Raw genomic sequence first — 72,089 nt, 5'->3', positions numbered from 1 at the left:
CGAACTATATGCGAGTTCAACCTGCCCCCTATACTACATCATTAGGGTCAACTTTGACCCTCTACATCACAGTCAGCAGACACAGGGTAGCCAATCAGGCTACACTCCCTCCTGGAGCCCCCCCCCCCCCCCCCCTATAAAACACAGTCAGCGTCAGCCTTTTCACTCACTCATGTGGCTGCAGTAATTAGAGAAGGGAGAGAACCTGCTGACATAGGAAAAGCTTAGTTAGGTTCTTGTGTTAGGCTTGTTAGGTTGCTCCTTCTTGCTGATACTTATTGCTAAAACGCACTCCTCATCCTCAACAGCTCTTTTGAGAGCTAATGTTGTTCTTGTGATCTATTTTTTTGTGTGTGTGTGTCCCATAGACACTTGTGTTGCATATACAGCCCTGTCAGTCGCAGCTGCTGCACCTTGGCCCCTTGGTAATTCCTACTGTGCCACTGCCAGGCCCAGCACATTCAGTGACTATCTGTGTGTGACAGATACACATTTGTAATACCAATCACTGCATACCCACCTGTTCAGTGCACCTACCTACCTACGTGACCGCACGCAGTGTTATATACCACCAGTCGCTGCACCTGTTCATGGTACCTGTGTGTGTGAGAGCTGAAAATTTGTAATACTAGTCATTGCATAATTGTTCACAGTACCTGTGTGACTGCATGCTGTGTAATATACCAGTTCGTACATGCCTGCTAACTGCACCTGTGTGACAGCTGCACATTGCATTGTAATACCAGTCACTGCATATCTTTCACTACACCTGTGTGACTGCACATTGTATTAGTCAAGTCAGCGCATACCTTTCACTTTACCCCCCCCCCCCCCCCCCCCCCCCCCCGATATGGACAAAACAGGCAGAGCCAGAGGCAGACCCAGAGGCAGACCACCCTGCAGGTCTGTTCGAGGTCGTGCTGACGTGATTTCGTGCGGCCCTGGCCCAAAGTATAGTGCTCTGAAGAAGGCACGTCCCATCAACCCCCAAGATTGTCAGGACGTGGTTGACTATTTAACACAGAACACCTCATCTTCCGCAGCCACCAGCGCTACTACAAGAACCACATCCGCTGCATTTGACACTTCGCAGGAGTTATTTGGTGGGGAATTCACTGATTCACAGCCATTATTGTTACAACATGATGAAGGTGCAAAGCAAATTACACCACCTTATATGTCTGAGTTAGGTGACACTATGGATGTAAGGTGTGAGGAGGAGGATGATGAAGTACCTGCTATTGGTTCAGTTTATGAGGTGTCTGAGGCAAGCAAAGCTGGGGAAGATGATTATGATGATACCGATGCAATGTGGGATCCTAATAGACAAGATGACCAAGGGGACAGTTCAGAGGGGGAGTCAGAGAGGAGTAGGAGGAGACGAGTTCCTGAAAGAAGCAGGGGGAGCTTGTTGTCAGCTGGTGGCAGTGTCCGGCGCCCTGTATCGCCACCTACGGACAGCCAGCCAACATGCCCTTCAACGTCAGCTGCTGAATTTGATGCCACCATAGTGCCCACACCCCTGGGCTCAGCGGTGTGGCAATTTTTTGTGTGTCTGCCTCAGATTAGAGCAATGCCATCTGTTCTTTCTGCTGCCAAAAATTGAGCCGTGGAAAGGCCAACAGCCGCGTAGGGACAACTGCCTTACGAAGGCACATGGGGAAAAGGCAAAGACTGCACTGGGAAGACCACCTGAGGAAAGGCAGCACACAAAAGCAAAGCCACCCTCCTTCTCCTCTTACTCCTTCAGGTGCATCATCTTCAGCCGCTTTCTCTCTTGCACCTTCACAATCAAAGCCACCCTCCTCCACTCCACCTCTCACCTTAAGTGGTTCCTGCACCTCTGCACACAGCAGCAGCCAGGTGTCCGTGAGGGAAATCTTTGAGTGGAAGAAGCCAATGTCTGCCAGTCACCCCCTTGCCAGGCGTCTGACAGCTGGCTTGGCGGAACTGTTAGCTCGCCAGCTGTTACCATACCAGCTGGTGGACTCTGAGGCCTTCCGAAAATTTGTGGCCATTGGTACACCGCAGTGGAAGATACCGGGCCGCAATTATTTCTCAAAAAGACGATACCCAAATTGTACCGTGAAGTTATAAGGCAAGTGGTGTCATCTCTGGCACACAGCGTTGGGTCAAGGGTCCATCTGACCAAGGATGCCTGGTCTGCCAAGCACGGTCAGGGCAGGTACATTACTTACACAGCCCATTGGGTCAAACTGGTGACCGCTGGCAAGCAGGGAGTACATGGCTGTGCAGCGGACCTAGTTGTGACACCTCCACGGCTTGCAGGCAGGCCTGCTGCCACCTCCTCTCCTCCTGCTACATCCCCTTGCTGTCGTCATCCTCCTCCTCCTAGGCTGAGTGGCAGTTCAACTCTACTGGTGCTGTGATCTCCTCTCCAGCTACACAGACCCAGCTCCCCACGTCCTATGCTGCATGCCAGGTACGACGGTGTCACGCCATCAGAGTCACACTTGTGCAGCTCTCCTGGCTGCTCTTAACAAACAGGTGGATCAGTGGCTGACCCCGCACCAACAGCAGATCAGCAACGTGGTGTGTGACAACAGCAGCAATCTCATTTCGTCTTTGAATTTGGAATGTTGACACATGTACCCTGCATGGCACATGTGCTGAATGTAATAATTCAGAGATTTGTGTCTAAGTACCCAGGCTTACAGGACGTCCTGAAGCAGTCCAGGAAGGTGTGTGGGCATTTTAGACGGTCTTACACGGCCATGGCACGCTTTGCCGATATTCAGTGGAGAAACAAATTGCTGGTGAGGTGCTTGATTTGTGATAGCCCAACTCACTGGAATTCAACGCTCATGATGTTCAACCGCCTGCTACAACAGGAGAAAGCCGTCAAACAGTATCTCTACAGCTACAGTCAAAGGACATGCTCTGGGGAGATGGGGATGTTCTGGCCGAAGTACTGGACACTCATGTGAAATGCTGCAGGCTCATGCAGCCGCTTGAGGAGGTGAAAAACCTGGTGAGTCACAGTGAAGGCGCCATCAGCGACTTGATCCATATGCTTTCTTCCTGGAGCATGCTGTGCGTAGAGTGGTGGATCAGGCTGTGGAGGAGCGTGAACAGGAACAGGAGGAAGAGTTGTGGGATCAATTCTCAGCAGAAGTAGATGATTCCTCAACACCTGCGGCAGCACAGAGAGGGGAGGAGGAAGAGTCATGTGGGGAAGAGGAGTCAGATGATGAGGAAGGTGTTTTTTTTGGAGGAGAAGGCGGAGGCGGAAGAACAACCACAGCAGGTGTCGTAGGGGGCTTGTGCTGCTCAACTTTCCCGTGGTATTGTTCGTGGCTGGGGGGAGGAGGAGAACTTAGCTGACATCACTGGGGAAGAGCAAGAGGAGATGGATAGTACGTCTGCATCCAAATTTGTGCAGATGGCATCTTTCATGCTGTCCAGTCTGCTGAGGGACCCCCGTATAAAAAAACTCAAGGGGAATGAGCTGTACTGGGTGGCCACTCTACTAGACCCTCGGTATAGGCACAAAGTGGCGGAGATGTTTCCAAATCACCAGAAGGCAGAAAGGATGCAGCACTTGCAGAACAAGCTCGCAACTTTGCTTTACAGTGTGTTTAAGGATGATGTCACAGCACAACGGAATAAAGGTGCCACTGCCAGTAATCCTCCTCCTCCATGTCCACGCAGGCAAGGACAGGACGCTCTAGCGATCTCATGGTGATGTCGGACATTCGGACATTCTTTAGTCCAACGTCTCGCCTTAGCCCTTCTGGATCCACCCTCCACCAATGCCTCGACCGGCAGGTAGCCGACTACCTTGCCTTAAGTGTGGATGTACACACTGTGAGCAGCGATGAACTGCTGGACTACTGGGTGCGCAGGCTTGACCTGTCGCCAGAGCTGTCCCAATTCGCCATCCAACTTCTGTCTTGCCCTGCCTCAAGCGTCCTGTCAGAAAGGACCTTCAGCGCAGCTGGAGGCATTGTCACTGAGAAGAGAAGTCGCCTAAGTCACAAAAGTGTTCAGTACCTCACCTTTATCAAAATGAATGAGGCATGGCAGTGGTGCTCAAATACCCCTTTTTAAAATTCGAGTTTGGTCGAATTCGAATAGTAAATTATTCGAGGTCAGTCGAATATTCGAGTGGAATAATTTTTACTATTCGATTCGACCTCGGACTTCGAGCTCACTATTCGAGTCGGTATTCGAGCTCATTATTCGAGCTGACTATTCGAATTGGCCTTAAATTGCTACCAACACTTGTTTTAAGGGTGAATGATGCAAGAAACATCTTTTTTTCCAAGTAACAACAGCAAGTGATTATGTGGGGATGTTCCTTTAAAAAAAAAAGGTGAAAAGAGAAGTTGTGTCCAGAATTTTATTCAGTACTGTATATACTTCTTCTTCTTCTTCTTCTTTATCTTCTATCTTCTTCTTCTTCTATATCTTCTACTTCTATATCTTCTTCTTCTATATCTTCTTCTATATCTTCTTATTCTTCTATATTGTCTTCTTCTTCTTCTTCTTCTTCTTCTTCTTCTTCTTCTTCTTCTTCATCTTCTTCATCTTCTTCATCTTCTTCATCATCATCTTCTTCATCTTCTTCATCTTCTCCTTCTTCTTCTTCATCTTCTTCTTCTTCATCTTCTTCATCTTCTTCATCTTCTTCTTCTTCTTCTTCTTCATCTTCATCTTCTTCATCTTCTTCTTCATCTTCTTCATCTTCTTCTTCTTCATCTTCTTCATCTTCTTCTTCATCTTCTTCTTCATCTTCTTCATCTTCTTCTTCTTCTCCTCCATCTTCTTCTTCTTCTTCTTCATCTTCTTCATCTTCTTCATCTTCTTCTTCTTCTTCATCTTCTTCTTCTTCTTCTTCTTCTTCTTCTTCTTCTTCTTCTTCTTCTTCTTCTTCTTCTTCTTCTTCTTCTTCTTCTTCTTCTTCTTCTTCTTCTTCTTCTTCTTCTTCTTCTTCTTCTTCTTCTTCTTCTTCTTCATCTTCTTCTATATCGTCTTCTTCTTCACTTATTTCTCTTTTCAATTTTTTTTTAAGAAATGCAGCTATTTTTGAGCGTAACAAATAGCTGGTGGCGCACGCATGTTTGAAGCACTCATTGTATGTGCTCCCTGGCAGTGGAAACACACAGACAGCAGGAGGTAAATTCAGCAGCAGGAGGAGGAGGATGAGTGTGTGCAGCAGGCAGTCAATGAGGCAGGCAGCGTGACATAATAGCCCTGGTACCTAGCGGTGATAACAGGGCTGTAAATAAACACAGCAGGCAGGAGGGTCCCAGACAGCGGTCGTGCAGCCCACATCGTGTCCAATACACAACTGGGACAACACAGTTTTCAACCCCGGCCCCCTCAGAAAAATTAAACCTTTTTTTTTTTTTTAATGGTTTTTTGGTTTTGTTTGTACAACCAATTACACAGATATATAGCTATTGTTTGACGTAATAGCTGGTGCCAGAGTGGCAGCAGAATATAATTCTGTGTACCCTGGCAGTGGGAAACACAGACCGACAGCAGCAGCAGCAGGAGGAATGGAGGAGTAAGTGAGCAGCTATTGTTTGACGTAATAGCTGGTGGCAGTGTGGCAGCAGAAGGTAATTCTGTGTACCCTGGCAGTGGAAACACAGACAGACAGCAGCAGCAGGAGGAATGGAGGAGTAGTGTGAGTGTAGCAGCAGGCAGGCAGCGTGACATAATAGCCCTGGTACCTAGCGGTGATAACAGGGCTGTAAATAAACACAGCAGGGCAGGAGGTCCCAGACAGCGGTCGTGCAGCCCACATCGTGTCCAATACACAACTGGGACAACACAGTTTTCAACCCCGGGCACCTCAGAAAAATTAACCTTTTTTTTTTTTTTAATGGTTTTTTGGTTTTGTTTGTACAACCAATTACACAGATATATAGCTATTGTTTGACGTAATAGCTGGTGGCAGAGTGGCAGCAGAATGTAATTCTGTGTACCCTGGCAGTGGGGAAACACAGACCGACAGCAGAAGGGCAGTACACAGCAGCCCACTGTAGGTGTAAAATGTGTGGCTGCAGGCGACGTAATAGTCAAACTGAACCAGGCTGGCTTAGTGAGCAGGAGACAGGAGGTGGTAAAGGGTGGTAAGGCACATTAACGATGGTTCTTAACCAGTTCATGTCCCCCTCTCGCCGACAACAGGGGCCAGGAACTCGCCTTCCACCCACGCCTGGTTCATCTTGAGAAACGTCAGTCTGTCCACAGACTTGTGAGACAGACGTGAGCGTTTCTCGGTGACCACGCCACCAGCTGCACTGAAGCAGCGCTCGGACAGCACGCTGGAAGGGGGGCAGGACAGCACTTCCAGGGCGTACTGCGCCAGCTCGCTCCAGATCTCCAGGTGCTTGACCCAATACTCCATGGGATCAACAGGGGCATCGCTGTCAAGCCCGCTGTAGGACCCCATGTAGTCAGCCACCATTCGGGTCAGGCGCTGGCTGTGACCGGAGGAGGATGCTGCTGCATGCACCTCCTCTCTAGTCACTGCTGCCGGAGCCTCTACAGTCCTGTAGAGCTCGTTGCTGAGAGACAGCAGGTCTGTGGGGCGCTTGCTGCTGGATGCAGGCACCTGCTGCTGCCTCTGTGCTGGCTGGACAGTGGGGGTGGAAGGCTGGGGGAAGGCTTCCTCCAAGCGCTCAACAAGGGCCTGCTGCAAGCTCCTTATTTGTTGCGCTGGGTCTCCTCCTGCAGGCGGCAGGAACTGGCTCAACTTCCCCTTGAGGCGTGGGTCCAACATCATGCTGATCCAGATGTCCTCCCTCTGCTTCATCTGGATCACTCTGGGGTCCTTGCGCAGGCACGCCAGCATGTGCGCTGCCATTGGGAAGAGGCGGGCCACGTCTGCTGGCACATCGACGGCAGTGCTGTCCTCCTCATCCTCCTCCTCTGCCGCCTCATCCTCTCTCCACCCCCGCACCAACTCAGCTGCGCTGTGCTGATCCCCCTCATCAGCAGCAAGGTCAGGGACCTCCACCAAGTCCTCCTCCTCCTCCCCCTCAGAGGTGGACTGTGCAGCTGCTTGCCGCTCCTGCTGGTCCAAGGCTGCCGCTCCCTGTTCCAGCAAAGCATCAAGGGCCCTGTTCAGCAGACAAACCAGGGGCACCCACTCGCAGACCATAGCTTGGTCCCTGCTCACCATGTTAGTGGCCTGCAGAAAGGGAGCCAGCACTAAGCACACCTGCTGCATGTGCCTCCAGTCATCATCGGGGACGATGGACGGGATGTTGCTGGTCTTGTCCCTTCTCCGAGCGGCGGAAACAGTGGCCAGGGCAAGGTACTGGTTGACAGCGTGCTTCTGTTCAACCAGACGCTCCAACATCGCCAGGGTGGAGTTCCAGCGAGTCGGAACGTCAAGGATCAGCCGATGGCGTGGCAGCTCCAGCTCCTTTTGCACGTCTTCCAGGCTCGCACAGGCTGCAGCCGAGCGCCGGAAGTGACGCACAACGTTCCTTGCCGTTTCCAGCAGTTCGCCCATCCCCTGGTAGGTGCGCAAGAACTTTTGCACCACCAGGTTCAGCACGTGGGCAAGACAGGGGATGTGGGTCAGGTTTCCCCTGTCTATTGCGGCAACCAGATTGGCCCCATTGTCGGCCACCACCTCTCCGACTCTGAGGCTTCTGGGGGTCAGCCAAATCCTCTCCTGCTCCTGGAGTTTGGCCAACACATGGGTTGCCGTCAGCTTGGTCTTCCCAAGGCTGACCAAGTGCAGCAGCGCTTGGCAGTGGCGGGCCTTCACGCTGCTGCTAAGGCGGGGGGTTTGGCCAGGTGTGCCGGAGGATGGCAGAGGATCGGAGGAACCTGCTGCAGTTCCCCTGACCCTGCGGGGGGGCACCACCCACTGTGTTGCTGCTGCTGTGCCCGCTGCTGCTCTCCCATCCTCACCCCCTTCCACCAAGCTGACCCAGTGGACAGTGAAAGACAGGTAGCGGCCTGTCCCGAAGCGGCTGCTCCAGGAGTCCATGGTGACGTGGACCCTTTCACCAACCGCGTGCTCCAGCCCTCGCTCCACATTGCCCATCACAAAGCGGTGCAGTGCAGGAATGGCCTTGCGGGCGAAGAAGTGTCTGCTGGGGAGCTGCCAGTCTGGGGCTGCACAAGCAAGCAGCGCCCGCATGTCGCTCCCCTCCTGCACGAGCGTGTACGGCAGGAGTTGGGAGCACATGGCCCGTGCCAGCAAGCCGTTCAGCTGCCGCACGCGACGGCTGCTGGGAGGCAGAGCCCTAACCACCCCCTGGAAGGACTCGCTCAAAAGGCTCTGGCGTGGCCTTTTGCTGGCACGGGAATCAGCAGACACAGCAGAGGAGGCCACTGAGGACTGGCTGTCAGAACAGGCCTCAGTGTCGGCGGCAGGAGTTGCAGAGGGGGGAGGAGCAGTGCGTTTCCGCACTCCTACTGGTGCTGCTGGAGGAGCAGGAGGGCGGGTGGCTGCTGTTGCTGCTGCTGCTGCTGCTGAAGGCTGTGCAGTGATGGGTGTGGTGCCACTGCCAGCACCAGATGCCTTCAGCCTCTGGAACTCCTCATGCTGGTGGAAATGTTTCGCAGCAAGGTGGTTGATGAGCGAGCTGATGCTGAACTTTAAGGGGTCTGCACCTCTGCTCAACTTCCGCTGACAGTGGTTGCAAGTGGCGTACTTGCTGTACACTGTGGGCATGGTGAAAAAACGCCAGATTGGTGACAAAAACAACCCCCTACGGCATGGAACCGCTGCTGCCTGTCTCCCTGTGGTGGTTGGGGGGGGGGGCTTGGGTGCGGCTGGTGGTGGTACTGGCAGATGCTGCTGCTGCTGCTGCTGCTGAGCCTGAGACACCAGCAGGCTGTGGGACCTGCCTACTGCTGCCAATGCTTGCAATGATGCGCCTCCTTGCAAGGCCCACAAGCGCATCCTCCTCCTCCTCCTCCTCAGAGCTGCTGAGGACGACATCCCCTGGAGGTGGTGGCACCCAGTCTCTGTCTGTCGCCGTGTCATCATCATCCTCCCCCTCCTGAAACATGTCCTGCTGGGATGATGACCCCCCAAACTCCTCTCCTGATGCATGGATGGGCTGCTTGACTGTCGCCACAGTCTTGCTGTCCAATCCCTCATCCCCCAAAGTGCCCATCAGCATCTCCTCCTCCAAATCGCCAACAACAGCAGACAATACCCTGATGGTGCCTGGGGTAAAAATACTGCTGAGTGACAGGTCGCCAACTTGTGACGGTGAACTGGCCTCCTCCCCAGGCCCTGCTGGGCGGCTGCTGCGAACAGGGGTGGTGGTGAGGGTGGAGGCCTCGGATGCAGAGCTGATGGCGGGCTGCTCATCCTCCGTCATCAGTTGCACCACAGTGTCTGCATCCTTTTCCTCAATGGGACGTTTCCGACCCGGCTGGAGGAAAATCGGAGCAGGTGCTACACGCTGCTGCTGCTGTGTCTCTGCAGCGTGAGTTGCAGATGCTCCTGCTGGGCGGCGCCCAAGGCGTCCACGGCCAGTGGCTATGGGAGGAATGTTAGCCACTGACGCTGCTGCTGCGGAACTGTGCATGGTGGCGCGGCCGCGGCCGCGGCTTGCCACAATGCTGCTCCCTCTCCTCCTGATTCCCTTGCTGCCCTTCCCCTTGCCCAAACCGCGCTGGCTGCCACTTCCAGACATCTTCGAAAAGTTTTTGAAAAGGGCGGGAGAAAAGTGGGGTACTTTAATGGAGTGGGTTGGTGGGTGAGGTGACTGAGTGAGTGTCCCGACTCCCTAGTACAGTAAGTAAGTAGTAACAGTCAGGAAGTACAACTAGCAGTTACAATAATCAGTAGTAATCACAAGGAAATAGAGTGTGTGTACACTACAGACAGTGAGTGCACGCACGCGCAAACACGCGCAGGAGCTGGCCTATGAACAGAGAGTGAGTGAGTGTCCCTAGTACCGTAAGTAAGTAGTAACAGTCAGGAAGTACAACTAGCAGCAGTTACAATAATCAGTAGTAATCACAAGGAAATAGAGTGTGTGTACACTACAGACAGTGAGTGCATGCACGCGCAAACACGCGCAGGAGCTGGCCTATGAACAGAGAGTGAGTGAGTGTCCCTAGTACAGTAAGTAAGTAGTAACAGTCAGGAAGTACAACTAGCAGCAGTTACAATAATCAGTAGTAATCACAAGGAAATAGAGTGTGTGTACACTACAGACAGTGAGTGCACGCACGCGCAAACACGCGCAGGAGCTGGCCTATGAACAGAGAGTGAGTGAGTGTCCCTAGTACAGTAAGTAAGTAGTAACAGTCAGGAAGTACAACTAGCAGCAGTTACAATAATCAGTAGTAATCACAAGGAAATAGAGTGTGTGTACACTACAGACAGTGAGTGCACGCACGCGCAAACACGCGCAGGAGCTGGCCTATGAACAGAGAGTGAGTGAGTGTCCCTAGTACAGTAAGTAAGTAGTAACAGTCAGGAAGTACAACTAGCAGCAGTTACAATAATCAGTAGTAATCACAAGGAAATAGAGTGTGTGTACACTACAGACAGTGAGTGCACGCACGCGCAAACACGCGCAGGAGCTGGCCTATGAACAGAGAGTGAGTGAGTGTCCCTAGTACAGTAAGTAAGTAGTAACAGTCAGGAAGTACAACTAGCAGCAGTTACAATAATCAGTAGTAATCACAAGGAAATAGAGTGTGTGTACACTACAGACAGTGAGTGCACGCACGCGCAAACACGCGCAGGAGCTGGCCTATGAACAGAGAGTGAGTGAGTGTCCCTAGTACAGTAAGTAAGTAGTAACAGTCAGGAAGTACAACTAGCAGCAGTTACAATAATCAGTAGTAATCACAAGGAAATAGAGTGTGTGTACACTACAGACAGTGAGTGCACGCACGCGCAAACACGCGCAGGAGCTGGCCTATGAACAGAGAGTGAGTGAGTGTCCCTAGTACAGTAAGTAAGTAGTAACAGTCAGAAAGTACAACTAGCAGCAGTTACAATAATCAGTAGTAATCACAAGGAAATAGAGTGTGTGTACACTACAGACAGTGAGTGCACGCACGCGCAAACACGCGCAGGAGCTGGCCTATGAACAGAGAGTGAGTGAGTGTCCCTAGTACAGTAAGTAAGTAGTAACAGTCAGGAAGTACAACTAGCAGCAGTTACAATAATCAGTAGTAATCACAAGGAAATAGAGTGTGTGTACACTACAGACAGTGAGTGCACGCACGCGCAACTACAATACAAAATACAATCACTAAGTAGTAAAGGGACAGCAGAAATACTGTCTAATACTATCTAATACTGTCTAATACTGTCTAATACTAATGAGAAATAAACTAACAGAGGACAGGAGGACAGCTGCCCACACAGGCAGGCCCTGAGGCCTAAAGCTGTAAGCCTGCAGCAGCTGGCCTGGCTGTCTCTATGTAACACAAAAGCTACTAACTAAAATACAATGTCTATCTAACTAACAACAATATAGGTGTGTATAGGAGGTGTATGTGAGCAAAAACGCTAGGTAAATGACCACAATAAAGCTCTTGCTAAGCCAAAGCACAAAGGAGCAACTCTCTCTCTATGCAAGTCTCAGGCAAGGACGGAGAAACGGAACATGGCGGCCGCTATTTATAGGGTAGGGGCTGGCCAGGGTCCCCCTCTGTGATTGGCTGCCGTCAGAGGGCCTGGGAGCCCTCTGATTGGCTCTAAGGACATCAATCTGGGCTATGACGCTATTCGAGCTCGGTATTCGAGCTCGAATAGCGCCGTTTGCTCGAATAGCTCGAATAGTGAATGGGCTATTCGCGTTTACTCGAATAGCCCATTCGAATAGCTGCAGCTATTCGGAGCTCGAATACTGAGCTCGAATAGCCGAAAAAGAGCTCGAATATTCGAGCTACTCGAATATTCGAGCTCTGCTGAGCACCACTAAGGCATGGATCCCAGAGGGCTACTGCCTGCCCGAAGACTAATGGCCCATACTCACGGGCAACTTTTTGTGCCTGTCGCCAGCACACATGAGCGTGTGGGCGACAGGCCGGCGACAGCTCCTCGCCAGGTCCCTCCGCGTACACACGCGGAAGAGGGACCAGCGGCGCGACGGAAGCTGACGCCGACGTTCCTCCTCCCCCCGCCGGAAGCTCCGTATACCTCGATGGAGGTTGCTGTCGCTAGTCCGTGTACTCACGCGGACTAGCAACAGTTGCGGTGGAGTTGCGGCGGCGACTGTCGCCAGGCGATTTACCGCGCCAATCGCCTGGCGACATCAGCGACGGGCGACAGTTCAGGGTGCGCGCCCGTGCGACGGCGCATACTCACGGGCGACCTGTCGCCGCAACACGCGCGCGCCGCGTGTTGCGGCGACAATTGTAGCCCGTGAGTATGGGCCATTAGTCAGTCCCCACACACAGCATCTCTGCCTGCACACCGTGTGGCTGCCTGCCCCATGACTAAGTCGCTCCCCACACAGCATCTCTGCCCGCAGGCCGCTTGACTGCCTTCTCCACCACTACCAACAGGGTCCAGGACTCCTGGCGGATTCCTGAATTTTTAAGGCCGCTGCTAGCAGCGGCCGCTATAATACTTTTTCTGGTTCATGTACATGCCTGCCTAATTTTTCTGGCTGCACTGCAGCTGCAACAACAAAACAAAAGGCATGTACATGTGTCAATTCCCCTTCGTGATCGTTACCTTGCCGCGGTGAGGGGGCTTGCGTATCGAAATGAAGCAATGACCGCCGGCTATATGAGTGTCTCAGGGGGTGGCACACCAAAGATAATAAGGTCGTTGCTTCATTGTGGACAGACCAATTTCGATCAGCTGGACAGTCACTGTTATTCTGTCATTGAGCTACCACAGCCCGGCGACCATATGGGCTTGAAAACCGCCACGGCCTGCACTCTCGCCATGGTGCGCACTAGTCTAGCACGGCCGTCACTACACAAACAGCTGTTTGCGGTGCATTACACAGTGAGTTTGGTCTGTCAGTGTGAAGCAGTACACTAATTACACTACCTGACTGATGTATACACATGCAAGATGTTTTAACCACTTGCCGACCGCACGCTTATACCGTGCGTCGGCAAAGTGGCAGCTGCAGGACCAGCGACGCAGTACTGCGTCGCCAGCTGCAGGCTAATTAATCAGGAAGCAGCCGCTCGCGCGAGCGGCTGCTTCCTGTCAATTCACGGCGGGGGGCTCCGTGAATAGCCTGCGGGCCGCCGATGGCGGCTCGCAGGCTAAATGTAAACACAAGCGGAAATAATCCGCTTTGTTTACATTTGTACGGCGCTGCTGCGCAGCAGCGCCGTAAGGCAGATCGGCGATCCCCGGCCAATCAGCGGCCGGGGATCGCCTCCATGTGACAGGGGACGTCCTGTCACTGGCTGCACAGGACGGATAGCGTCCTGTGCAGCCTCGATCGCCGGGGGGGGGCAGCAGGTAGGAGAGGGAGGGGGGAATTTCGCCGCGGAGGGGGGCTTTGAGGTGCCCCCCCCGCAACACCCAGCAGGCAGAAGAGATCAGACCCCCCCAGCACATCATCCCCATAGGGGGGAAAAAAGGGGGGCAATCTGATCTCTCTGCCTGCTACCTGATCTGTGCTGGGGGCTGCAGAGCCCACCCAGCACAGATCAGTAAAAACAGCGCTGGTCCTTAAGGGGGGGTAAAGGGTGGGTCATCAAGTGGTTAAAGCACTTTAGGCCTGCAATTTAGCATTCAATGTGATTTCTGACCTTAAAACGCCGCTTTGCGTCAAATCCAGATTTTTCCCCGGGACTTTTGGCGTCTATCCCACTCATCCATGCAAAAACTCAGATGTTAGACCCCTTGAAACCATCACTTTTGTGGCCAGCATAAATGTTTCTAGTTTTCAAAGTTCGCCTCCCCATTGAAGTCTATTGCGGTTTGAAAAGTTTGCGCGAACCGAACGTTTTGCAGAGGTTCACGTTCGAGGTTCGCGAACTGAAAATCGGAAGTTCGAAACATCTCTAGTGTTAGGTAGCCACAGGTGCCCAAGTCGCTTCAGGGTTGCATTAAGGGCTGTGTTGGTTGAGTGTGTGCACCGGGCTTAATACAGAAAGCACACACCTTTAGCCTGGACACATAACTAGCGGTCTCTTTATCTACAGATTAGTAGCTAGTGTCTTGGTGCAGAGGTATATATAAATAGAATGCTGTGATTACGGAGATAGATCAATGGCATTAGGTAAGTACCAGGCTCCTGCGGTGTGACAAATATGCCCAATGGCTATGATGATAAACAGTATAGCGATTTGCGCCAGTCACAGACTTCAGAAATCAATGAACAAACGTGCAAGTGATCGGCAGGCTGCTTATCAGTGGCAGAGAACGGAGCCTAATGCAGATGATGTATGAATGTGCATCAGCCCCACAGGCTTGACTCTACACTGAATGAGCCCCATCATTAAATACAAATATCCACAAATTTCCACATATGCTCCATACACATGCGGCAGAGTTCTTGGCAGAGGGGGCTGGTTGGGACCATCTGTGCAGAGAGTTTAGTGTGTGCACAGCCTCCCTGATGTGTTGCCAATAGATCTGGAACACCACATCGTCTCACTAAGTGCATTGTTCTTAAAGCGGTATCGTCACCATAAAAATCAAATTTTAACAGCAACTGATCTGAGTGTATTAAGTGATAAAGGTGCTAAGCCTGCATTCAAAACTTTCAAACCTTTTTCTGCTGTTATGATTTGGAGTTATCACATACTTAAAGAGAACCCGAGGTGGGATTTTATTATGCTAGTGGGGCACAGAGGCTGGTTGTGCACAGTAACACCAGCCTCTGTTGCCCCATGGTGTGTCTCAAAGACCCCCCTGCGCGCCGCTATACCCCCGCAGTGCTGGCGACACGCAGCGTGTCGCCAGCACAATGTTTATCTAAGCGATGTCTGTCAGCGCCGCTCCCCCGCCTCCTCCGTATCGGCGCTACCCGCCGCGTCACTTCCCTCCAATCAGCGGGAGGGAAGGGACACAGGCGGGTAGCGCCGATAAGGAGGAGGCGGGGGAGCGGCGCTGACAGACAGCGCTTAGGTAAACATTGTCGCCAGCACTGCGGGGGTATAGCTGCGCGCAGGGGGGATCTTTAAGGCACACCATGGGGCAACAGAGGCTGGTGATAGTGTGCACAACCAGCCTCTGTGCCCCACTAGCATAATTAAATCCCACCTCGGGTTCTCTTTAACCTCCCCAGCGGTATGGACAGAAATGTCCATCCATAAAAACATGCTGTGAACAGTATAAACATGCATACACATCAATACTCTGCTGCACTGTATACTAGACCCTTGCTTGACACATTTTGGCAAGTTACAGGAAAAAAAAAGTTTTAATAATACATTTTAACACTTCATGCAAAGAAATTCTGGGGAAATTGAACGCCGGGAGGTTAAGGAACACTGGCCCTTTAGTAGTCGGTGCCAAAGAATTGCATGCTGGGGGTTCTTTTTATCTATAATCTATTCCTCCTCTTCCCTTTATTTCCCTGCCAGCTGCTTATCTGAAACCTAATCCCCTACTTAGTTTTGTTTACAAGCAAGGTTGAGGTGACTCAGCGATTGGAGGAGACAAGAAAAAAAGTAAAGGGCAGAAATGACATCACGAGTTAGCCTTAACTGTGGGCAAAAGACATGGCCCCCACCAGGAACAAAATTCTCTTCATTTACTATATAACATTCACTGAAATCAAAACGTGGACAGTATAATACATGTGTTATGTAAGTAGATCAAGTGTTTATCTACTTATATATGTGTTTTTTTTCCTACATAGTATGGCTGATCCTACTGCTTTAAAGGGACTCCGAGGAGTGCATGCGCAGACCTGTCATGCCGGCCGCCGTGATGACGCGAAGCGGCCGGCGCGATGACGCATTGCGTCATTAACCAGGACACCAGGCCCGGGTGTCGCCGGGTGACGCTGATAACGGGGGTCGGCGGAGGCTGAAGGAGACGAGCCAGGAGGACGCTGTGGGACCTACCGCCTACGGTGAGCTGGAAGAAGCCCCAGGTAAGTGTGTTCTTTTAAATTCGGGCACTCCTCGGAGTCCCTTTAAAGTGTACCTGAGATGAGTAGAAGAAAATAATGCATACATACCTGGGGCTTCCTCCAGCCCCCTCCAGGCTGAATGCTCCCTAAAGGCGTCTTCCCAGGCCACCTGTATCCTCCACTAGGCGGGCCGGTAATTCCGCCATTCGGTGCAGACGCAGTCCAGGCGAGCGTGCTTTCCCCATGGCAAGGAGCGTTCTGCATTAGGCCAGGAACCCACTAGGAGCGATTTCTAAGCGCTAGTGATTTGAAATAACTCTTGCTAATGCAATGCTATGGGAGATTTTTATAAAATTACATCACTCAAGTGGGATCACAACCATTACATCACATTAGCAAGAGCTTTCAAAACGCAAAACACTCAGAAATGCGCTCCTAGCGGGTTTCTGGCCTGACTGTGGAGAGTAGTAACTCTTACAGGCTACACATTCGCAGTACACCCTGACTGCAGTGGCGTACCTAGGGCACTTGACACCCGGTGCTGGGTATTAAAAGACCCCCCCCCCCCAAAAAAAGAGGAAAGGAGCTAGTGTGGCATACTAAGCACGCCACGGCGGGTAATGCCAGGTATAAATTGTTAAGTGGCAAGTGCGCTCCCCCCTCTTGTCAATTACACACAGTATACAGTATAATTCTAGAGCGCTATGCACTAGACAGGATAATCTTTCAATAATATTAAATCAAACCCCATAAGCGCTCTACAGCATATAAATGACCTGAATATAATCCACAGATCAGTCCATCCAAGTATAGTCAGTCACTGTTCTTTGATATAACCCTCACTTCTTCTTCCAAGAACCACAGATCCTCACAAATAAGGGGGAAAAAAGTCCTGTTATATCTTGCTATTTATATTCATCCACCACACTTTACTCCAGTGCTGTGCCACTCAAACGTGTTTACACTCCTCCGTCATCATAAGGTTATTTTATACGCTCAAATTCATCAACTCATCAGCCCCTGATGAGTCATTGTGCCGAAACCGGTAGGGCGGAGCTACAGGCAGAGCAGGAAGAGACTCCACACAACACATGTGAACCGATTTCTGATATGCGCATTGTATTTGGAAAACTTTGCAAGTGCACTACTTTTTATACCTTCATTTATTAGAAGAAGTGAGGGTTATATCAAAGAACAGTGACTGTACTTGGATGGACTGATCTGTGGATTATATTCAGGTCATTTATATGCTGTAGAGCGCTTACGCGGTTTGATTTAATGCCAGGTATAGGTGCCCACTGTATAGGTAATATATTTGCCCCAGTATATGTAATGTAATAAAGTTGCCCCCAGTATAGGAAGCTAGCATAGTTGACCCCAGTATAGGTAGCTAGTTGCCCCCAGTGTAAGTAGTATAGTTGCCAACAGTGAAGGTAATATAGTTGCCTTTAGTATAACTAGTATAGTTACCCCAGTGTAGGTAGTAAAGGTGCCTCCAGTGTAGCTGCTCCCAGTATAGCTAGAATAGTTGCCCCCAGTGTAGGTAGCATAGTTGCCCCCAGTGTAGCTGCTTCCAGTATAGCTAGAATAGTTGCCCCCAGTGTATGTAGTATAGTTGTCCCCAGTGTAGCTGCTCCCAGTATAGCTAGAATAGTTGCCCCCAGTGTAGGTAGTATAGTTGCCCCCAGTGTAGCTGCTCCCAGTATAGCTAGTATAGTTGCCCCCAGTGTAGGTAGTATAGTTGCCCCCAGTGTAGCTGCTCCATAATCTCTAGATACGCCACTGCTACATAGCTTTCTAATTGTCTATTGGAGGGACAGTCCCTCTTTGGGAACCCAGTCCCTCTTTCTTCCCCATTAGTCCCTCTTTCAGGACTGATGTGCAGATCAGTGTAATATGTGTATAAATAGCTCCCTCTGTCCCTCTTTATGTGTCCCTGTATCAGGACTGATGTACAGATCTATGTGAATATATGTCATTGTTTGGTTCCCGCCCTCCTCCATATGGCTTCCCTGGCGACCTATTGCGTTACATCCAATATAGCTTCTGGGAAAACCACTTGCGGGCCAAATCTGATGGCTCTGTGGGCCAGAGACTCCCACGTACTGTATGTCCTAAGCCACAGGTGTGACGTTTCAGTCCTGGAGGACCATATCCATGCTGGTGTTTAGGATGGACTGATAAATGGAGAAATGTGTTCTACTTGATGAGCCACATCTTTCCTGATTCAGTCCCATTAATCATGTGAGCTGTGCCACAAATGTGTGAGGACCTCGGCCCTTGTTTACTGGAGTTCCACATCCTTGCCCTATGGGATCCAGAGCCTCCACTCTTCTTAGGTGAGTATCTTTTTTTTAGGCGGTGAAAGTTGTCCTTTAAAAGGGAATAAATATAGCAGCCTCCATATCCCTCTCACTTCAGGTGTCCTTTAACAACATTATATAGTGCAGTACCAATGTACAGTATGTGTGTATAGTGAATGTGTAACATTCCCTGTATATTGCAGTAACTTGTGGTGTCATTGTGCTTTATTTCCTCACAGGAAGAGCCACTTGCACCACACGCCCCTGCCAGTCACTTCTACGTGACAAACTGTTGCTTTGGGCTGCAGGATACGTGGTATATCCAATCCCAGGCCCACCTCATATCAGCTAACACAGTAGCTACTCAACAACTAAGCATCCTGTTATAGACATTGGTCATGTGAGCTGAAGCAGTTAAACTGACAGAATTAACAGCAAGTTATGTAGGCGGGGCTGCTATTCTGGCATCATCATGCTGTTCAGACTGCAAAGGGGGCGGGGCATAGACAAAGCTGTTACATATCTCAAATGCCATAAGGCTCCAGGCCCCCAAGTGTGGTTTGGGATCACTGACGATCGGTCGCTACGCTGATGAAATTAATTAAAGAGGACCTAGAGGAGTCATTGCGATTTTTGGCAATTTTTGGAGTGATTGTGCTTCAATGCAAAAGATAGGAATGCTGCAAAATCATTTTTGTATTGCTTTTCGAGAGCGACTTTGCAGCAACTTTGTGGGCTGTCGAAATAAAATTTAAGCTATTCGCTGGGCCTCCCGAAGTCCATTTCTGACGGCTTCCGGGGTATAGCCTCACCTTCTAGCAAAATGATTGATTATTTGGACGTAGAGAAGTGCCAATGACCCCGTGTGCTACAGGGCGGGGCTATGCACGAAGGAAATAGGCCTCGGGAGACCCAGCAAGTAATTTAAACTTTATTCACACAAGATAGAGAAAAAAAAACGCAAATTGGAAGTGCTGTAAAATTGCCGGCAGTAGAATGCACAGAGATTCCAATTGCTGCAAATTGCGCCAGAAATTGTTGTTGCAAACAGTGTCAAAAACACTATTTGCTACAGCGATTAGCGATCTGTAGTGTGGGCCATAGGCCTAACAGAGATAGACAGATATTACCTGGGCAGCCCTCCTACCCTGTTTCAGCACGTAGTACCAACCGCAGTACTATGGGTGGGGACAGGTACATGGCATGTGCCTAGTTTTCCTATGTTGTAGGTATGGAGGTGCATGTACCAGCGCTAGGTGCAGCAGGACGTCAGGAACAAGCTGATGGGGCTGAAGGTGGCGCCCTCTCATACAGGGAGTGCAGAATTATTAGGCAAATGAGTATTTTGACCACATCATCCTATACTGGGGCAACTAAACTACCTACCTACCTATACTGGGGCAACTATACAACCTATTCTGGGGCAACTATACTGGTTGCCTACCTATAATGGGGCATCTATACTACCTATACTGGGGAAACTATACTACCTATACTGGGGCAACTATACTAGCTACCTACCTATACTGGGGAAACTATACTACCTATACTGTGTGCACCTATACTAGCTACCTACCTATACTGGGGCAACTATACTACTACTGTATAGACCTTAATAGTAAAAAGTGAAGAAGAGTAGATGTAGTTTTACTATTTGGCCACAAGATGGCCTCAGTCATTTTTTTTCATCCTGTAAGCAAGCGCTCTCGCTTACAGGAAATTTAGGGATGACGTGATTTTTTTTTTTCAGAAAGATCGCTGCTTCTCATGGAAGCCGTCAGTCTTTCTAATGGAGACTTAGATCAATGAATGGGAACGCAGTTCCCATTAATTGATCTCCGGGCTAACGGACGGTGGCACGCCAGCACGCGATCAACCACGGGAGCGCGCAGCAGCAGCCTTTTGGACGTAGCAGCTAAGTCCAAAAGGCGGAAATGGTTAATCAGCTATATACATATATTAATACCTTGATTAATCAGCTATTCTAATGGAGGCTGGTAGTAATCGGTCAAGTCTAGTAGCAAGCAATGATCTGTAAATTCTAATGACAGGCCCCCATGTATTAGGGAGCTAGTGGTGCCCCTCCCCCCTTGTAAAGTGTCCCTCAGTATAGGTAGCCAGAGAGCCCTCCCCCTGTGTAGGTAGCCCCCCCCCCCCATATAGGTAACCAGATGTATCCCATTATTAGGCAGCGACCACCATATAGGCATAGCCCCAACTGTCCTACTTTTGGAGGGACAGTCCCTCTTTGGGAGCCCTGTCCCTCTGTCCCTCCTCATCTGTCCCAAGCCTGTATAAATAAATGGAGGGAGATCACTTTAGGCGGCCAGTGGGCTGCCCTCCTCTAGCACATAGGCCGCCTGTAGGCACGAGCCTACAGTGCCTCTGGTAAATCCAGCCCTGCTCAAGCCTAAAACCTTGGAAACTGTCTGTACAGTTTAATGCCATTAGAGGACACTCTTCGCTACACTGTACCACAACCATTTTAGCTTATTCTCACCCTTTCATACCTGGCTATATACAACTTCGGTGGAGCATAGAACAGGCATTAGAAGTTTATTTGGCAGCTATGAAAGATCATAGAAGCTGAACATTGACATGAAAGAGATAAAATAGTAAAAACAATTAAGAAAAGAAAACAGGCAGTGATGCACGTTATACAACAAAGCTGAGAACAAGTCTTCTATCTAAGAATACTGACTGCGTTGTGAAATGAGGAAGCGAAGTATCTCGCATCTGCTGCTCGGGGCGGCTCGATACAGAACAGAAGCTCATTTCTGCCAGGTTACTCCACCATAAACCTTCCATTCAGGCTCTCAGGTGAAAATAAAGATGGAGTCTCTCGTGAACTGTGGAGGGCACATAATGGAGATGGGAGGCCCAGTATGGGTATATAATAGCAGGTCACATGACCTGTCCATTCTCATAATACTCAGTAGTAATAAGTCTGTGTGCAGCATCAGGTGGTATGCTGAGCGATGTCATACTTCATCCTGTACAGCGATGGGGTTCACATGTCCCTCGTCAACCTGCTTCCTACGGACTTCTGGAGGGGGGCGGGGAGGGGGGTTCTCCGGAGGCCGCTTGATGGTCTCAGCAACCCTCAGCTTCGGTGGTGCTTGTGGCTCGATAGGGCGCCACTCTTCTCCACGAATGGCCGCCTGAGCGAGATAAGCAAAAACACGCACTGAAAGAAGAAATCTATGACTATACTGATAGTAAACTCTCTGCAGTGTGTGCTGATCTCTGCAAGATCCAGAATGTATGTATAAACTGGTAATCTCCTTCTTCAATTCATAATAAACTAGCCATAGTGTGTGCTGATCTCCCTCTAATGTTTACAGTACAGACATTCACCGTGTTTATACTGATAGTTAGCTAGTATGTGCTAATCTCAGTTACCTCCAGTATGTACAGTATAAACTGTTACTCTGGGCCTGTACTGATAGTAATCTAGCTGCGGTGTGTGCTGATCTATGCTAATTCCAGTATGTACAGAATAAACGTGCGTACACACGCACTACATCCGGCAACGATGGGTCCGTCAGGCCCTCCCAATGGGCAGACGTTGAGCCGACAGTAGTGCGTGTGTACGCGCTGTCGACGGACTAATAAGGCTGTTCCTGAACGATACGCTCAGCGGATCGTTCAGAAACAGCCTTATCAGCCTGCCTGACAGACTGTACACGCGCACTAATGTCGCTGGAACGCCCGCCCAGCGGGATGCTCCGGCGGACCCGTGTTTGCCGGCGGTAGTGCGTGTGTACGCACTTTCAGCAGTTACGCTGTGTCTGTACTGATAGTAAACTAGATTCAGTGTGAGCGAATCTCTGCTCGCTCCAGTATGTACAGAATAAGCTGTTAGGACTGGTGCACACCGGAGCGATTCTGGAGCGTTTTTTTAAACGCGTGCAGGGGGAAAACCGCTTGGCTAATGAAAGTGAATGGGATGGTGCACACCAGAGCGGTTCGTTTTTTCCACAAACAGAAACTCGGGGGCTGCAGCATTTTTTTAGATTTCTGAGGCATTTCTGCCTCAATGTATAGGAAAGTGGAAAACCGCTCTGAAAAATGCTAGATCAGAGCGGTTTTCCAGGCGTTTCAGTTACAGTCATAGCTCTACTGTAACAATATATGAAATCTGCTTCACAAAAACGCTCCAAAAAACGCTAGGCATGTTTAGAAAACTTCTCTAAACATGCCTAGAATCGCTCTGAAATCTGCTTAAAAAAACCTCTAGCGTTTTGCAGATCTGCTAGAGGTTTTTGGTGTGCACTGGGCCTCTCTCTGTGCCTATACTGATAGTAAACTAAATGCACAGTGTGCTGATCTTTGTTACCCCCAGTATGTACACTATAAGCTGTTACTCTATACCTATGCTGATAGTAAACTAGCTGCACTGTGGACTGATTTCTGCTACCCTCAGTAAGTACACTATAAGCTGTTACTCTGTACCTGTCTGTGCTGATAGTAAACTAGTTGCAGTGTGTGCTGACCTCTGCTACCACCAGTATGTACACCAGTGGTCCTCAAACTAAGGCCCGCAGGCCGAATGTGGCCCCCTGAGACTTTTTTACTGGCTCCCCACACACAAAATGTATTACTTATAGATGCGGTCAGCTGCATATTTAAATATTGGTGGTCCGCATATAGAATGGCAGTGCTGGCACAACCCATCCACATGGAAGCCAGAAAGCAGTAATTTGCTGGTTTCCACTCAAATTCCACATCAGGTGACACTGCTGTCCAATTGGACTGCAGGTTGACATCTGGGTATGCTTCACTGTCTGGCCCGCAAAGACTTCTACATCATCTTATGTATACTCTGGCCCCCCAGCAGTCTGAAGTATGTTGACCCGGCCCTCGACCCAAAAGGTTTGGGGACCCCTGATGTACACTATAAGCTGTTAATCTGTATGTGTACTGATAGCAAATTAGCTGCAGTGTGTGCTGATCTTTGCTAACTCCTGTATGTACAGTATAAATTGTTAATCTGGGCCTGTACTGATAGTAAACGAGCTGGAGGTTGAATACGTCTTCAGCCCTCCTCAGGCAAGCTCATGTCCCAGAGTACTTCCGAAGATGAGCGAATCTATACTGCACATGAGCGAGTCCAGTTTTGCACATGCGCAGTGCAGATGCGCCCATCTTCAGAAGCACTGAAGGCCGCAAATGCTTACGAAGGCTCCTAAGGGGCCCGAAGGCGTGACATTTGAACATGGAACAGTGGGGGAACGAGGGGATGGAGAGAGGACCAGGAAGGCTCTATGGGGTCCAGAGCTTTCTCTCTACATAGGTGAGTGTTTAACTCTTTTTTTTTTTTTTTCACTGGCCTCGGGGTTGCTTTAAAGTGTAGCTGAGGTGATTTATAAACTGTTACATGAAACAAGCTGGGAGCTGACTGACAGTTCCTCTGACCCCCGCAATCACAGGGAGACTCACCAAGAGGTAAATGATGGCTGCGAGTCCGAGACAGACGGTGCCTAGGATGGTGGCCAGAATAAATCCCCCGGGTACAGCCAGCCTACAGAAGACAGAAAACAAATCATGTACACCTGTGTCTCATACTGTAACTCAGCATGCCAAGTCCAGCTACACCACACCGGAATGTCACTACATGAGGAGGACACCGCAGATCATGTGATATTCGTGCAGCGATTCACTTTGCCAGCAGTAAAGATGCTGCCATCACTAATACATTTCAGAATGTAAATCAGAGTGAGGTAAGATTTAAAATGAGCAAATGTTGACTACATCATTTATAATGTAATATTGTAATACAAATAACCCATTTTATTAATTAACCACTTGAGGACCACAGTGGTAAACCCCCCTAAAGACCAGGCACATTTTTACTAAAATGGCCACTGCAGCTTTAAGGCCAAGCTGCAGGGCCGCACAACACAGCACACGAGCGATTTCCCCCCCCCCCCCTTTTCCCCCCACCAACAGACCTCTCTGTTGGTGGGGTCTGATCGCCCCCAAGTTGTTTATTTTTTTTAATAAATATTTATATCTTTATTTTATTTTTATTTTTTTCCTATTTATTTATTATTATTTTTTTTTCAAACCCCTTCTCCCCCGAGACGGCCAATCACGGTGATCGGCTGTCATAGGCTTCTGCCTATGAGAGCTGATTGCTCTCTTGCCCCCAGGGGGACAGCCATGTCACACGGCTGTCCCCAGTACAGCGCTGCTGCTGATCGCAGCACTGTACATGTAAATAGACGGCAGCAATCGCCGCTCGGAGACTGAAGGCGGGGTGGAGCTCCGCCCCTCGAGCAGGAGATGCGCGCGCAGCCTGTGCGCAATCTCCTGCAAAACAGAGCCCCAGGACTTGACGCCAATCGACGTTAGACGGTCCTGGGGCTGCCGCGGCGGCCACGCCCATCGGCGTTAGGCAGTCAGCAAGAAGTTAAAGTGTACCTGAGATGATGGAATCCAAAAGTTTTATACATACCTGGGGCTTCCATCAGCCCCCCCTCGGCCTGATCACTCCCTTGCCGCTATCCTCCGCCTCCGGGATCCTCTGCTGCAGTTCTGGTAACCTTGGTCAGTCAGTGCAGGCGCAGTGTGGCCGCACACGTTCCAAAATGATCCTCCGGTCTCCCGCCGCAGCTCACTTCCGGTATTTGACACTTTAGTGTTGCAAGCCACTGTTCCTGCGCGGCCCTCGCCATGTGCATCCTCGCGCCCGCTAACGTCACCTGGAGCTCCCTGCGCAGGCACGCTGGCTTGCGACATTAAGTCGCAAATATCAGAAGTGAGCCATGGCGGTAGACCGGAGGATCGTTTTGTAGCGGCGTGGGCACAGGATGTCTGCCCAATAATCCTGATAGTAGATTATCAATATTTTACTATTAAAGTGTAAAATGATAGTAAAATAACGGTATTAAATACCATTATTTTACTACAGTGGTTTGCAAAAGTATTCGGCCCCCTTGAAGTTTTCCACATTTTGTCATATCACTGCCACAAACATGAATCAATTGTATTGGAATTCCAAGTGAAAGATCAATACAAAATGTTGTACACATGAGAAGTGGAACGAAAATCATACATGATTCCAAACATTTTTTTTACAAATAAATAACTGCAAAGTGGGGTGTGCGTAATTATTCAGCACCCTTTGGTCTGAGTGCAGTCAGTTGCCCATAAACATTGCCTGATAAGTGCTAATGACTAAATAGAGTGCACCTGTGTGTAATCTAATGTCAGTACAAATACAGCTGCTCTGGGACGGCCTCAGAGGTTGTCTAAGAGAATATTGGGAGCAACAACACCATGAAGTCCAAAGAACACACCAGACAGGTCAGGGATAAAGTTATTGAGAAATTTAAAACAGGCTTAGGCTGCAAAAAGATTTCCAAAGCCTTGAACATCCCACGGAGCACTGTTTAAGCGATCATTCAGAAATGGAAGGAGTATGGCACAACTGTAAACCTACCAAGACAAGGCCATCCACCTAAACTCACAGGCCAAACAAGGAGACGCTGATCACAAATGCAGTCAAGAGGCCCATGGTGACTCTAGACGAGCTGCAGAGATCTACAGCTCAGGTGGGGGAATCTGTCCATAGGACAACTATTAGTCGTGCACTGCACAAAGTTGACCTTTATGGAAGAGTGGCAAGAAGAGTGGCATTGTTAACAGAAAAGCAAAAGAAGTCTCGTTTGAAGTTTGCCACAAGCCATGTGGGGTACACAGCAAACATGTGGAAGAAGGTGCTCTGGTCAGATGAGACCAAAATGGAACTTTTTGGCCAAGATAAAAAATGCTATGTGTGGCGGAAAACTAACACTGCACATCACTCTGAACACACCATCCCCACTGTCAAATATGGTGGTGGCAGTATCATGCTCGGGGGTGCATCTCTTCAGCAGGGACAGGGAAGCTGGTCAGAGTTGATGGGAAGATGGATGGAGCCAAATACAGGGCAATCTTGGAAGAAAACCTCTTGGAGTCTGCAAAAGATTTGAGGTAAAGGTTCACCTTCCAGCAGAACAACGACCCTAAACATAAAGCCAGGGCAACAATGGAATGGTTTAAAACAAAACATATCCATGTGTTAGAATGGCCCAGTCAAAGTCCAGATCTAAATCCAATCGAGAATCTGTGGCAAGATCTGAAAACTGCTGTTCACAAACGCTGTCCATCTAATCTGTCTGAGGTGGAGCTGTTTTGCAAAGAAGAATGGGCAAGGATTTCAGTCTCTAGATGTGCAAAGCTGGTAGAGACATACCCTAAAAGACTGGCAGCTGTAATTGCAGCAAAAGGTGGTTCTACAAAGTATTGACTCAGGGGGCTGAATAATTACGCACACCCCACTTTGCAGTTATTTTTTTTTATTAAATGTTTGGAATCATGTATGATTTTTGTTCCACTTCTTAACGTGTACACCACTTTGTATTGGTCTTTCACGTGAAATTCCAATAAGATTGATTCATGTTTGTGGCAGTAATATGACAAAATGTGGAAAACTTTAAGGGGGCCGAATACTTTTGCAAACCACTGTATAGCTAAGCCTATTCTCACACTGAACCCTCGCACTACCGATGCGTAACCTTAACCAACCCCCCCTCCCCCCCCCTTACATTAACCATCCCTACTGCTGCAAACCATCTCACACCTAACCATAAGCTTTCCTACCACATGCCTAAACCTTACAGTCCACGCCGCCGCAAACCCCCATCCCATGGCTAACCTTAACTCTTCCTCCCTTACACCTAACCTTAACCATTCCCGCTTCCGATAAAAAAAATGGGTCCCTATGGCGCCGCCCAAACTTCTGCCTCTGGCAGGTGCCCAAATTTCCTGCTTCCGCAAAAAAGGGTAAGGAAAGGCATACTTACCTAAGGAGAGGGAAGCCTCTGGATCCTCCAGAAGCTGTCCTCTGGTCCACTGCCTGCAACCCTCCTTAACATTGGGGGCCACACTTCACTTCTGGCACAAGGGCGGCCGTGCCTGCTCAGTAGCTGCTCATACGTGAGAGGCTCCGGCTTACTGTGCAGGCAGGACTGTACTCAGGCAGGCACAGTACAGCCGCGCTTGTGCTGGAAGAGCAGTGCAGCCCTGAGGTTCCTACAACCAGCCCTCATGGGTAATCTTCGGGTAGTCTGCGCTCACCAATGGGCGACCAGAGAATGGCGTGGGAAACCTCTATAGGATCCAGAGGCTTCCCTCTTCATAGGGAAGTATTTCTTTTTGTACCTGAGTTATGTCTCGGTTACACTTTAAGACATGCTTGTGCAAAAAAGAAGTGATGACATTGGAGGCAGTGTGTGCAGGTATGAGACGTATTCACCAGCCAATAGATCATCCTCATGTCTTGTAAACATGCGTCTTCGTCAACCTCCCGCTGTTCCAACTTCTGCAGTTCCCGCTTCAGACAATAGCTGTGTCTACATAAATCCCATGGACATGACTGATATCCTGCAGAGGAAGTGCAGTGACCAGAAAAGTGAAGCAGAGCCACGTAGATGTGGTGATGGGTGGAGTTAAGCCTGGTACACACCTTCAATTATGATTGGCCAATCGCTGACCAATTTTACCACCTCCATGTAGTATGAGGGTTTACCTACACAATCTGCTCATAATATTCAGTATTTGTTGTTGGCCCTCTTACTGCATGGAAGTGGTAACATTGGCCAGTGATTGACCAATTAAAATTGGATGTGTGTACCAGGATTAAGGTGGCCACATTCTATACAATTTTTTAAATGTCAATAATTACAATACATTTTTCTGATTGATTGTAACATTTAAAAATCTGACCAATGTAACACACACAAACACACGCTATAGAAGGAGGGCGGGCAGAGGAAAGAGGGATCTGAACTCACCCTGCATGGAGAATGGCTCGAACATAATAATTCCTTGTCAGGGGACCAAACACTTTCACCACCGCTGTCATGTACTTCTGTCCACTGCAAAGACAACCAACAATACAATGTCAGTTTATTCTGCCCATACACATGGCATGCCACCTCTGCACTCCCAACTTACACCTGCCATGCCCCCACCCCCTTTATCTGCCCATCCCACATCCACCCACTCTCAATTTACACGTGCCATGCCCCGCCCCTTACCTGCCCATCCCATACCTGTGCACTCCCAACTTACACCTGCCATGCCCCGCCCCCTTTACCTGCCCATCTCACATCCACCCACTTCCAATCTATACCTGCCATGCCCCGCCCCTTACCTGCCCATCCCATACCTGGGCACTCCCAACTTACACCTGCCATGCCCCCACCCCCTTTATCTGCCCATCCCACATCCACCCACTCTCAATTTACACGTGCCATGCCCCGCCCCTTACCTGCCCATCCCATACCTGTGCACTCCCAACTTACACCTGCCATGCCCCGCCCCCTTTACCTGCCCATCTCACATCCACCCACTTCCAATCTATACCTGCCATGCCCCGCCCCTTACCTGCCCATCCCATACCTGGGCACTCCCAACTTACACCTGCCATACCCTGCCCCCTTTACCTGCCCATCCCACATCCACAAACTCTCAATTTATACGTGCCATGCCCCGCCCCTTACCTGCCCATACCTGTGCACTCCCAATTTACTAGGTAATTTATAGTAAAGGACTTTAGGAAAAACAAAGAGGTACAGTGCAGTTTGGCAAAAACTTTGTAGAAAAAACTTTATTAGTACAAAATATCAAAAAATCAGCAAATGTTTAAAAGCTTTTTCAATTCCACACATATCATAGGTCTTCATATGGTTAAATCACTGGTTTCCAGCCTAGCAGCGTCTCCTCTTTAACGCCTTGGAACATTCCCTGTGTGCATCTGCTTGGTTTGGATGCCTGCGTCTACTGTTTACAATTTTCTGGCCCTGTGCTGATTTTCTTTGCTATACAGAAACTTGTATTTCGGCCTGATGAAGGGCAAAATTATGATATAAGGAGCCCGAAACGAACATGTGTCGTTGCCTATAAGATACAAAAACCTCCTTCAAAATTAAACCAAGCCAGAACACAATACTCACTTATTGGCTTCAATCACCTATGCCTTATGGCAGTGATTTAACCATATGAAGACCTATGATATGTGTGGAATTGAAAAAGCTTTTAAACATTTGCTGATTTTTTGATATTTTGTACTAATAAAGTTTTTTCTACAAAGTTTTTGCCAAACTGCACTGTACCTCTTTGTTTTTCCTAAAGTCCTTTACTATAAATTACCTAGGTTACTGTGGGCAAGGTGGATTGCCCTTAAAAGGACTTGTGTTTTGATCCTTCACTTTTAATAAAAAGGACATTACCCAATTATATATATCTAGTTGCCTACACTCCCAATTTACACCTGCCATGCCCCGCCCCCTTTACCTGCCCATCCCACATCCACCCACTTCCAATTTATACCTGCCATGCCCCACCCCTTACCTGCTCATCCCACACCTGGGCACTCCCAATTTACACCTGCCATGCCCCGCCCCCTTTACCTGCCCATCCCATATTCACCAACTCCCAATTTATATCTGCCATGTCCCTGTCCCCTTTAGCTGCCCATCCCATACCTTCCCACTCCCAATTTATACCTGCCCCCACCCCTTAACTGCCCATCCCACACCTGTGCACTCCCAATTGATACCTGCAATGCTCCCACCCACTTACCCGCCCATCCCACACCTGTGTGCTCCCAAGTTATACCTGCTATGCCCCCTGCCCCCCCCCCCTTTCCTACGCATCCCAAACATGTGCAGTCCCAATTCATACCTGCCATGCCCCCACCTCCTTACCTACCCATCCCACACCCTATGTGCTCCCAATGTATACCTACCATGACCCTCCCCTGCCCATCCCACACCTGTGCCCTCCTAATTTACACTTGTCCTGCCCCCTCTCCCTATGCCCGCCCATCAGTTTATAATGCCCGTACACTGGCCATGCCCTGCCCCCTCCCCACCCCTGTGCGCTTTCAATTTACACCTGCTATGCCTCCCCTTCCCCACCCATCCCACATCTGTGCAAAGTGAGAAGTATATGGAGGCTGCCATATTTATTTCCTTTTAAACAATACCAGTGTCCTAGCAGTCCTGCTGGTCTATTTAGCTGTAAAAGTGTCTAAATAATACCAGAAACAAGCATGCAGCTAATCCTGTCAGATCTGACAATAATGTCAGAAACACCTGATCTGCTGCATGCTTGTTCAGGGTCTATGGCTAAAAATATTAGAGGCAACAGATCAGCAGGATAGCCAAGTAACTGGTATTGCTTAGAAGGAAATAAATATGACAGCCTCCACATACCTCTTGCTACAGTTGTCCTTTAACCACTTCCCTACGGAGGGGTTTTTCCCCTTGTGGACCAGAACAATTTTCAGCTTTCAGCGCTCCTTCCTTTCATTCGCCTATAACTTTATCCCTACTTATTACAACAAAACGATCTGTATCTTGTTTTTTTCACCACCATTAGGCTTTCTTTGGGTGGTTCATTTTGCTAAGAATTATTTTATCCTAAATGCAATTTAATGGGAAAAATAAGAAAAAAAAATTGACAAAATTAATTATTTCTTAGTTTTTGGCCATTATAGTTTTAAAATAATACATGCTACCATAATTAAAACCCACACATTTTATTTGCCCATTCGTACCGGTTATTGCAACATTTAAACTATTTCTCTAGTACAATATATGGCGCCAATATTTTATTTGGAAGTAAATGTGCATTTTTTCAGTTTTTTTTTTATAATGCAAAAGTTTTATTTGGGTATCATTGGATAGTGTGAGAGTTAAGGTGTTACTGTACTATAAGTACGCGAACAGGAAGTAATGCATGGACGTGTTAATTTGTTAGTTACAATGACCGCAGGCATCTCATTGATGCTGGCGATCATTGACACGGAGACTTAGATCAATGAATAACAACGCAGTTCCCATTCATTGATCTAAGTCTCTGTGTCAATGATCGGAGACTTAGATCTGCGATTCCATTCATTGATCTGCGACTCCATGCATTGATCTCCCCTCTAACGTGTGGCAGAGAGAATGCGTGTGGGAGTGAGCTCGGGAGCGTGCGGTGGCCAGACGAATCAATAGACAATTATCTACATCCCTGGGCAGGAGCTGAAGTCCTGCAGGATGCAGATAATCCGGCTCTAATTACACTAGTGGCTAAAAATACAACATTCTTCTTTTATTACTTTTGTAGAATAGCATGTGTTTCACTGTAACTGACAGTGGGCAAAACCAACAGTGCGTAAAAATGCACACACAATGGGCTTGATTCACTAAACCGTAATAACTCAAATATCACACCTTATCAAAGTTAACACACCTTATCAGAGTAGCATAGCGAGCGCTACGAACCTATGCCTGCTAATTGGCAATGGCACTCATCCTGCCCTGGGCCCCTGCGGATTCGTCATGCTTGCTATGCTACTCTGATAAGGCACGTTAACTTTGATAAGGTGTGATACCTTTGATAAGGTGTGATATTTGAGTTATCACGCTTTATCAATCAAGTCCTATGTGTGCAAAACTATGCACCCATACACAGCTACACAAATGCATAGTAATAGCTGGAAAGAACCTGCTGGTCACAAGTGACGTACATCAATAATACTAGTGGTAAACAGGTCGGTAAAGGCCGACCCAGCAAATCACCAATCAGTCCTCAATCAGTAATTGACGGGGGAAGTAATAATTGATTTAGTACATGATGCTGCATACACACTTGAGATAAAAGTCTTTGGAAAAGTCAAGATCACACACCAATTTTACCCCATTCCATGTAGTAGGAGAGCCATACTCTACACAGTCTATTCTATTGAGCTGAACTCCCCATCAGATAAAACTCTTTGCAAGATGCTGCACACAAAGATGCTGTACACATTCAACAGATCAGTATCTGCAAAAGATCAATTCCTGCAAAAGATCCGTTCTTGCAAAATGCATTCAAAGTCTATGATATCTGCAGATCTCATACACACCTTGTTTAACCCTGGCGTTCTATTAAAATCGCCAGGGTGGCTGCGCAGCACCAATTTTTTTTTCTTTAAATCATGTAGCTAGCCTAGCGCTAGCTACATGATAGCCGCTGTGCAGCGGCATCCCCCCAACCCTTCCGATCGCCACCAACGATCAGAGCAAACAGGAAATCCCGTTCAGAACGGGTTTTCCTGTTTGGCTTCCCCCGTCGCCATGGCGACGATCGGGATGACGTCATCAATGTCATGGCGTCTGGGGGAGTCCCGATCCACCCCATAGCGCAGCCTGGCGGTGATTGGCCAAGCTGCGCAAGGGGTCTGCGAGGGGGACCCTCTTTCGTGACGGGTAGCGGCGGATCGGCAGCGATCGGGTAAGACAAGCAGCTGGCAAAGTGCTAGCTACGTGTTTAATAAAAAAAAATTATGCAAATCGGCCCACCAGGGCCTGAGCAATCCACCGCGGCGGTCATGGACGAGCTGAGCTTGTCCATACCGCTAAGGTGGTTAACAGACATTCATCTGCAGATCTGACAATCATCTGCAGATTTGAAGATCTATCCTGGTGGATCTGATCTGCAGATGATTGTCCATTAAACAAGGTGTGTATGAGGATCTGCAGATATCATAGAATATAAATGCATTTTGCAGGAACGGATCTTTTGCAGGAACGGATCTTTTGCAGGAATGGATCTTTTGCAGATAATGATCTTTGGAGTGTGTACGGGCATCTTTGTGTGCAGCATCTTGCAAAGATTTCTGTCTGATGGGGAGTGCAGCTCAATAGAATAGACTGTGTAGAGTATGGCTCTCATACTACATGGAAGGGGGTAAAATTGGTCTGTGAACTTGCCTTTTCCAAAGACTTTTATCTCAAGTGTGTAACACTACTCAGTCTTGATCAGATTTCAGCAGAGCTCTGACTGAGAATCAATTGAAGACAGTGATTCATGCAGTACAAAGCTATGAGACTATCATTTCTGCTCCCTCACCCGCTCAGCAGAATTCAGTAGAGGCCCTGTAGTGACATATAGCAGAATGCAGTAAATAGGCCCTGTAGTGACATATAGCAGAATGCAGTAAAGAGGCCCAGTAGTGACATATAGCAGAATGCAGTAAAGAGGCCCTGTAGTGACATATAGCAGAATGCAGTAAAGAGGCCCTGTAGTGACATATAGCAGAATGCAGTAAAGAGGCCCAGTAGTGACATATAGTAGAATGCAGTAAAGAGGCCCTGTAGTGACATATAGCAGAATGCAGTAAAGAGGCCCTGTAGTGACATATAGCAGAATGTAGTAAAGAGGCCCTGTAGTGACATATATCAATATCACCTCTATGCTGATGACACCCAAATTTATTGTTCTGCCCCAGACCTCTCCACACTACTATCAAAAGTTCCCGAATGTCTATCCGCTGTATCTACATTTATGTCATTCCGCTTCCTTAAACTCAATATGAGCAAAACGGAGATTGTGATATTTCCACCTTCGCTCTCTGTTCCACCTCCCATTGTCACAATCAATGTAGATAACACCCCAATAGCATCAACCCCCAAAGCTCGTTGCCTAGGGGTAACTCTGGACTCTGAGCTCTCCTTTAAACCACATATTAACACTTTAACTACCTCCTGCTACTTCCATCTCAAAAACATTTCCAGAATCCGTCCCTTCCTTTCACAAGAAGCAACTAAAATGCTTGTACATGCCCTAATCATCTCCCGCCTTGACTACTGCAACACCCTACTCTGTGGTCTACCAAAAAGCAGACTGGCACCTCTCCAATCCCTACTAAACTCTGCGGCCCGTCTCATCCACCTCTCTTCTAGATCCTCTGAGGCAGCCCCTCTCTGCCAATCCCTCCATTGGCTACCAGTTGCCCAAAGGATCCAGTTTAAACTTCTCACACTTGCATACAAAGCTCTATACAAGCTATCGCCTCCATACATTTCCTCTTTAACCTCCAGATACCTCCCCGCCCGGACCCTCCGTTCCTCACAGGAGACCCTTTTGTCCTCCAGCCTAGTCACCTCGTCTCACTCTCGCATCCAAGACTTCTCACGGGCTGTCCCTCTCCTTTGGAACGCTCTCCCTCAGCCGGTTCGTCATGCCTCAAGTCTGGAAACTTTCAAACGTACTCTGAAAACACACCTGTTCAGACAAGCCTATAATTTGCTATAGGCAGCACTGAAGGCACACTGGCTCACCCACTAATCCTTGTGTTTCCTTCCCTTTTGTTTCCTCCCCACTACCCTCTAGATTGTAAGCCCGCAAGGGCAGGGACCTCCTCCTAGTGTTTCTCATACTGCTGTTATTTTAACATCTGCACATGTACCAACCACATATCAACTATGTATGTATCTGTATTTACTCTATTCAATGTCATGACGGTACAGTGTCTTGTATTTCTTATGTATATTTGTTCCCCATTATTTGTTTGTACTATGTACAGCGCTACGGAAGATGTTGGCGCTATATAAATAAAAAATAATAATAATAATAGCAGAATGCAGTAAAGAGGCCCAGTAGTGACATATAGCAGAATGCAGTAAAGAGGCCCTGTAGTGACATATAGCAGAATGCAGGGCCTGTTCTCTCATGAAGCAAGGTGAAACAATTGTATCAGGCGCAGAGATTACAGGGGCGACCTGTTTGTACTGTCTTTACACTAACAGCACGCAGTCAGAATAGAAGTAAAAGTGAGAGGAGAGCGAGGTGAAGAGGTCATCATTGGGGAAAAGCAGATTGTTGTGCTGTGTGAAGAGTCTGACAGTGAGTGAGGTGGGGGGGAGGTCAGGAAAGCAGAAGTGTTTCATTTGACTTGCACCACAGAAGGAGAAGGTGGCACTGCTCTCCTGACTGAGGAGGAATGGAGTGGCTGGGTGTGAGCAGTGTGTTTTTCACAGACTCACAGCCATTCTTTTATAAAGATTTGTTGGGGGCTAGCATCCTCCAGGCCCCTAGACTCTCTCTAGGCCCTAGGCATCTGCCTAGGTTTGCTTTGTGGATGATCATTCTCTGGGTTTCAGTATCAGTAACACTTCCTATATCTATGTATAGCTGTATATTAGTATGTAGACCCACCCTTCCACTTTTGCTTAGCCTAGGCTGTTTATCTACTGTATGTGGGATTCCCCTCCCAGAGCATTCTGGGAGACCTGACATTATTTTCACTGGCTTCGGAATTCTCAGAAACATTCCACAGAGCTGCACCTGCCAGGACTAAAGATGTCACCACATGTGATTGCACATATATGGATTGGACTGACTGTGGGATGATTGGCAAGGCTAGGTCCTCTAATCAGCCACTTACCATCTCTCCATGGTGGATCCCTTCTTCCTCTTACTTCTGGGATATTCCAGCAGAGTGACGAACACACCGGCCGCTCTGTATGTAACTGTAAAGGAATCCTTATGCACAATACTGATGACTCATTTACGGTACTGAATGCCAACTAAACGCCGACAAAGATGGTTATATGAGTATAAATTGTTAATAACTGACATTATTAAAAGGTTTACAATTGAATCTTCAGCTGTAAAAAAAAAAAATCCCATGGCTGAGCTCGCATGTAGCTGTGCTCCTATACATACACTGAATGGCTTAAAAAACAAACAAATGAACAGATGTTTGGGAGTGGCCACGTCAAAGTCCAGACCTGAAGCCAATTGAGATGCTGTAGCACAACCTTAAAAAGGGCATTCCATGCTGGGAAACGCTCCAATATGGCTGAATGAAAACAATTCTGCCAAAAAGAATGAGCCAAAATTCCTCACAGCAATGAGAAAGACTCATTGCCCAATTACAGGAAATGCTTGATTGCAGTTTCTGCTGAGGGTGGCACAACCAGTTACTAAACTAGGTATAGGGGGCAGTTACTTTTTCACATAGGGCTGTGTAGCTTTGGATACTTTTTTCCTTAATAAATACAATTTTAAACAAAGCTTAATAAATCAATCTTTAAAAACTGGATTTTGTCTTTACTTGCGTTAGCGCTCATTAATATTTCCAATCTCTTATTTTGGTCACCCGCGCCCCCTCCAAGACTTACTCTTCCTTCCGCCATGAAGGGGGAGGGGCAGGGGAGGGATACGTGGGTGATCTCTGAAGGCTGTCCCAGCCAGAGGGGGCAGGCCGAGGGGAAGTCACCACTAGTGTGAAGAGGCTCGCCTCAGCTACTATTTAGCTTGGAGAACATTGAAGCTCTTGCGTGACCCAGCAAACCCGGATTAGAGTCTTTTATAAGCTGCTGATTAGGTATCAAAAGTCTGCGTCACGCTGGCGCCTCCTCTGCTGTGATTTTGAATTGCCACTGCAAATGAATCTATTGAAAATCGATTTAACCACTATGTTGCAATGTTCGATGCAGTGCGACGGCTATGGGCTGGCTGATCTATCATCGCCCTGCCCCCGAACCACCCAGATTTTCTTTCCTGTCTGATGATCAATATTTATCACATGTGTAGGGCATCAAATGGGAAAATCGATGTGTGTATGGGCACAGGGTGGCAGAGCTCACAGCAGGCAGAGGAAGGAATCAGGCCCCCGATGTGAGCAGGTAAGCCCGCCCACTGACATCTCTAACACTTTCATCATGTGGGGCCTCATTATCTGCTGGAGCGTCACTGATCACAGGAGGCAGTAATGACAGCGGCTTTATATAATGACAGGGCACACACATCCACTCAGCAGAAATTATAACATTCCACAGGAGAAGTGAGACTGCTCTGTCCCATTACATATGTGTGCTGTTGTAGGAGTCTGCTTCTTCCTCTATCTAACCCTCCTCTCCTGATATACTCTGTGCTACTGGAGGACTCTGAGCCTACCTCTAACCCTCCTCTCCAGATATACTCTGTGCTGCTGGATGGCTGCTCCTTCCTCTATCTAACCCTCCTCTCCTGGTATACTCTGTGCTGCTGGAGGACTCTACTCCTTCCTCTATCTAACCCTCCTCTCCTGATATTCTCTGTGCTGCTGGAGTACTCTGCTCCTTCCTCTATCTAACCCTAATCTCCTGATATACTCTGTGCTGCTGGAGGACTCTGCTCCTTTCTCTATCTAACCCTCCTCTCCTGATATACTCTGTGCTGCTGGAGGACTCTACTCCTTCCTCTATCTAACCCTCCTCTCCTGGTATACTCTGTGCTGCTGGAGGACTTTACTCCTTCCTCTATCTAACCCTCCTCTCCTGGTATACTCTGTGCTGCTTGAGGACTCTGCTCCTTCCTCTATCTAACCTCCCTTTCCTGATATACTTTGTGATGCTGGAGGACTCTGCTCCTCCCTCTATCTAACCTCCCTCTCCTGATATACTCTGTGCTGTTTGAGGACTCTGCTCCTTCCTCTATCTAACCTCCCTCTCCTGATATACTCTGTGCTGCTGGAGGACTCTGCTCCTTCCTCTATCTAACCTCCCTCTCCTGATATACTCTGTGCTGTTTGAGGACTCTGCTCCTTCCTCTAACTCTCCTCTCCTGATATACTCTGTGCTGCTGGAGGACTCTGCTCCTTCCACTATCTAACTCTCCTCTCCTGGTACACTCTGTGCTGCTGGAGGACTCTGCGACTTCCTCTATCTAACCCTCCTCTCCTGATCCACTCTGTGCTGCTGGAGGGCTCTGCTCCTTTCTCTATCTAACCCTCCTCTCCTGATATACGTTGTGCTGCTGGAGGACTCTGCTCCTTCCTCTATCTAATGCTCCTCTCCTGATATACTCTGTGCTGCTGGAGAACTCTGCTCCTTCCTCTATCTAACCCTCCTCTCCTGATATACTCTGTGCTGCTGGAGAACTCTGCTCCTTCCTCTATCTAACCCTCCTCTCCTGATATACTCTGTGCTGCTGGATGACTGCTCCTTCCACAATCTAACCCTCCTCTCCTGATATACTCTGTGCTACCGGAGGACTCTGCGCCTTCCTCTATCTAACTCTCCTATCCTGGTATACTTTGTGCTGCTGGAGGACTCTGAGCCTACCTCTATCTAACCCTCCTCTCCTGATATACTCTGTGCTACTGGAGGACGCTGCACCTTCCTCTGTCTAACTCTCCTATCCTGGTATCAGGGGCGTAACTAGGCCCCACCGGGCCCCCCTGCAGAATTTCTGAGCGGGCCCCCCCCCCCCCGGGCCGTTTTGTGGGGGTTGGAGGGGACGCAGCATGAGGGGAAAGCCGTGCAGCAATTCGGCGGGGAGGGGGGAAGGTCCCCCCCCTCCCTCGGGGCTCTCCCCTCTGCGCTCCCCTCCGCCTTAAATCTAAGTCCGGGCAGTGTCTGGGCAGCGGCGGGCAATCTTCGGGTGATCCGGATAGTAGTTATCCGGATGACACCCAGTACTGCTGTGCTGTGCGGGCTGGGCGGAGGATCAAGCTTACCCTTCTGACGTCTTCTCCGGCCGTCCCTCGGCGCCTCCCACGATGCGTTCCACTCGGCGCTCACGTGACTTCAAACACTTCCTCCTTCAACCCGGAAGGAGGAAGTGTTTGAAGTCACGTGAGCGCCGAGTCCAACCCCCACAAGACGGCCCTGAGCGGGCCCCAGGGGGGGCGCCCCCCCCGCGGGTGCAGGGGCTGCAGGCCCTATTGTTACGCCAGTGCCTGGTATACTCTGTGCTGCTGGAGGACTCTGCTCCTTCTTCTATCTAACCCTCCTCTCCTGATATACTTTGTGCTGCTGGAGGACTCTGCTCCTTCCTCTATCTAACCCTCCTCTCTTGATATACTCTGTGCTACTGGAGGACTCTGCGCCTTCCTCTAACTCTCCTATCCTGGTATACTCTGTGCTGCTGGAGGACTCTGCTCCTTCCTCTATATAACCCTCCTCTCCTGATATACTCTGTGCTGCTGGAGGATTCTGCTCCTTCCTCATTCTAACTCTTCTCTCCTGATATACTATGTGCTGCTGGAGGGCTCTGCTCCTTCCTCTATCTAACCCTGCTCTCCTGATATACTCTGTGCTGCTGGAGGGCTCTGCTCCTTCCTCTATCTAACCCTCCTCTCCTGGTATACTCTGTGCTGCTGGATGACTCTGCTTCTTCTTCTATCTAACTCTCCTCTCCTGATATACTCTGTGCTACTGGAGGACTCTGAGCCTTCCTCTAACCCTCCTCTCCAGATATACTCTGTGCTGCTGGAGGACTCTGCTTCTTCCTCTATCTTACCCTCCACTCCACGCCCTGTGTGCGCAGTTAGTCCTTCCCTCTTCACTTCTGGCCGGCGCATAGTGCGAGGCTCAGAAGCACTCTGACCCCTTCGTGCTGCTTGTGCGCTCCACTAAACCAAGCGTCACATGCTAATCATGTGACGCTTGGTTTGCACCATACAGTGCAGCAATCATTTTTACCAGAACCGTTTGGTTCTGGCATTCTTTAAGGACATTGCAGGGGTACTCTGGCATTACTCCCTCTAGTGTAACTGGCCTCAATTAGGATGAAAAAGTGCCTCCTTGCCTCCTCTATTCAAATAAGGGCTAAATTGGGGGTCTGTATAATAAGTTTACTAAAAAAAACAAACAAACAATGATAGTGAGGCAGTATAATAAAGAATCCTATTATAGGGGTGCACTATATTTGTGGGAACTACAATAAGAAACACTACCACAGGCTTCTGTAATAGGGAGCACTACAGAGGAGGAACGTGGAATAGAAGCTACAGTGGGTTGCAAAAGTATTCGGCCCCCTTGAAGTTTTCCACATTTTGTCACATTACTGCCACAAACATGCATCAATTTTATTGGAATTCCACATGAAAGACCAACACAAAGTGGTGTATATGTGAGAAGTGGATCGAAAATCATACATTATTATTATTATTTAGTATTTATATAGCGCCAACATATTACGCAGCGCTGTACACTGTATATATAGTCTTGTCACTAACTGTCCCTCAAAGGAGCTCACAATCTAATCCCTACCATAGTCATATGTCTACATTGTGTAGTATATATACTGTAGTCTAGGGCCAATTTTTAGGGGGAGCCAATTAACGTATCCGTATGTTTTTGGAATGTAGGAGGAAACCGGAGTGCCCGGAGGAAACCCATGCAGACACGGAGAGAACATACAAACTCTTTGCAGATAGTGCCCTGGCTGGGATTCGAACCAGGGACCCAGCGCTGTAAGGCGAGAGAGCTAACCACTACGCCACCGTGCTGCCCCATACATCATTCCAAACATTTTTTACAAATAAATAACTGCAAAGTGGGGTGTGCGTAATTATTCGGCCCCCTGAGTCAATACTTTGTAGAACCACCTTTTGCTGCAATTACAGTCTTTTAGGGTATGTCTCTATCAGCTTTGCACATCTAGAGACTGAAATCCTTGCCTATTCTTCTTTGCAAAACAGCTCCAGCTCAGTCAGATTAGATGGACAGCGTTTGTGAACAGCAGTTTTCAGATCTTGCCACAGATTCTCAATTAGATTTAGATCTGGACTTTGACTGGGCCATTCTAACACATAGATATGTTTTGTTTTAAACCATTCCATTGTTGCCCTGGCTTTATGTTTAGGGTCATTGTCCTGCTGGAAGGTGAACCTCCGCCCCAGTCTCAAGTCTTTTGCAGACTCCAAGAGGGTTTCTTCCAAGTTTGCCCTGTAATTGGCTCCATCCATCTTCCCATCAACTCTGACCAGCTTCCCTGTCCCTGCTGAAGAGATGCCCCCCCCCGAGCATGATGCTGCCACCACCATATTTGACAGTGGGGATGGTGTGTTCAGAGTGATGTGCAGTGTTAGTTTTCTGCCACACACAGCGTTTTGCATTTTGGCCAAAAATTTCCATTTTGGTCTCATCTGACCAGAGCACCTTCTTCCACATGGTTGCTGTGTCCCCCACATGGCTTGTGGCAAACTGCAAACGGGACTTCTTATGCTTTCTGTTAACAATGCCTTTCTTCTTGCCACTCTTCCATAAAGGCCAACTTTGTACAGTGCACAACTAATAGTTGTCCTATGAACAGAGTCTCCCACCTGAGCTGTAGATCTCTGCAGCTCGTCCAGAGTCACCATGGGCCTCTTGACTGCATTTCTGATCAGCGCTCTCCTTGTTCGACCTGTGAGTTTAGGTGGATGGCCTTGTCTTGGTAGGTTTACAGTTGTGCCATACTCCTTCCATTTCTGAATGATCGCTTGAACAGTGCTCTGTGGGATGTTCAAGGCTTTGGAAATCTTTTTGTAGCCTAAGCCTGCTTTAAATTTCTCAATAACTTTATCCCTGACTTGTCTGGTGTGTTCTTGGACTTCATGGTGTTGTTGCTCCCAATATTCTCTTAGACAACCTCTGAGGCCATCACAGAGCAGCTGTATTTGTACTGACATTAGATTACACACAAGTGCACTCTATTTAGTCATTAGCACTCATCAGGCAATGTCTATAGGCAACTGACTGCACTCAGATCAAAGGGGGACGAATAATTATGCACACACCACTTTGCAGTTATCTATTTGTAAAAAATGTTTGGAATCATGTATGATTTTCGTTCCACTTCTCATGTGTACACCACTTTGTGTTGGTCTTTCATGTGGAATTCCAATCAAATTGATTCATGTTTGTGGCAGTAATGTGACAAAATGTGGAAAACTTCAAGGGGGCCGAATACTTTTGCAACCCACTGTAAATCAGGAGGCTGTTACAGGTATAAAGATTTTAGCCACACCTTCTATTAAAGACCGCGCCACCTGCAAAATAAATCCCCACCCCCTCCCCTTATACAGGGGTTCCAATATCAGAAAATGATTTGAGGGGTTCCTTTAGGGTGAAAAGGTGACGAAAGACAGCTAGACTAGCTTTTAACAGCTAGTGGTCATTACTCAACAGACTGTCATTAATAACAGGAAGGAAGTTAGCAACATGGTATTGGGTAAACAAGAATGAGAATTCAGGTTACGTGACCCATGCATGACTAATGAGGGGGAAGTGATTAGAGAGCGCACAAGGAGCTTGTCATTGAGCACAGGGAAATCCCGGCAGCCAGCGTAGGGTGGAGAAGCTGCAATTAGACATGTAACTGATAAACTGTAATAACATGAGTGTTTATACCTGGTATTCTCTTAGGGCATACATGCTCTTGTAGCATTGTCTATGTCCAGTGTGAAATGCTAACATACCATAAGCATCCTCTATAACAGGAGTGTCAAACGCAATCACAAAAGGGGCCAAAATGTAAAACATAGTCAAAGTCACGGGTCAAATGGCGTATTAAGATTTAACATTTGAATCCCAGGAGGAGTCCCTATAATAATTTTGTTGGGGGGCGGGGGGATATGGTCCTGTGCTTTATTGCTGCACCTTGGTGTCACCAGTGCAGAGCCAGGACAAGGTCCTCCAGCACCCAAGGCTGAGACACCAAAGTGCGCCCCTGCATCCTTCTCACCCCAGTTGTCATACACTGATTGCTATTAGACTAAGAGGCTCCCCAGGGCCCCCAACACCTTAACCTCTATTGATCTGGCTTGCAGGCACTGCCATGTATCCCATTTTCTTATTTCTCTTTGCTTCAAAAACAATAGGGGAATGAAAGCTGAGTGAGTTGTGCAGCCCCTCCTACACTGCGCCCTAAGGCTGGAGCCTCTCTCGCCTTTGCCTCGGCCCGGCCTTGCACCAGTGTGCTCCTCTGGACAGGAAGGCAGTATGCTGTCACTTTGTTACTGCTTACAATGATGCACATTTTCGGCTCTTGAGGGCCATGTAAAAATGGTAAGGACGGCCGCACTCCGCTTACGGGCTTTGAGTTTGACACCTGTGCTCTATAATTTCCAAATCCCATCTAACCACCTGTTGTTTGCATCCTCATCCTTCATGCCTGTACTAATATCGCCATTTAACCTGTCCCTCTCCACTGGCATCTTTTAGTCCCCACTCAAAAAAGGCTGTTGTGACACCACTATTTAAAAAATCATCTCTAGATTCCACAGCACTCGCCAACTACCGCCTGGTGTTACTTCTTCCATTCACATCCAAGTTATTGAACAACACTTAGGCCCGGTTCACATTAGCGGTCGCCGTCCGGAATCGCCGTGCCGGAGCCGGACCGCATGCAGAATGGACGGAACGGACACACGGCATAGCAATGAAAGCCTATGCGTCCGTTCACATGCGTCCGTTTCGTCCGGACCGGATCCGGACCGGATCCGGACCGGATCCGGACTCCGGCATAAGACCCAACATGCGCTATTTTTTGGTCCGGCTCCTCCGGCAGCCGTATCCGGAGCGGAGCCGGACTGCACCATCCGGCCAATACAAACCAATGAGAACCGGAGAGCGCACAACACACTGGCTAAAAATCCGGATGTTCTACCCCACTTCCTATGCGTATTGTAGCGGCGATTTTGGATGCGGACACATGGGCAAGCATTTTGGAGTGGAGCAGCAGTGATTTTAAACGTGCTGGAGATGTTGGCAGTATGTCGGAGGTGGAGGTGAGTGCTAAACAGCGGAGGGCCTGATTCCACAGGTCCACCTTCTGCTGACCTCCCAGACCCCAACATTTTTATTCGGTTTCTACTATCTTTTGCCAAGCGGATCCGGATCGCATCCTGATGAACACCTGATGCAACCTGACCGGATCCGGATCGGATCCGGATCAGAACCGTACGGTTCCGATCCGGATCCGGTCCGGATCCGGTCAGGTCATCCGGTCTGTTTGGCAGGGAACCGCAAGTGTGAACCGGCCCTTACATGCTGAACTAAGTCATCATTTATCTGCTAACTCCCTGCTTGATCAGTTCTTGTCTGGCTTTCACTCCAACCACTCCATAGAAACAGCTCTTATGCCTAATGCTAGGTACACACCATACAATTTTCTGTTAGATTTTCTCTTAAGCTACATCTACACGTGCAGATGACGTGCCGATGTCACTTATCAATTGAGCCGCTGATGCGGCTCGATTGATAAGATCCGACAGGTCGGATCTTGCCACTGCCGATTCCCTGCTCGTTCCCTGCGAGGGGACAATGGCAGGGAATTGAGCGGAAGATAAGCGGCGCCGGCGGGGAATCGAATCCGACGCACGCGCGGGCGAGCGAGGACGCGGCGGGTACGCGCGGGGATGCGGAAGAGACGATCCGTCGGCTAATCGAGCCGCCGGATCGCTTTGTGTAGATGAGGCTTTAGATTTACCTGCCAGATAGCTTTTTTCCATGTTGTAGGTAAATCTAACAGAAGAATCTAACAGAAAATTGTATGGCGTGTACCTATAATACACACAATGAGATTTTCTGGCAGATTTACTGTCAGATCGACTGTTTGCTGCATGTCCGATCTGATTTCCGACTGACCTTCTGATCGATTTTCCATTCACTGCTATGGAAAATCGATCGTAAATCAGATCAGACATGCTGAAAATTGTCGATCTGGCATTAAATCTGCCAGAAAATCTCATTGTGTGTATTAGGCATTACTGAAGTGGCCAATGATCTTCTAACAGCTAAATTCAAACATCATCATTCCATACTCCTCCTTCTTGATCTGTCATCAGCGTTTGATACTGCTGACTATACTTTACTCCTACAGATCCTTTCATCTACAGGCATAAAGGGCCTCACTCTCCTCTGGATATCTTCATATTTCTCTCAAAGGTCTTTCACAGTCTCTAACTCAGATCAGATCTCTTCTCCACATTCTTTGTCTGTGGGGGTACCTCAAGACTCTGTCCTTGGCCCCCTCCTCTTTTCCATCTATATGCACGGCCTTGGCAACTTAATCAACTCATTTGGGTTTCAATACCACTAATATGCAGACGATACACAACTGTACCTCTCGGGCCCCAGACCTTAACGCCCTCCTCACACGTGTTCCTAACTGATTGTCTGCTATATCCTCTGTCATGATCTCTGGCTTCTTAAAACTTAATATGAGTAAAACAGAACTAATCATTTTCTACCGTCTCTGTCCACCTCTCTGCCTGATATAACAATAAATGTTAATAACAGTAACTTTAGTTCCCAAAGCACTGTGCTTAGGGGTAATATTTGACCCCTCTCTCTCTTTTATTCCTCACATTCACTCCCTAACCAGCTCCTGTCATCTCCAACTCAAAAACATATCTCACATCCGACCTTTTCTCACCCAGGACACAACTAAAATGTTAATACATGCTCTTATTATATCTCCCTGGCCCTGGCACTATTGTAATATATTGCTTTGTGGACTACCAACTGACAGACTGGCACCACTCCAATCTGTACTGAACACGGCTGCTCATTTCATTCACCTTTCTTATCGCTCTTCCTCTTGCTGCTCCTCTCTGTCAAGCTCCTTAAGGCTCATACACACATCGGATTTTCGCAAACGACCCGTCGTTTGGACGTAATATATTGTAATATTGTAATATATTGCTTTGTGGACTACCAACTGACAGACTGGCACCACTCCAATCTGTACTGAACACGGCTGCTCATTTAATTCATCTTTCTTATTGCTCTTCCTCTTGCTGCTCCTCTCTGTCAAGCTCCTTAAGGCTCATACACACGTCGGATTTTCGCAAACGACCCATCGTTTTGACGTCCAAACGTAATTCCCTTTCAGAGTTTTCACATCTGAGCAGTTCGATTCCGATCCGCTCACCAAAGCGCTGCCTGTACCATTTTTGGGGTGATATGCTTCAATGGAAAGTATAGGGAAATCATAAAGCACTTGAAAAAGCACTTTGTATAGCGATTTCAAGAGCGCTTTTATAAATAAATACAATGTATTTATTCTTTTCTGGGTCAAAGAGTTCACTTCCTGACTGACAACACTTGGGCGCGTGTATGTGTGGCAAACGACTAGACAAGTGACTAATAACAGGCGGTTTGCCCGATACAATCTGTTGGACTGATATCGTGCAGTTAGCCACGTATGTACCAAGTGATGAACGACTTGTATTTGTTTTGAATGCCACCATATCGTGCAGTCCGCTGTTCCGCCTGTGTGTGCAGTATGTAAATGTGTCAGTCGTGTAGTTGTTTGGCCGTGTGGAAATACAGGTCGTGTCAACGGGGTGTTGTCGGGTTGGTCATGTGCTTTGTTGGCCTTAAGAGATGTATGGAGGCTCACATATGTTTTTCCTTTTAAACAATACCAGTTGCCTGGCTGTTCTGCTGATCCTCTGCCTCTAATAATACTTTTAGCTATAGCCAGTGAACAAGCATGCAGATCAGGTGCTGTGACTGAAGTTTAGCTTGAATGCTTGTTTCAGGTGTATGATTCAGACGCTCCTGCAGCCAAAGAGATCAGCAGGGCTGCCATGCAACTGGTATTGTTTATAAGGAAATACATATGGCAGCCACCATATCCTTCTCACTTTAGGTGTACCATAAGAACCAGGAAACAGTTCCAAACTGGAGAAAGTCAATAAACACCAATCATTTATTGCAAACCATATTAGGCCAGACAATTGTACTTCCTGCTTGGTTACAACTAGCCTATCTCCAAACCACATACAATTTGCATTAGATTTGCATGCAAGCCAGAATGGAAAGCATAACAATGCCCATCTCTATCCAGAACTGGTCTATAACACATATCGCCATGAAGGATACATTGCGTAAGCGCCGAACTCCCATCCTTTGAATTGCCCAGCGACTGCCACGATGCCACCAGCGAGGAGAACTGTGGGAAAAAACAGACAGACGGTCAGCAGAGGACAGTTTCCAAACGTATGTGTTCTCCTTGTAATAGCACACAGGAGGACACTGATGTTTGTGTTAATCTACTTTTTTAGGTATTCTATGTCAGGTCAGGTGATCTGAAAGCAAAGTAACCACTCTACTCTTCTTAAACTTAAAAAGATACACATTTTTCCTTTTAAAATAATACCAGTTGCCTGACTCTCCTGCTGATCCTGTGTCTCTAATACTTTCAGCCACAGCCCCTCAATAAGCATGCAAATCAGGTGCAGTCAGACTGGATTAGCTGCATGCTTGTTTCAGGTGTGTGATTCAGCCACTACTGCAGCCAAAGAGATCAGCAGGACTGTCAGGCAACTGGTATTGTTTAAAAGGAAACATCCATATTCCTCTCAGTTAAGCAATTTTGGCGGTTGATCAAGGTATTTAAAGGAGTCATCAGGGCAAATCTAGTAAAATGAGTGGTACTTACTGGGGGCTTCGTTCTGCGCCTGCGGCTGCGCAGTCCGCTCCGGCCCACGGGGCGGTGATTGACAGCGCCGATCACGCAGGTGCAGTACAGAGCGACCTCCAGGTCGCTCTGACGTCATCACCGGGGAGCGGGTTGGAGCTCCGGCGAACGGCTGCTGGCAGAGCTGCGGCGAGGGAGGTCCTGGGAGCTTGGGGCTGGAGGAAGCCCCCGGTAAGTACCACTCATTTTACTAGATTTGCCCTGATGACTCCATTAAGTCAGTCATTTCAGTTTTCCAAGCTTTAACAACCTAAAGCCTGGTACACACTTTCAACTATAATTGGCCGATCACTGATCAATTTTACCACCTCCATGTAGTATGAGGGTTTACCTACACAACTTGCTCATAGTATTCAATAACTGATGACCCTAATACTACATGGAGGTGATAGAATTGGTAACAACAGCTGATTTTACCAACATTTTTGTGAAATGACACTTCACTTTCAATTATGATTGGCCAATGCCAATCATAATTGAAAGTGAACTGTCATTTCACAAAAATGTTGGTAAAATCAGCTGTTGTTTGCTTTATGGAATGCGGTAATGGTTTGGGAATTGAGGCCATAGTGTGTAGCGGCCCTCAGGCCAGCTATGGCGGCTTCATCTCTGCGCTCTCCACAGGCCTCTCATCACAATGGCTGAAACAGCCAGCAAGCCAAGCAGTTTCCCAATTCACTTGAATGGCAGCTTCCATTTACAGAAGCCTTCTAAACTCTTACCAAATCCTCTCAGGCTGTGTGGAGCAATATGTGGTCAGGATATTGCTTTGTGAAAGACACAGTGCAGCAATCTTCTGCCTCCCCACTTCCCCCTGCAAACAGGAAATAGCTCTCCTCTTGCAAATGTGCCTTGCCCAATATGAGAGACATAATACATGAAAGAGATACTTATTAGGGTGCAGTGGGTGGCCGATACGGTGGTTGTTAATCCATGCTTAACCTTCCTGGCGCGCAGGAGGTTTTCTCAGGCCCTGCTGGGCCGATTTGCGTAATTTTTTTTTGCTGAACGCAGCTAGCACTTTGCTAGCTGCGTCAGCACACCGATCGCCGCCGCCCCGCGCCGATTCGCCGCTATCCGCGCCGCCGCAGAACCCCCCCCCCCTAGCCCCTGCGCTGCCTGGCCTACCAGCGCCAGGCAGCGCTGAGGGCTGGAACGGGACTCCCGATGACGTCACAACGACGATGGCGTTGATGATGACCGTCGCCATGGCGACAGGGGAAGCCCTCCAGGAAATCCCGTTCTTTGAACAGGATTTCCTGATCGCCTATCACCGGAGGCGATCGGAAGGGCTGGGGGGATGCCGCTGAGCGGCTATCATGTAGCGAGCCCTAGGCTCGCTACATGATTTAAAAAAAAAATAAAAATAAAAAAAACGGCAGCGCTGCCTCTGGCGGTTTTCAATAGACTGCCAGGGAGGTTAAAGGACACCTGAGGTGAGAGGTATATGGGACTGTAGTGTTGCTTGCTTATAAACTAAATTACGAATACAACTTGCTGGCCGCAGCAGGGGGTGGGGGGTTAACTTACCTATGTCGCTGCCTATAGCCGATGCAGTTCACTCGCATTCCACATCACTCCCATGCTTCCACCTTCAGGGTCGACATATCAGAATCAGAGATTCTGATATTATTATTGCCTGGCTGTGCTCCCAGTAACTGCTGTCCAAAGCGATTGCCATTCTCCTATCTCCCCGCTGCTTGGTCCCTCTCTGTACTCAGCATGGAGGCCAGTAGAAGCATGGGGCTCTCCATAGGCTGCATTAGGCCAATTCTTCATAGCAACAGGGAGAATTTGCATTGGTCCACCATGAACCAATGAGAATTCTTCCTGTTGCTGAGGATTCCCTTTATCCTATAACCCATTGTCCAATAGTAGAATATTGGTAACAATGCCCTCCGTCTATGCTTGACTGAGATGATCCGTCAGGCAGATCACTCGCCAATGCCTCAGGTCTCTTCCACGAACAGCTGAACTGTGTGCTCAGCAAGCAGTTACCAGGCAGCAGTGAGCAGTTACCAGGCAGCAGTGAACAGTTGTAAGAGTTTGAGAGGCATTTCACTGCCTATCAACTGCTCATGGAAAAGAGGCCTCAAGGAGGATTGGGGGCTGCTGTACACACACTAGAGCAGCCATGGGCAAACTTGGCCCTCCAGCTGTTGAGGAACTACAAGTCCCACAATGCATTGCAGGAGTCTGACAGCCACAGTCATAATTCATAAAGGCAAATGCATTGTGGGATTTGTAGTTCCTTAACAGCTGGAGGGCCAAGTTTGCCCATGCCTGCCCTAGAGTCTAGTCAGAGGTGGACCCGACTGAGAACCATCTACAAGGCTTGATTAGTGCACTGTGTGAGGTTATCTGAGTTTGCAAGCAGCTTGAAACTCTTAAGGAATAGTAGGCTTCTTTTCCACGGGCAGTTCAACATTGTGCTCAGCAAGCAGTTGCCAGGCAGCAGTGAGCAGTTGCCAGGCAGCAGTGAGCCGTTGCCAGGCAGCAGTGAGCCGTTGCCAGGCAGCAGTGAGCCGTTGCCAGGCAGCAGTGAGCAGTTGCCAGGCAACAGTGAGCAGTTGTGAGAGTTTGAGGCAGAATGGCCATGGAAAAGAATCCTCAATATGTATGTTTGAGAAGGAGGTAGCGAGGTACACAGAGGCTGCAGAGACCAGTCTGCCACCCCCATCACACCTTCTAGAAACAAGCAGCCAAGTGGCTGTGTTGACCTAAGAGCTTGCAGTCTGTTGGGTGGTGCTGAAATGCAGGGGGAAATCCCGCTGGTGCTGAAGAACAAGCTCAGGGTGTGGATTCTGCTCCCCAAACATCTCATTTCCTCATTTTACTTCCTCCTTTGCTGCTTGATATGTTGTCATTATTAGACTGATACTTAACCCTTGCCCTGCCGAGATCAAATACTAAACACTCCTGGATTAGCAGACTCCTCTGCAATGTGAGGGCTCTTTCACACGGGCAGCTGAGAGGCGGTGAGTTTACTGTCTGTCAGCTGCTCTCTTGCCCTGACCGGGTGCTTGTTAGTGCTCAGTATTGACGCTGTAAAGGTGGTTATATTGCACATAACTGGATGCCTTGCCTGACTGCTCTACCCCGTTGCGCTTCCATGGATAACAAATTAATTGTTTAGCAGCACCAGGGGCATCACTAGGATCTACCTCCCCCCTTTCCTCCATCGCCACATAAATAAAAATCAGTAGTCCTTGAGAGGGGCATTTGGGGCAGCTGTTCAGACACTACTGCAGCCAAAGAGATCAGCTTTCTTTTTATAGTTGAAATGTATTGTCATTTTTAAACAGATTAACCAAGCAGCTCGAGGTGACCCAAACCACTAGGAGTGTATAGGGGGATAAAATAGACCGAAAAGCCCTTCTACTGATAAGCAACGCCTGGTGAAATTTGTCTTCTTTAAACAGAAGGAAACTTGCAATAATTCAGCTATAAGTGAACATTTGTGGTTACCCACAATGCACCACTTCTGAATATGCAAATTATCTTTTTTCGCCCCTGTAAACCAGGCAAGCTTCCATAACCGCTGGTGTATAGCAAGCCTATAGCTTTAAATATTACACAGCCACACCAACCCCACATGTAGACAGCCTGTTTCGGACTTTTGGTCCTCATCAGTACATGGCAGGGATTGATATGAAGAAATTGTAAAATGTAAATAGTGAAAAAGGTAAGATGTATCAAGCAACAGAGGCGTAGCAATAGGGGTTGCAGACAGGGGTGCCTCTAGCCATTTTGTCACTCCAGGCGAGAAATCCTGTGGCGCCCCCCACCCCGTGATTGCCCCACAGCCCCATTCCCCCCACCCCCAAAACCCCTAAAAACAATCATAATGCAGCAGCGTTTCACCAGAAAATCAGAAAATACACTTATTGCGGCATGGGTTCACAAGAAAATAGTTGTAATGCAGCAGAGCGTTTCACCATAAAATATACTTATTGTGGCATGCACTTACACACACCACACACAGTACACACACACACACACACACTATACACACACACCACACACACTATACACACACACACACACACACTATACACACGCGCACACACACTATACACACGCGCACAAACACTATACATACACACACACACTATACACATGCGCACACTACACACACACTATACACACGCACACACTATACAAACACACACACACACACTATTTATTTATTTATTGTATTTATAAAGCGTCAACATATTACGCAGCACTATACACATGTACACACACAGTACACACTATATACACACTATACACACGCACACTGCACACTACATTACACACACACACACACACACACACACACATACACCTACCTATGTCCTCCCCTTCACCACCATCTCTACTAATCCCTGCTTTCGCTACCTTATAGTGTGTCTAAGCCCTTATGCAGAGAAATAATGAGGAGAGAAAAGCTGAAAGAGAGGGAAGAAGAGGTTTGCCTCACCAGGAGCTTTTATTTAGCTTTCCTGTATGACAAGAAGACACAGCCAGCCAGCGCTAGGGAAAGAGGGAAACAAAGGTGAATAAAGGAGGCTGGTGCCCACCAAGAGTGCTTCTGAGCGCTTTTCAAATCGACAGTGATTTGAAAAGCGCTGGGCTATTGTTACCCTATGTCGGTGTTCCCACAGCAGCGTTGGGATTTTTCAAATTTTTTGGAGCGATTCTTTCAAAAATCACTTCACAAAGTCGCATTCGCAAACTGCTAGCGATTGCTATTGCGATTTTGTCGTGCAGTAGCCCAGAGAGAGGCGGAGTGGAGAAACTTAGAATAGCCTGAGATGGAGCAGAGAGCTTATCTGTATTGCAGTCCTACATTACACAGAGACCACTTACCTGTAATAGGATTCCTGTCCCTGGCGGTCTCTCACACAAGTCAGAAAGCAGCCCTCCTGGAGTGTAGGGACTGTCAACATTTTTCCACTTGTTTAACACCTTATCTGCACAGGCAGTCATTTTAACAATGGTGAGAGACCAGACAGATGTTTTCCCACAGACCCTCTAGGCAAGCTCTGCATTATTTTGTGTATATTTACCAGCTTGCCTGCCCTCTAATTGCACTTTTATCTGCTAGCTTAGTGTTTGACATTGCCTTACAACAACAAACCTTAATACACCAGGCACTGGACCAGCCCTAAATCACTGAATGAAAGGCGACCTGGGGGGCAGTCCATGCCTGGCTGCTACACTAAGTCTCTCTAAATTAGAGTGACCAGATTTTTGTAGGCTCAACCTGGGGGGGGGGGGGGGGGGGGTTGGGTGGAAATAGGGCCGAAAAATGTGGTGTCTGCAGCACGTGTGAAAAATAGGCGTGGTCATGACATTCTATGGGCAGAGCTAACGTAATGATGCAACAGCGAGGCATAAGAAAGCAGTGTTTACGCCGTGACGTGGTCAAACGTGGATTCACATCATAGGTGTGCAGAAACTGTGTGATGCTATTTAATAGTATGTCATAACCCCAAAGCAGCAAACATAGCCAACTATGACCATTAAATAATAAATGCAGCAACAGTTACCCCAGACACCACAAAATAAACGCAATGGGCAACATGTCAGCACAAAATAAACGCATTGCGGGCAACATTTCAGCACAAAATAAACGCATTGCGGGCAACATCTCAGCACAAAATAAACGCATTGCGGGCAACATGTCAGCATAAAATAAACGCAATGGGGGCAAACATGTCAGTACAAAATAAACGCAATGGGGGCAAACATGTCAGCACAAAATAAACGCAATGGGGGCAACATTTCAGCACAAAATAAACGCAATGGGGGCAAACATGTCAGTACAAGATAAACGCACTTCGGGCAAACATGTCAGTACAAAATGAACACAATTTGGGCAAACATGTCAGTACAAAATGAACACAATTTGGGCAAACATGTCCATACAAAATAAACGCACGGCGGGCAACATGTCAATACAAAATGAACACACGGCGGGCAAACATGTCAGTACAAGATAAACACACTGCGGGCAAACATGTCAGTACAAGATAAACGCACTGCGGGCAAACATGTCAGTACAAGATAAACGCACTGCGGGCATACATGTCAGTACAAGATAAACGCACTGCGGGCATACATGTCAGTACAAGATAAACGCACTGCGGGAAAACATGTCAGTACAAAATGAACACAATTTGGGCAAACATGTCCGTACAAAATAAACGCACGGCGGGCAACATGTCAATACAAAATGAACACACGGCGGGCAAACATGTCAGTACAAGATAAACGCACTGCGGGCAAACATGTCAGTACAAGATAAACGCAATGCGGGCAAACATGTCAGTACAAAATGAACACAATTTGGGCAAACATGTCAGTACAAAATAAACACAATTTGGGCAAACATGTCAGTACAAAATGTACACAATGTGGGCAAACACTTCACCTGCAAGAAAAAGCATTTACTCACCTGGCAGAAGACATCCCCTCACGCAGCCGGCCTCTGGTGCCTCTGGTGTGTGCAGCTCCCCCTGGCCTGGACGATCTTCAATCTCCCACTCAGCCTCTCACAGGCAGAGCAGGGCTACGGCAAGATGGCGTCCGGAGGCAGAGCCCTGTACTGGAGACAAATAGTCTCCAGTACAGGGCTCCGCCTCCGGACGCCATCTTCCCGTAGCCCTGCTCTGCCTGTGCCTGCCGGAGGAGGACAATGCAGGCTGGAGTGGGGCTGCGGGGAATGAACTAGCGCAGCGTCTAGTAGACGCTGCGGCTAGTTCATTGTACGGTGGCCAGAGTCCCGAGGCCGGGACGTCCCGCTGCTAAAAGCGGGACGTTTCCCGGGACCTCATGCAGCCTGGGACAGCGCCCCCCGAAGGCGGGATGCGTCCCGGGTAAAGCGGGACGTATGGTCACCGTATCTAAATCCACGGAGTTACCAGTAGCAGAGAGAGAGAGAGGAACTGACTTAATCAGTCAGGACTCAGAAGCTGATGCTGTACTCCAATGGATCCCTGACTGAGTGAGCTGAAACTGGGTGAGCTGGGACCAGGGCCTTCTCTCACTGACTCATTCATTACTGTTGTTCTTTAAATCATTGAGCTGAAGGAACTGAATTAATCAGCTATGAGTGAAGTCAGGCGTTGCTTTTAGCTGCTGTTGTAATCTGACCCCTGAGTGAGCTGAGAGGCATTTCTTATCTCAATACTCAGTGCAACAGCGCTCTTCCCTCCTCCTGTCGCCCTAGGCAAAAATGTATAGCTGCCTAATGGCTGAGACGGCTGTGGTTGCAGAGGTCTTCACCGCACCGGGGCCCTTGGGGCCCTGTAGGGCCCTTCCTCAGCCGCAGTATTAGCTCTTTATTAGTCCTGTGCTTGTGATGATCAATATAAATGCTTTGAATGATAATAATCAAGCTGTTCCCTGTTCCCTGTCCCTTCCCACTCCGCAGGAAATTAAGATGTCAGTTTCGGGTGGATGCTGTTGGTGTATAGGTTCCATTGATGTGTTTCATCTCTTGAAGACACCAATAGTGAGACCCCCCAGCTCTGATTTCCCCCTTGTACAATTCTTCACATGCTGCAACACTAGAGCCCAATGGCTGCTGCATTTAAATGGCACACATCCAAGTGGCATACATTTGCATACAATTAGCATACATTATCAATTCAGAATTACTAGCTTCTCACTGACCATCCCTAATCAGGGTCCTGCTAGCTTTCCTTCCCAATCAGTCAGAAGCCCCGCCTCCCTTCTTGTGAATGGCAGCCATGATTGGCCATCAATAAACATAAAGACAGAGGGCTCACTCTCCAACCCCACCATAATCATGTGAATAAAGGGGGGCGTTTCAGACTGAATGACTGACTGGGTTGGGGGTGTGAGGTGAACAGGCAGCTGTAGGTTCAAAGACGTAACAATAGGGGCTGCAGCCCCTGCACGCGGGCCCTTCTGGGGGGCTGAAGGGCTCACAGCATGAGGGGAAAGCTATGGCCACACATCGGCGGGGAGGTCTCCCTCACCTTGGGCTCTCCCCTCTGCGCTCCCCTCCAGCATCCATAAATGACTGTGCAAGCAGCAGGCACTGGCAGATACACATACCGTCCTACGTTGCAGCGAGGGTGTTCCTCGCTCTAGTGTCTGAGGCTACTTCCTCTACTACCAGGAAGTAGCGTCAGACACTACAGCGAGGAATATCCGACGATGTGTAGCCATGGCTTTCCCCTCATGCTGCGACCCCTCCAGTCCCCCAAAACGGCCCTGAGCGGGCACAGAATTTCTGCAGGGGGGCCGGTGGATCCTAGTTACGACCCTGTGCAGGTTGCTGAGGAGGACATGATAAATTGCTTGAACTTGATGGACAAATGTCTTATTCATCCAAAGAAAGTCGTTTTCTTTCTGGTGTTTTGCTGGCATTTATTTGAAAAAAACCTCACCAGTGGAAGCATCTTACTCAGAGTCACGGCTGGCTGCCACCGGCATGCACAGTCATTGTGTCCTCTAAAATGTCAGAATATTTCTACCTGGAACTATTTCAGGATACAGAACAGCTTTCCTATCAACCAGAAGTACTTGTTCGTTTACTACAGTTCCACCTACACCTGCTCCAGACAAAGCGCTCTGCTACCTTTCAAATGAGGCTGCCTCCGCTATCTGTACAGAACACATAACATCCATACCCCCGGGATCTGTATTATATGGTAAAGTCCAGTGCAAGGTGTAGTAGTGGAGCTGCTTGTCGGTAGTATTCCTGTCCCGCTTCACTGGCTGCCAATCATACAAAGGATACTATTAAAAATCCTGACGCTCGCCTACAAAGCACTTTACAACCTAGCTCCTTCTTATCTAAATAATCTTATTTCCAGATACCATCCTACACGCAATCTCCGCTCTTCTAACAATATTCTCCAGTCTTACTCTCTGGTCACCTCTTCTCACTCCCGCTTACAAAACTTTTCTCGATCCTCTCCCCTCTTCTGGAATACTCTCCCTCAACACATCAACACATCCGCCACTCACCCACACTTACTCTTTTTAGGCACAATCTTAAAACTCACCTCTTCAGGCAATTTCTCTCCTACCTAGGACCCTTTGCCCACTGCCCACCGTTTCTACCACCTCATACACAGCTTCCCTTTACCTACTAACCGATCCCTTAACCCTTTAGACTGTAAGGCCTTTTGGCCAGGGCTCTCTTCCCCTTTGGTCTCACAGTGCTGTGTAATGGGTGTGCATACCTCCCACCCCTGTGTGAAAATATGTAGCTGATTTGCTTATTGGATCAGCGGTAATCCACCATTATCTTGTATGATAGCGGGTGCTATATGAATCAATAATAATAATAATACCGGTAATAATAACAACACTATTGTCAAAATAAACTATAATTCTATGGGCTTGATCCAAATCACTTTTTCTCCTAAATTTTCTCCTAGGATATATTTTTACATCTTATAAATAACATGCATAGTAGCGGAGGAAGCGGGTGTAATATTTCCCTTCTTCAGCGCTGTAGGCCTCCTCCATGCTTCATAGCCACACACCCTCATTCCCCGGCTCCCAATCACATGACCAATGTGTGTCACATGATCAGGAGTCAGAGCAGCACAAAGTGAGCAGCTGTGAAGCAAGGAGGAGCCCCGCAGTGCTGTTACACCCCTGTGGCTTAACAAAAAAAATGCTGTTTTTGCCAATATTTCAATGCATACTATAAGCAAGAAAGAAGCAGTATTCAAATATTATTAACAGTAAATGACACAACTAGGGCAGCACATTTATGTAAGTCTGGTTTAAGCTATGGATGTGAGCTAAAAAATACAGATTAAAGTTAGAGGGGAGATGAATGGTCAATGATCACTGGCATCAATGAGATGCCATGGTCATTTGTAACTAATGAAGTAATACGTCCACGCATTACTTCCTGTTCACGTACTGATAGTACGCTAACAGGAAATAATGCGCGAGGATAGCTTGTGGCCTAATAGTAAAATTACACCTACATACATTTATTGTAATAAAAAGATCCACACGTACCAACATTCTCCCATAGTTACCTAAAAAAAGTATATGCATATTAAAAAAATGACATTTAAAAATAAATACAGTATATAGTTACCTTAGGGACTGAACTTTTTTAATATGTATGTCAAGAGGGTATATTAATGTTATTTATAAGCTTGTAATTAGTGTTGGACGCAAAATTGAAAAAAATGCACCTTAAGTTCCAAATAAAATATTGGCGGCATACATTGTACTAGGGAACAGGGGCGTTTCTAGGGTCCCTGGAGATCAGTGGCACCTGTGGGCACCAGGAGGGGAGGTACATGGCAAAAAATGGGCGTGACCATGCGGTGAGTGGGCGTGGCCATGGGTGGGGCCAAATGTACATGAACTTAGCAGCAGTGTAAGCTACGGATAACGGGCCTGCCCATCGAAATATTGGACGGAGCCCCCTGTCCTTTATTTCGATCATTTACAATCAGTATAGGCATAGATCAAAGATGTATACGCACATACAATTTTGATTGGTCAATCACTGACCCCCAATTTCCCACCCCCGTGCAGTAAGTGGGCCAACAGACAATGAATTTTATGAACAGAGCTAAAATTGGCTAATCAAAATTGTATGTGTGTACCAGGCTTTACAGCTAATACTGTACATACTGAAAGTAGCAGGGATCAGCATACAATACAGCTGGTTTACAATCAATAAAGGCACAGAGTAACACCTTACACTGTACACACTGGAGGTAAATCAGCACACAGTGCAAGCACTAGAGAACAGCGTATACTGTACATACTGTAGGCAGCAGAATTCAGCACACTGCAGCTAGCGTGCCAAAAATATGACGATCACGTTGTGTGGCGTGCTTATCACGCCGCACCAAAAAATGGGTGGGCCATGGACCAGAATATAGGTGTGGTAACGGGTGGAGACAAATTTACATGAACCTAGCAATGGTGGGACATCAGATTAGGACAGTGGTGGCGAACCTTTTGGAGGCCGAGTGCCCAAACTGCAACCCAAAAGTCACTTACCGGTATCTATCGCAAAGTGGCAACAGCAATTTAAACTAAATACTGTACAAACGTTTTAACTCATACATGAACATTATGGAAAATCCAAGTTGAAAATAAACTGTGAAGATAAACAATTTCATCCATCCTACTCCTGAAAAATGTATTCAATTTTTTAGAACCTCCCAGTTTTATTTTCTGTTTTAAAACGCTAAGAAAGTAGGTTTAATGCTATTGTCTCATATGATAAGGATTCAGCTTTTCCCATAGTCTCGCAGTTAGCAATCATGTGACCCCCAACAAGACATATTCAGCAATCATGAGGCCTCCAACAAATCATGAGGCCCCCAACAAGACAAATTCAGCAATCATGAGGCCCCCAACAAGACAAATTCAGCAATCATGAGGCCCCCAACAAATCATGAGGCCCCCAACAAGACAAATTCAGCAATCATGAGGCCCCCAACAAATCATAAGGCTCCCAACAAGACACATTCAGCAGTCATGAGGCACATAAATAGACAGCATTTCACATAAATAGGCAGAATGCCCCCTTAATATGGTAGCCCCCCCAAGTTAGGTAGTGAGTGACAGGGACCCCCAGGTTAGCTAGTGAGTGACAGGCGCCTCCAGTTAGGTAGTGAGTGACAGGGACCCCGATAGTGAGTGACAGGGAGCACCTTTAGGTAGTGAGTGAGTGAGTGCCAGGGAGCCCCTTTAGGCAGTGAGTGAGTGCCAGGAAGCCCCTTTAGGCAGTGAGTGAGTGCCAGGGAGCCCCTTTAGGGAGTGAGTGAGTGCCAGGGAGCCCCTTTAGGCAGTGAGTGAGTGACAGGAAGCCCCTTTAGGCAGTGAGTGAGTGACAGGAAGCCCCTTTAGGCAGTGAGTGAGTGACAGGGAGCCCCTTTAGGCAGTGAGTGAGTGACAGGGAGCCCCTTTAGGCAGTGAGTGAGTGACAGGGAGCCCCTTTAGGCAGTGAGTGAGTGACAGGGAGCCCCTTTAGGCAGTGAGTGAGTGACAGGGAGCCCCTTTAGGGAGTGAGTGAGTGACAGGGAGGCCCTTTAGGGAGTGAGTGAGTGACAGGGAGGCCCTTTAGGGAGTGAGTGAGTGCCAGGGAGCCCCTTTAGTGAGTGAGTGCGTGCCAGGGAGCCCCTTTAGTGAGTGAGTGCGTGCCAGGGAGCCCCTTTAGTGAGTGAGTGCGTGCCAGGGAGCCCCTTTAGGGAGTGCGTGCCAGGGAGCCCCTTTAGGGAGTGGGTGCGTGCCAGGGAGCCCCTTTAGGGAGTGGGTGCGTGCCAGGGGAGCCCCTTTAGGGAGTGAGTGAGTGCCAGGGGAGCCCCTTTAGGGAGTGAGTGAGTGCCAGGGGAGCCCCTTTAGGGAGTGAGTGAGTGCCAGGGGAGCCCCTTTAGGGAGTGAGTGAGTGCCAGGGAGCCCCTTTAGGGAGTGAGTGAGTGACAGGGAGCCCCTTTAGGGAGTGAGTGACAGGGAGCCCCTTTAGGGAGTGGGTGCGTGCCAGGGAGCCCCTTTAGGGAGTGGGTGCGTGCCAGGGAGCCCCTTTAGGGAGTGGGTGCGTGCCAGGGGAGCCCCTTTAGGGAGTGAGTGAGTGCCAGGGGAGCCCCTTTAGGGAGTGAGTGAGTGCCAGGGGAGCCCCTTTAGGGAGTGAGTGAGTGCCAGGGGAGCCCCTTTAGGGAGTGAGTGAGTGCCAGGGGAGCCCCTTTAGGGAGTGAGTGAGTGCCAGGGAGCCCCTTTAGGGAGTGAGTGAGTGACAGGGAGCCCCTTTAGGGAGTGAGTGAGTGACAGGGAGCCCCTTTAGGGAGTGAGTGAGTGACAGGGAGCCCCTTTAGGGAGTGAGTGAGTGCCTAGGGAGTGAGTGAGTGCCAGGGAGCCCCTTTAGGGAGTGAGTGCGTGCCAGGGAGCCCCTTTAGGGAGTGAGTGAGTGACAGGGAGCCCCTTTAGGGAGTGAGTGAGTGACAGGGAGCCCCTTTAGGGAGTGAGTGAGTGCCAGGGAGCCCCTTTAGGGAGTGAGTGAGTGCCAGGGAGCCCCTTTAGGGAGTGAATGAGTGCCAGGGAGCCCCTTTAGTGAGTGAGTGAGTGAGTGAGTGACAGGGAGGCCCCCTCTCTAGCCGCCGCCGCTCCCCCCCTACCTCTCAGCAGACCTCAGGATCAGCGGCGAACCGACCAGATGTACGAGCGGGCGCTGGACGCACCCGCTCGATATGCGGAAGTGATGTCACTTCCGCATATCAGTGCGGGCGCTGGGTCCTAGCGCCCGCACGATTGGTCGCCGGCTCGCCGCCTGATCCTGAGGTCTGAGACGCGGCGGCGGCGGCTGGAGGGAGCCGCTGACAGAGGGGGCAGCGGCGGCCGGGAGATCCGTGGCACCCCAGGAAAGATTGGGGGCACGTGCCCCCCTAAAACAGGGCTAGCGACGCCCCTGCTAGGGAAACATTTTAAATGTTTTGATAACCGGGACAAATGGGCAAATAAAATGTGTGGGATTTATCCACAGTAGAATGTTTATTTTAAAACTATAATGGCCTAAAACTGAAAAATAATAATTTTTCCCATTAAAATGCATTTAGAATAAAATAATTCTTAGCAAAATGTACCACCCAAAGAAAGCCTAATTGGTAGCGACAAAAGCAAGGTATAGATCGTTTTGCTGTGATAAGTAGTAATAAAGTTATTGGGGAATGCGAAAGGAGGTGGGCTGACAGGTGAAAAATGCTCTGGTCCAGACGGGGAAAAACACCCCAGTAGTAAAGTGGTTAAAATATGTTTTTCAAATAATAAAAACATGAATTCTACATTGATTCAAGTGTATATGAATCATTGAACGGCCATTAAATAATTATTACATAATTAATCCATCTGCAGTCCCTTACTTTCGAAGCCGAGTAAGAGGTTGTCATTTTTTCAGCAATTGTGATTTTGTAATGACTGTGCTTTTAGAGCAATTTTAGAGCGATTGCGTTTTTCATGCGGAAGTCAGCCCACGATGGGCGCTCACCCAGGATGTATATAAAGAAACTTATTTACCATGGGGCCAGGCTTCAGACACAGGGAAAGGTGTTACAGGTACAGGACATTTATTGTGAGGATGCCACATGTTTTTGTTTTCTTTAATTTATCGTGAAAAGAGGTTAATCCCGCTTCCGTTAACCAACTGAATTTTGCGCCCTCGCTGCAAACTGAATTCCTTAAGGCACTTTATTGACCTGGGTAAGCGGGCAGAGACCCGAGAAACGAGTTTTTTTTTTTAAATTGTGGTTAAATAAACCTTACCTGATCTAAACCCTTGTATTACTGGGTTGGTTCATCTGAAGAGGTAAGATACCTCATGTATTTACTTATGTCTTTATAATGTATACTCTGAGAGATACTAATTTTTGGACGCCTCCACCCTTTTTTCAGTTAACCAAGGCAGTAGATGGTATTCCATTTCTTAAGGTCCGTACACACGCCGGACTTTTGGCAACGACGGGTCCGTCGTTGCCTCCCGCTGGGTGGGCGTGCCAGCGACAGTCCGGCGTGTGTACGCTCTGTCGTCAGACTGATACGGCTGTTTCTGAGCGATCCGCCCGGCGGATCGCTCAGAAACAGCCGTGTCAGTCTGACGACAGAGCGTACACACGCCGGACTGTCGCTGGCACGCCCACCCAGCGGGAGGCAACGACGGACCCGTCGTTGCCAAAAGTCCGGCGTGTGTACGGACCTTTAGAGTCAATGTACATTTTAGATCAGATAAGTTGTAATTTTTGTCATAATTTTCTAGTATGTGGGTGTCTTGCACACTTTTGACTCTCCAGAAATAGGGGAACTGCAAGTCCCAGCATGCCTTGCCATTCTGCAGCTGGGGGGACTAGATCAGTCTCCATCATCCTGTGGTTTGAGTGTCCACGATGGACCCTGATACAAGTAAGAGCCTCTCTTGTTAAGCAGCTTAAACTTGACATGCAAGAATGGAAATTAAAAATAATAGTACCGGTAACTATTTATAAAATAAAAAAACTAACACACCAAAAGAAAAAAAAAAACACAACGGGCATTTACCTTGTCTTTTATTGTGGCCTCTCACATCTACTTTCTATACTGGTGATTTATTGCAAAACTCCTGAACTCGTTTGACATAAGGAGCAGTAATCTCCATAGTTCCTATAGCGCTCACCACAATGAGGGGGCATACACTACGGGCCCTGTAGTGGCGATCAGTCTGATTATCGCTTTAAAGGACACCCGAGGCAAAAATAAACAAATGCATTAAATAAGTGTACATATCTTCCTTCTTCTAAAAATGATGTTTTAATATATACCACAGTTTTATTTTATGTTTAAATCTACTTTTTAAGTTGTAACTGTTTTATTGTTTTTGCTCAATGACACATTCATTGAAGTATGCCAGAACTAAAATCTATGAACCATTGAACCTTTTTATCTCTATCCTGCTCTCAGAAGCCATTTTCTGCTAGGAAAGGGTTTTATAGTTGGAATTTCTTATCAGTGAGGGTCACACTGTAGTCACTTCCTGTCTGAGTCAGGACTGAGTCAGCCACTTACACACCTGATATTTAACTCTTTCAGGCAGAGAAAGAAAAAAAGGAACACAGCATAGTTATTTGTGTGCTAGGCTCTGTACATACACATGTCTATCTCATCATGGCACGTCACCTCGGGTACCCTTTAACAAAATGGCAACTGGCATGAACCCGACAAGACCACAAAAGTTGTCCTGTGGTCTCTGGCAGTGCCAATAAATAGCAGATTTACTGATAAAATTTGCATCGAGCATTACAAAAGGATGTGGAGTAGTTTGGGATCTGATTAATAATAATAATAATAGTTAATTTGATGAATAATAATAGTTGTTGTAATCATAATAATAATAATAGTCAATAATATCAGTTTTGATAACATTTCTAATCAATTGTATGAACAGTTGTTAAAAAATCACAATAATGTAATTCATAAGAAAAATACCATAGTTATTTTGATCATTTTTGATACAATTTCTAATCAGTTGTATGAACAGTTGTTAAAAAATGTCAACAAACGAATTGCAAAATTTTAAATGGCCATAGACCCTGCAATTTTACTTTTCATTTAAATCAGTTTTCTTAATCGATTTGTTCGAAAAATCAAACCTACCAAATGCGCCGTAACACTATTCAATTTCTTTCTAAAAATAAGATATTCCAACACAGCTGATATTGTTTTCTGGATTGGAAAAAAATTACATACAATTTTTCTATACAAACCATTGCTTGTATAAAAAAATAAAAAAGAGAAACTGAACTTTTTTTTTTATTAAAAATATATTTTGATTCTTTTTTTCACACATTTTTACATAAAACAAATACTTGAAAGTTATCAAAACAAAATGGTTACATTTTTAAAAGCTCCGTAATACAGAAAACGTAATTATCAAACTAGTGGCGTGAAATACTTAGCCACTTAGAATATTTTACTATAAGGTGACAATCTCCAGGGGTAGCTGGTCAATACTTCTTACAGTTCTTAATGCCACACAACTGAGAAGTACTTGTGTAAGTAGCTGGTCAGTGTAATTTATTGTCATTTAAAATGATATCAAATAAAATCACAACTATAATAAGTAACTGATCTGAAGCAAGAAAAGCAATGGGGTTGTCATACTCACTCAGTCCTGACGCCAGAGCCTGCTCATTAGCCCACATTGCCCACTCAATCTGCCCCATGGCTGCAGATAGAAGGAAGCAGTCCTGTCTGGGTGATAACTTCTATCCAGACTGCTAGGATATATCACTTCCTGCTAAATATGCAAAGCCCTGTGCATCCCAGAGAGTGCTGGGCCCCGCCTCTATCACCGCCCACACCACACCCCTACACATACGGCACTGCCCACTCACTACAGTCACTCTATTCTGAACACTTATTTGCTATTCGTCACCCAAAACATTAAAATCAGCTGCCTAACTTTGTGTAAAGTCATCACAGAGCAACCTAAACAGCCCTGACCCATCAGTGCATGACTGCAACAAGACTTCAGAAGGTGGTATGTGGTATCAGGCAGCAAGATAATATTAGCAGCAGATGTTTTATAGGACACCTGAAGTTAGAGGGATATTAAACAATGCACATTGCATAGCTCCCAACTGTCCCTCTTTTGGAGGGACAGTCCCTCTTTAGGAACCAAGTCCCTCTGTCCCTCTTTCTCCCTCATTTGTCCCCCTTTCAGGACTCATGTACAGATCTATGTAACTCTATGCACTTTTCTACAAAAAAAAGGTGTTTAATTGACTCTAAACATTACTCCCAATTTTTAAATTGATATATTTCTTATTTTCAAATGTTAATATGAAGGAAAATGAACCCGGATAAAAAGGACCAGTGTGGTTTGAACAACATTTTTTTTAATGAAATCTTTATAGTGTGTGTGAGACTTCAGACTAGGGTTCTGGTGGGGGCGTGGTTAGAGGTGTGGAAGGGGTGTGGCTTAAGTGTCCCTCTTTCTGATCTAAAAAAGTTGGGAGGTATGCACATTGCCTGCCTGGCTGTCCTGCTGATCCTCTGCCTTTAATACTGTTAGGATGCAGGAATGCAACGGAGTGGGAAAGTCGCACCTCATGTGATTTGCACGTTGCATTGCATACAGTGAAGCAAACGGTCAATGAAAAGTATGCTTCACTGGCATTGCGTGTTTTGCAGTAAAGCACTGCATGCAGTGTGTTGGGATGCCGCACGCCATTACGCAAAGGTGGTTACATTGTGGCCATTACACCGCACGTGCTACACTGTGATCATACCCTGAATCTTCTCATGGGACAGCACTGAAGATGTGACACTGTGATACAATGTAAAGCAGTCAGTGTGCAGCTTGTATAACAGTGTAAATGTGCTGCCCCATCAAAATAACACAACACATCCATCCATTAATGTCTAAACCGCTGGCAACAAAAGTGAGTGCACCCGAGTGAGGAATGTCACAATTCTGCCCAAAGTGTGAATATTTTGTGTACCCATCATTATTTCCCAGCACTGCTGTAACCCTCTTAGGCATGGAGGTCACTAGCTGCGTCACAGGCTCCTACTGGAATCCTCTTCCACTCCTCCATGATGAAGCTGGTGGATGTTAGAGGCCTTGCGCTCCTCCACCTTCCATCTGAGGACGAGCGATTTTAAAACAGCGCAGGAGATTTGGGCGCAGCCGGCACACCATAGGCCGCAATAGGAAATACAGCTATAGCAGTGCTCAGTGAGTAATTTGGGTCAAAAGAAGGAGCACAAAATACTACAAAAACACTGTAATTTGGCCACACGCAATAGCTGGAAGCTGAATTACATCTTTCCCCCACTATGCACGGCGGCCTGGAGGGGGAATAGTGTTTCACGCCATCGGGACTTGTGCAGGAGCAGGGTAAGCCGTTTTACAGCCCAAATCTCCCGGCGGCTATTTCATAGGTATGCTCTGAGGAAGCCCCACAGATGCTCAGTAGGGTTCAGGTCTGGGGGAGACAGTGAGCTGCCCCTGCAGGAAATATGACACCTTCAAGCTCAGAAATAACCCTGTTGGAAGGAAGAAGGAAGAGAAGCAGCACCCCCTAGCTTTTTAACATACCTAGTGCCCTGGGCAGCTGCCCTGCTGTAGTAGCGGCCTTGAAGAGGAACCCCTTCATGTGTTTAGTATATATGAATGAGATGCTAATAACTCCAACTTGCTTGCAAATATATTGCAAATTGTATAGCCCTTGGAATTGGGACAATCAAATTGCTCTTCCTGCCAATTTGGACTCGCCCAATACCAAACTGCATGCAATTATTTGCATGCAATTATCAGCATTTTAGTGATCACCAGGTTCCTGGAAGGTGAATAATCGTATATCGCATAGAACTGTGGCTGGAGGAGTGTCTATGGCAGCACAGCGTCATCTGCAGGCCATGGGCAGCCAATACACACAGCTCCAAGCAGGAGGATTAGCTGGAGAGCACCAGGGTGACAAAAGCATATTCAGGAGTGATGCATTGTGGGAAGCCACAGTTGCTCACTAAAATAGGAACTGTAGTGAAAATAACATAAAAAAAGCAATTTTATTTGTTTTTATTTATTTTTTTTGTTTTCACATTTAGGATGTTTTTATTTTAATTTTTATAACATTCATTTGTTAAATCTTTCTTCTCTCTGATTTACATTCTGTAATGTATCACTGGTGGTGACATCTTTAGTTCTGCCAGGTGATCTGTACGGAATGTTCGTTACTGAGAATTCTATGCACAGAGGGAGATACTGGTTGCATGGCCGTTAGAAAAAGTCCCACAATGCATGAGGTTCACAAACAGGAAACTGTCAGGACCATGGTCGTGACATCAAATTGTTGGAGGGGTTTCACAACAATATCAGCCATACAGACCCCCCTGATAATCTATTCAAGGAAAGGTAAAGATTTCTCTTGGGAAAGGGGGTATCAGCTACTGATTGGGATGGCGATCAATGCTTGAAAGGAAACCTGAGACTGCAGGGAAAAAAAAAAAACATACCTGGAGCTTCCTCCAGCCCCCTTCAGGCTCATCAGTACCTCGCTGTCCTCCCAGGCCATCTGGATCCTCCGCTAGGCGGCCCAGTAATTCATCCAGTTAGGGGGAACTGTGCATGTGCAGCTCAACCACGCGCCCTAATCACTCCTGTCGCCAGGAGTGCAATGGGGGAGCACGCGGCTAGACTGCGCCAACTGGACCTGACTGGATGAATTACCGGGCTGCCTAGGGGAGGATTTAGACGGCCTGGGAGGACAGCGAGGGACCATTGAGCCTGAAGGGGGCTAGAGGAAGCTCCAGGTATGTACCATTTTTTTTCTGCAGGTCTCAGGTTTCCTTTAAATCTGAATTATCGCAAGGCAAATTACAGTGAGCGTTGCTTTTTCATAGGAGGGCTTTTCGGTCTCTTTTAGTGCCCTATACTTTCCTAGTGGTTCTGGGTCACAATAAGTTATTCTGGTATTCCGTAAGCCTGGGATTGTGACATAGGACTGAGCAGTTACAAGGGGAAGTCAGTAATAGCAGCCTCCATATTTCACTTCCTCGCTTAGCACACAACTGTACACAGTAAGAAAGGGTGCTGAAATAATTGCAGTTCCACCTCTGTGACACACAGGGAGAAGCTGATCAACAAAAGCCTTCTGTGATGTCAGGAATTCCTCTGCTGTAATCCAACCCCCCCACCCAGCTTTATCAGTATGCACAACTTCTACAGATCCCCAACAACTGCCTCCACAGACAATGTTCTGCTGTATCCATATCCTATCTATAATACCCGCCCCCCTCTATCATACTCCAGTGTCACATACACAGGCAATGCTCTGCTGTATCCATATCCCCTCTATTATACCCGCCCCCTCTATCATACAACAGTGTTCCATACAAAGGCAATGCTATGCTGTATCCATATCCCCTCTATTATACACCACCCCCCTCTATCATACTCCAGTGTCACATACACAGGCCATGCTCTGTTGTATCCATATCCCCTCTATAATACCCGCCCCCTCTATCATACTCCAGTGTCACATACACAAGCAATGGTCTGCTGTATCCATATCTCCAATATAAATCCTGCCCCCCTCTATCATACTCCAGTGTAACATACACAGGCAATGGTCTGCTGTATCCATATCCCCTCTATTATACCCGCTTCCCCTCTATCATACTGCAGTGTCACATACACAGGCAATGCTCTGCTGTATCCATATCCCCTCTATAATACCTGCCCCCTCTATCATACTCCAGTGTCACATACACAGGCAATGCTCTGCTGTATCCATATCCCCTCTATAATACTTGCCCCCTCTATCATACTCCAGTGTCACATACACAGGCAATGCTCTGCTGTGTCCATATCCCCTCTATAATACCCGCCCCCCTCTATCATACTTCTGTGTCACATACACAGGCAATGCTCTGTTGTATCCATATCCTCTCTATAATATCCGCCCCCTCTCTATCATACTTCAGCGTCACATACACAGGCAATGCTCTGCTGTATCCATATCCCCTCTATAATACCCACCCCCCTCTATCATACTCCAGTGTCACATACACAGGCAATGCTTTGCTGTATCCATATCCCCCCTATAATACCCGCCCCCCTCTACCATACTCCAGTGTCACATACACAGGCAATGCATTGCTGTATCCATATCCCCCCTATAATACCCGCCCCCTCTATCATAGTCCAGTCTCACATACAGAGGTAATGGTCTACTGTATGCATATCCTCTCTATAATATCCGCCCCCCTCTATCATACTTCAGCGTCACATACACAGGCAATGCTATGCTGTATCCATATCCCCTCTATAATACCCGGCCCCTCTATCATACTCCAGAGTCACATACAAAGGCAATGCTCTGCTGTATCAATATCCCCTCTATAATACCCACCCCCTCTATCATACTCCAGTGTCACATACACAGGCTATGCTCTGCTGTATCCATATACCATCTATAATATCCGCCCCCTCTATCATACTCCAGGGTTACATACACAGGCAATGCATTGCTGTATCCATATACCCCCTATAATACCCGCCCCCTCTATCATACTCCAGTCTCACATACAGAGGTAATGGTCTACTGTATCCATATCCTCTCTATAATATCCGCCCACCTCTATCATACTTCAGCATCACATACACAGGCAATGCTCTGCTGTATCCATATCCCCTCTATTATACCCGCCCCCCCCCCTATCATACGCCAGTGTCACATACACAGGCAATGCTCTGCTGTATCCGTATCCCCTCTATAATACCCGCCCCCTCTATCATACTCCAGTGTCACATACACAGGCAATGGTGTACTGTATCCATATCCTCTCTATAATACCCGCCCCCCTCTATCATACTCCAGTGTCCCATACACAGGCAATGCTCTGCTGTATCCATATGCCCTCTATAATACCTGCCCCCTCTATCATACTCCAGTGTCACATACACAGACAATGCTCTGCTGTATCCATATCCCCTCTATAATACCTGCCCCCTCTATCATACTCCAGTGTCACATACACAGGCAATGCTCTGCTGTATCCATATCCTCTCTATAATATCCGCCCCCCTCTATCATACTACAGCGTCACATACACAGGCAATGCTCTGCTGTATCCATATCCCCTCTATTATACCCGCCCCCCTCTATCATACGCCAGTGTCACATACACAGGCAATGCTCTGCTGTATCCGTATCCCCTCTATAATACCCGCCCCCTCTATCATACTCCAGTGTCACATACACAGGCAATGGTCTACTGTATCCATATCCTCTCTATAATACCCGCCCCCTCTATCATACTCCAGCGTCACATACACAGGCAATGCTATGCTGTATCCATATCCCCTCTATAATACCCGCCCTCCTCTATCATACTCCAGTGTCACATACACAGGCAATGCTTTGCTGTATCCATATCCCCCCTATAATACCCGCCCCCCTCTATCATACTCCAGTGCCACATACACAGGCAATGCTCTGCTGTATCCATACCCCCCCTATAATACCCGCCCCCTCTATCATACTGCAGTGTCACATACACAGGCAATGCTTTGCTGTATCCATATCCCCCCTATAATACCCGCCCCCCTCTATCATACTCCAATGTCACATACACAGGCAATGCATTGCTGTATCCATATACCCCCTATAATACCCACCCCCTCTATCATAGTCCAGTCTCACATACAGAGGTAATGGTCTACTGTATCCATATCCTCTCTATAATATCCGCCTACCTCTATCATACTTCAGCGTCACATACACAGGCAATGCTCTGCTGTATCCATATCCCCTCTATTATACCCGCCCCCCCCCCCCCCCCTATCATACGCCAGTGTCACATACACAGGCAATGCTCTGCTGTATCCGTATCCCCTCTATAATACCCGCCCCCTCTATCATACTCCAGTGTCACATACACAGGCAATGGTCTACTGTATCCATATCCTCTCTATAATACCCGCCCCCTCTATCATACTCCAGCGTCACATACACAGGCAATGCTATGCTGTATCCATATCCCCTCTATAATACCCGCCCCCCTCTATCATACTCCAGTGCCCCATACACAGGCAATGCTCTGCTGTATCCATATCCCCTCTATAATACCTGCCCCCTCTATCATACTCCAGTGTCACATACACAGACAATGCTCTGCTGTATCCATATCCCCTCTATAATACCTGCCCCCTCTATCATACTCCAGTGTCACATACACAGGCAATGCTCTGCTGTATCCATATCCTCTCTATAATATCCGCCCCCCTCTATCATACTTCAGCATCACATACACAGGCAATGCTCTGCTGTATCCATATCCCCTCTATTATACCCGCCCCCCCTCTATCATACGCCAGTGTCACATACACAGGCAATGCTCTGCTGTATCCGTATCCCCTCTATAATACCCGCCCCCTCTATCATACTCCAGTGTCACATACACAGGCAATGGTCTACTGTATCCATATCCCCTCTATAATACCCGCCCCCCTCTATCACACTCCAGTGTCACATACACAGGCAATGCTCTGCTGTATCCATATCCCCTCTATAATACACCCCCCCCCCCTGTATCATACTCCAGTGTAATATACACAGGCAATGGTCTGCTGTATCCATATACCCTCTATTATACCCGCCCCCCCTCAATCATACTGCAGTGCTACATACACAGGAAATGCTCTGCTGTATCCATATCCCCTCTATAATACCTGCCCCCTCTATCATACTCCAGTGTCACATACACCGGCAATGCTCTACTGTATCCATATCCCCTCTATAATACCTGCCCCCTCTATCATACTGCAGTCTCCCATACACAGGCAATGGTTAGGTGTATCCATATCCATTCTATAATACCCGCCCCCTCTATCATACTCCAGGGCGTGGCCATGACATTGTATGGGGGGAGCTAACGTAATGATGTAACAGCGAGGCATAAGAAAGCAGTGTTTACGCCATGATGTGGACAAACGAGACTTTGCATCATGGGTGTGCAGAAACTGTGTGATGCTAATAGTATACCGTAACCACAAAGCAGCAAACATAGCCATCTATGACCATTAAATAATAAATGCAGTAACAGTTACCCCGGACACCAGAAAATAAACGCAATAGGCAACATGTCAGCACAAAATAACCGCAATGCGGGCAACATGTCAGTATAAAATAAATGCAATGTGGGCAAACATGTCAGTACAAAATAAACGCAATGCGGGCAAACATGTCAGTACAAAATAAACGCAATGCGGGCAACATGTCAGTACAAAATAAACGCAATGCGGGCAACACGTCGGTACAAAAGAAACGCAATGCGGGCAAACATTTCACCAGAAAAGAAACGCACTGCGGGCAAACATTTCACCAGAAAAGAAACGCACTGCGGGCAAACATTTCACCAGAAAAGAAACGCACTGCGGGCAAACATTTCACCAGAAAAAAAACAATGCGGGCAAACATTTCACCAGAAAAGAAACAATGCAGGCAAACATTTCACCACAAAAGAAACAATGCGGGCAAACATTTCACCACAAAAGAAACAATGCGGGCAAACATTTCACCACAAAAGAAACAATGCGGGCAAACATTTCACCAGAAAAGAAACCTAATGCGGGCAAACATCACCTGGAAAAGAAACAATGCGGACAAACATTTCACCTGGAAAAGAAACAATGCGGGCAAACATTTCACCAGAAAAGAAACAATGCGGGCAAACATTTCACCACAAAAGAAACAATGCGGGCAAACATTTC

General features: G+C 47.7%; 1 protein-coding gene across 1 annotated transcript; it reads right to left on the bottom strand.

Annotated features, from left to right (window-relative positions):
* Positions 1-20,821: 20,821 nt before the first annotated feature.
* On the bottom strand, positions 20,822-64,116 carry CYBA (cytochrome b-245 alpha chain). Its single transcript, XM_068259470.1, has 6 exons — positions 63,975-64,116; positions 46,738-46,807; positions 35,535-35,609; positions 28,123-28,206; positions 23,723-23,804; positions 20,822-21,441 (listed from the first exon to the last, which is right to left on the bottom strand). Exons 1-6 carry the CDS (start codon positions 64,030-64,032, stop codon positions 21,262-21,264), a joined length of 549 nt encoding a protein of 182 aa, XP_068115571.1. The 5' UTR covers positions 64,033-64,116; the 3' UTR covers positions 20,822-21,261.
* Between the last annotated feature and the right edge of the window lie 7,973 nt (positions 64,117-72,089).

This window comes from Hyperolius riggenbachi, chromosome 11 (assembly GCF_040937935.1).
Source record: "Hyperolius riggenbachi isolate aHypRig1 chromosome 11, aHypRig1.pri, whole genome shotgun sequence".
Classification (NCBI taxonomy): domain Eukaryota; kingdom Metazoa; phylum Chordata; class Amphibia; order Anura; family Hyperoliidae; genus Hyperolius; species Hyperolius riggenbachi.
The sequence above is the reverse complement of the archived record's forward strand: the minus strand, read 5'-3'. Positions and strand labels throughout refer to the sequence as shown.

Excerpts from the sequence above, each read along its gene's own strand:
- CYBA (XM_068259470.1), bottom strand. The coding sequence starts at position 64,032 with ATGGGGCAGATTGAGTGGGCAATGTGGGCTAATGAGCAGGCTCTGGCG. Across the intron at positions 28,207-35,534 it reads GGATCCACCATGGAGAGATG|TGGACAGAAGTACATGACAG; the intron begins GTAAGTGGCTGA and ends TTGTCTTTGCAG. Across the intron at positions 21,442-23,722 it reads CAGCCATCATTTACCTCTTG|GCGGCCATTCGTGGAGAAGA; the intron begins GTGAGTCTCCCT and ends TATCTCGCTCAG.